At 39.4% G+C, this 72,089-nt stretch overlaps 2 protein-coding genes across 10 annotated transcripts; one reads left to right on the top strand and one right to left on the bottom strand.

Annotated features, from left to right (window-relative positions):
• Positions 1 to 11,893: 11,893 nt before the first annotated feature.
• Positions 11,894 to 49,970, bottom strand: RPAP3 (RNA polymerase II associated protein 3). Of its 8 annotated transcripts, none has more exons than XM_039504299.1 (17): positions 49,891 to 49,970; positions 43,267 to 43,425; positions 41,374 to 41,514; positions 38,914 to 39,036; positions 34,965 to 35,092; positions 33,629 to 33,750; positions 33,117 to 33,187; positions 30,773 to 30,907; positions 26,449 to 26,576; positions 25,074 to 25,195; positions 22,347 to 22,417; positions 22,103 to 22,219; positions 20,020 to 20,231; positions 17,839 to 18,034; positions 16,706 to 16,803; positions 14,960 to 15,060; positions 11,895 to 12,403 (listed from the first exon to the last, which is right to left on the bottom strand). In XM_039504299.1, the coding sequence occupies exons 2-17, from the start codon at positions 43,417 to 43,419 to the stop codon at positions 12,312 to 12,314; spliced, it is 2,010 nt and encodes a 669-aa protein (XP_039360233.1). In that variant the 5' UTR covers positions 43,420 to 43,425; positions 49,891 to 49,970; the 3' UTR covers positions 11,895 to 12,311. The 8 variants fall into 8 exon arrangements, with proteins under 8 accessions (XP_039360269.1, XP_039360233.1, XP_039360250.1 ...); XM_039504316.1 differs by having other exon boundaries at positions 43,267 to 43,428; positions 49,891 to 49,950; XM_039504287.1 differs by having other exon boundaries at positions 49,907 to 49,927.
• Positions 49,971 to 49,994: 24 nt separating this feature from the next.
• On the top strand, positions 49,995 to 56,722 carry ATP23 (ATP23 metallopeptidase and ATP synthase assembly factor homolog). 2 transcript variants are annotated; one of them, XM_039504342.1, is made up of 7 exons: positions 50,113 to 50,252; positions 50,621 to 50,697; positions 52,268 to 52,313; positions 52,417 to 52,498; positions 53,439 to 53,576; positions 55,441 to 55,524; positions 56,176 to 56,722. In XM_039504342.1, exons 3-7 carry the CDS (start codon positions 52,297 to 52,299, stop codon positions 56,377 to 56,379), a joined length of 525 nt encoding a protein of 174 aa, XP_039360276.1. In that variant the 5' UTR covers positions 50,113 to 50,252; positions 50,621 to 50,697; positions 52,268 to 52,296; the 3' UTR covers positions 56,380 to 56,722. The 2 variants fall into 2 exon arrangements, with proteins under 2 accessions (XP_039360275.1, XP_039360276.1); XM_039504341.1 differs by lacking the exon at positions 50,621 to 50,697 and having other exon boundaries at positions 49,995 to 50,252.
• Positions 56,723 to 72,089: the final 15,367 nt, after the last annotated feature.

The raw sequence follows: 72,089 nt of genomic DNA, 5'->3' as shown, positions 1-72,089 counted from the left end.
GCTTTATTCTATGATCAAATTCTGCTTTCCTTCATAACTGACCCCGCAAATTGGTGCCCACATATGCTTCCAAAGCAGAGCTAAGGTGGTGTATGTATATTCTGATCCCTTAGCACTCTCCACCTTACTAGGAATACAAATAATGGGTTAGGGAAGAATAGCTGCAATTTTCAAGCCAGACTACATACATGGACAAATGTGCAGATCCTCTGTACCAGTCTTCTGTAGCTCCTTTCGTGAGGGCTTGTGCATCAGGTTTTGTGCAGCTTAAGTCAGGTCATTAACGAGAGTATACAAACTATCCTTTTATACTTTAAATTTGAGATGGGTCTGAGCCAAACCCAAGGATCTCTTCCCCTTAACTTTAGTGTATTAGAACTCTGAATTCAAATGTTTGCAATTTGAGCCTATAAGGTACTTTAAACATTTTCACCTTAGACTCTGTTGTGTGGAATGTTTGTTTAGAATTTGAAAAGAGGGGTAGTCTAATTGTTAAAGCTAAGATGTGGCTTTTTCACTGTCTTATTGCATGACCTTAAGCAAGTCACTAGGGCCTCATTCTGTATGATATTCCATGTTGGCAGACCCTGTTGCTCGTTTGGCACCTAGACTCCAAGTGGCACTCTATGTGGGAGCAGGACCATGAGTGTTTGTAGGAGTTTGCCTAAGGCTGACAGTTTCAAAGCAGTGCGGGGGCTTTAGTCACCTCCTCCTCCCCCACTCCTCACACACCTTGCTTGCATTAATTTTAAAGATCTGGGAGTGTCATTTTAATGGAAGATGTTTTCAAAGCAGTGCAGGGACTTTGGCCACATACATCAACTTATACTTTTTTGCTTTACCAATTTAGATTCTGCATAAAACCCTCATGAAGCTGAATTAGTATATACAAATCACTGAGATTTTTGGTTAAAAGGTGCTATTGAACTACAAATGATCAATACTCCCCGCACCCAATTTTCCCAACCTATTAAGCAACTTTTTCATCTAGAAGAAGACATGGAATTGGAAAAAATCTTGCATAAGCATCACATCAGGTTTTAAAGGAATTCATTACAGACCTTTCATTGAGATTTGAATGACTATAAAGTGTAGAAGAAATGGAAATTCTGTAACAAAGCTTTCCCCTAGCAAGTGAGACTGTTTTCCCATTGCAGCTAAATGAATCAAATACTATATAGTGAATTTTTTAATTTTTTCAAAGCTATAAACCAGAGATAACCAATGTAATTTTCACATGCACTGAAATTCACTCATCAAATGTGAAGAAAAATAGAAGTGGAGTGGCAGAAGCCCATATGGGTTTATTTTAAATCTGAGGCAATCAAAAAATTTAAAGTGGAATTTAACTAATTCTTACTTTGCTAATGAGCAAACCCAATAATTTTAGCAAAAATAGTGTCCTTACCTCACTTCTCAGCAAAAATTTTATAGCATAATGTTGTGAAGTTAGATGACTAAGTACCTGTACAACATAGATGGCAATACATTTACTAGTGAATGAATAAATAAATGGACATTACTTGTAACTTGAGCTCTTCGAGATAGACTCTGCATACTCACCCTCATGGAATAGGCACCAATCTTTCCTACCTGTTGTGGGGAGGCAGGCTGGTTCAATTTGCCAGCAACTGGAAGTTGATAATGTCAGATAAAGGGATTCTTGAAATTGTAGACAAGGGGTATTCGATCCAATTTGAGACTTTACCCTGTTCAAATACTTCCCCACCATCCCTAATCAGTGGCCCCTCCCAGCAATGAGTTTTGATATCAAAGGTTCAATCTTTACTCCTGCCATATCCATAGAGCAGGTTCTCAGAGATTTGTGGGGTCAGCGGTTTTGTTCAAGGTACTTCATTGTACAAAAGATGGTGGGTTTTCATCCTATCTTTCATCTAAGGAAGCTAAATACTTTTATGTGACGGTTCCAGTTTTAAATGTCCATCCTAGCTTCCATTATATCCTCCCTTTCGACCATGAATCCAAACTAGGTGGCATTACATGTATTAGTTAATGAATTAAATTTCACTTGTAAAAATAAATAGTGTGGTCCAGTGGATAGGACCCAGCCGGAGACTCAGAATGTGTCTATTGCCCTCTCTGCCGCTGAGCTGCTGTATGACCTGGGCACGTCAGTTTGTCTCTGTTTACTCTCCTGCTCTTTGTCAGTCTTACCTATTTAGACTTTAAACTCTTTAGGGCAGGGACTGTCTCTTACTCTGTGTCTGAACAATGCCTAGGACAACTGGGCCCTAATGTAATACAAATAAGAAAGAGCATTTCTGGCATGCAGTCTGATGTATTTGTGTGTGTTTGTTCACTTAGGCCCTGATCAGAGCCATGTGAGCAGACCCCATGCGGCTCTGTTTGCAAGATGAGCCCTTATATGACCATTTACAAACCACGGTGACGTGTAATGAGACTTCCAGACATTAGTACAAATCAGTGAGGCTTTGCCATAGTTGGGTGATTGTCAATTTACCAGTATTTGGGCCGGATTCCTCACTCTGTTATACCAATGAAACGCCACTGAAGTAGGGAATCAGACTCACTTTTTAATCTAACCCAGATAAACACCATTAACTAAACTACTGGTGTAGGTGGCAAGAGAAGGCCTGAAAACTGAAGATGGCTGGAAAGGAATCATTGCTTGATGCTACTGTTTGGAAAGGAATAGATTCCCACGAGAGTCTCCATCCACTGGGGAATTTGGCAACCACCTTAAGAGCATGCAAGAAAAAGAATCTCCCAGCAGATGCGTTTGTTTGTTTCTGTTTCTAAATCAAGCTGCTTGAGGAAAATAAAGATAGCTGTAAACTGGAGCTTAAAGGCAGAGTCCTTGAAAGCTGCTTTAAGAAAACATAAAAGCCTTGAGAAAATACTTTTAGAAAAACAAAGAAAAGCCTTCAAATTACACTTTTAGAGGCTCAGCTCCAGTATTGATTAAAGTAGAGGAAATACATTGGAAAAGAAAAAGTGTTTTGAACTTGACAGAAGATAGAAAAGGCACAGTGAGAGAGAGAAAATCAAAGTAGGGGTCCAGCTCAAGGTGACAGAAATGACAGGAGAGATCTGGTGCAAATGATTGTATGAGAAATATTGTGAGGAAGCCAGGGAGAATAATAAAGAAAATGAGAAAAAAGAGAGCACTTCACTACTGCAATCAAATTGAAACGAATGATTAGGGATGAGAAGAAAATGAAAAGTATAATTAAATTTATCCCTGAATTTTAACACCTTAATTTCCATAGGCCTAAGCAGCACCTAAGTACTAGACATAAGGCCAAATTCATCCATGGTGCAACTCCATTGTCTTCAGCAAAATGACACCTGCTTACATTTTTGAGGCTGAATTTGTCCTGCAGTATCAAACATCAACTCTTGGAGAAGAGGAGTCAGAGTGGGTTCTCCGTCTCTTGGATCATCAACAGCAAAAAATGATTCTGTAGGTCAAATTTTGCTCTCAGAGGAATTTGTGCAAACTTTGGAACTGAAAGATATTGGGGTTAGGAAGGCATTACTGAAGGCATACTCTAAAGACAGTGGAGTTGCATAGGTGTAGATGGGGGCATAATTTGACCTGCAGAATTTCTAAACTTGGTGATGAACTGTTAGACAGAATCCAGCTTAACTGTCAGATCTCAGGGAAAAAGGGGAGTGGAGTGGAAGAAGAAGCAGGCCATATAACACATAATACTTACAAATGGAGCAAAGTTACAGTGAGACACAATGAATATGGAGCCCCACAATGCCCTTCTAATAGAGGCCCTTCCTAGGACAGAAAGGCACTTTAATGATATTTACTATAGAGAAAACAATAATTTAGTAAGCTAGCTCCTCTGGTGTGGTTGAAGGTGTTCTGTGCCACACTGCTGGGGCATTCTGGCCATAAAACTGGCAGATCAACCCAACATACGGAGGAGATTCTGGTGGAGCAGGAGTGGCACAGAAGCTCCTATGCAGCATCCCTTCGCTGTTGCCAGCATGTGTGGATGGAAGAATGGGGTATAGGTGGAATATCCCTACAATGCACCAAATTCTGCTATTTTAGCCTCTTAGGGACATTACTGGTGGTGCAAATTAGAGCTGCATTCAAGCTGCATTCAAGTTATTCTATCTTATGCCTGGGGACCATTCTGCATAGACCAAAGGTCCATTTAGCTTAGTATCCTGTTTTCTGACAATTGCTGGTGGTGCCAGATGCTTCAGAGGGAATGAAAAGAACAGGAAAATTATGAATGATCCATCCCTCTGTCATCCAGCTTCTGGCACTCAGAGGGTTAGGGATATTCAGAGCATGGATGGAGTAGCATTCTTGACCATCTTGGCTAATAACCATTGATGGGGCTATCCACCATGAACTTATCTAATTCTTTTTGAAGCCAGTTATACTTTTGACTTTCATAACATCCGCTGGTAACAGGGTGACTGTGTGTTGTGTGAAGTACTTCTTTTTGCTTGTTTTAAATCTGTTGCCTATTAATATCATCAGGTGACCGCTAGTTCCTGTGTTATGTGAAGGGGCAAATACCACTTCTCTATTCACTTTCTCCACACCATATGATTTTATAGATTTCTATCATATCCCCCCTAATCCTTTTTTTTTTCTAAATTGAACAGTCCCAGTCTTTTTAATCTCTCCTCCTATGGAAGCTGTTCCATTAATCATTTTTGTTGCCCTTTTCCAATTCTAATCTATTTTTTCGAGATGGGGTGACTAGAACTGCATGCATGTGGGCCATGGAACACTGAGAGGATGTTTTCAGTGAACTATCCACAATGACTCCAGGATCTCTTTCTATTTTGTGGGAATTGTAGCCTTAGGAGGGGGGCAAGTCAGATAAGGATGTTGACTTGTATCCTCATTCCGATGATGAGAGATGTGATCCCCATGAGCTTCCTTTTCCCTTGGACTCTTCTTGGCAGTCCCCGTATGGTCCCTTGCTTGAAACACTGGAAGAACTGCAGGCACCCATAGTCCCCATTGCAAACGAGATTGTTCCCCAAAGGGGCAGCCCAGGAGGGGAAGAATGGGTAGAGGTCAGGCTCTTCACCCCTAACCAGGCTAGAGCTGCAGGAAAACTGGTTGGCCCATTAACCCAGAGCACAGCCTTGGAATGGCTGGCAAAGATAGCTGGCAACCCCCTCTCACTCTGGCGGATGTGGGGTCTAGGTTCCCTGATGCTTTGGTCTGCAGAGCTCTACTTCTAGATTTGTTGTTGCTGTCTGTACTTTCCTCGGCTTAGGTTTTCCTAAGTTGTTCTTTTTTTCACTGCCCCTCTCCGCTTCTTCCCCATTCTCTGCTTTTCTTGTCTCCACCTCTTCTCCCCCTCTCCCTCCACTTTTTCTCTTTCTCTGTCAAGCCCCGCCCCCCACTGAAAGTATTTACTGTCTTTGAAGATATGGTTGCCAGGCAATTCTGGTTAGGGCCTGGAAAGCAGTTTTGAGAAAGGCAGTAAAATAGCAAAAGAAGGATCGGGCCGAAAGCTTGAAAAGTTTGTGTCTGCATGAAGCAATCTTGTTTAAAGGCCTGGCCCCTCCTAAATACAATTTTAAAGGAGGAAAAAGGGAAAGTGAATGAAGACAGGCCCTTCAAGGGTTGAGTCAAAGCTCTTGATCCCTGGTGGGTGGAAATTTGAAGACAGCTTTTAAAGCTTGTCCACCCTGGAATTTTTGTTAAAGTTGGCTGAGCGCACAGGGAAAATCCTGAGTGCACCACTACCACTGCCAGTTGCCTCCCTATAGGGAGGTTGGATGCCCTCAACTCTCTCAGCAGTGGCACATTTGGACACTGATAGATGGGGGAGATTCATGGTTCAAATGGAGTTTGAAGGAGGGGCATTTGGACAGAATTTGTTGTTAGATACAGGTGCCACTTACTCCTGGATGAGTACCCAGAATAAGAATGTGTTTGGCCCTCTGGCCAAAACAAATGAAAAAGAATGTTGTTTCCTTTTGCAGAAATATTTTGTATTAGGTGTGGAGGAGGAGAAATAAAGGACAATTTGACTTAATGAATTTGGGAGGAGAGGGGATTTTGGGAATTGATGATTTAAGAGAATTAAGAGTGTTAGCTGATTTTGCTAACAGAGTTCTATAGGAAATGCCTCCTTGCATATCCTAGGAACCAGTGGAGATTTTAGCAAGCTACCAGATAGCGGCCCTTATGGCATCTGAAGAATTGGAGTGGCCCACGTGTACTCCAGAAATGTTGGCAATTGCAGAGAAACACCAGGAGGTGTGGGCCAAGAATAAAAAAGAATATGGTAAAATTGAAGCAGAAATCCTAGTTACAGAGGGGTGATCCCCCACCCCAGAAGCTGTACAGGTATCCAAAGGAGGCAGAAGCCAGCATGAGAGAAACAATTAATGGGCTTTTAAGCCAAGGGGTTTTAGTCAAGACCCAATAATGCTGCTCTCTGGCCAGTCCTGAAAAGTGATGGCAAGACCTGGAGGCTGGTAGTTTTCACCCCCTTGATTGGGTGATACCACTGATGGCCCCCATAGTGGCTAAGTATCTGGACATAATGGTTTCCATTGTGGAGCGGGACTATAGTGGTTTTCAGTTTGGATTTGGCCAGTGCTTTCTTTGCTATCCCTTTACATCGGGGCAGCTATTACAAATCTGCTTTACCTTTCAAGGGAAGCAGTTGTGTTTTGCCAGGGTCCCCCCGGTAATTAAGATGTGAATGGATGCATGTAATCAAGATGGACTGGGATGCATGAAAGAGACACTGTGATTTTTTATATGGGTATCATCCTGATTTGTATTTAGATCAGAGAAGATAGTTTGGAAGTATTGGATAGGGTATTACGAAAGATTCAGAACACTGGTTTAAAGTAAGCCCAAAGAAAGCCTAGCTGTGTTCTCAGCAGGTATATTATTTTGGAGTGATTTTGGGACAGAAAAGGTGTTTTCCTGATCAACAGAGTGGTACCGATTTCTAAATTACCAGCTCCCACAGATGTTACAGCTCTTAGATTCTTCCTAGGAATGGTTAATTTCTCCCAAGGATTTTTAAAGATGGCAGCCCTACTGCATGACTTGTTAAAGGAGGGGATGGAATTGAACTGGGGCCCTCTGCAGCAGAAAGCCATGATCAAGTTAAAGCAGGCCTTAGTTTAGGCTCCAGCTTTAGTACCCCAGGTGCGACCACCAGTTGTGCTACTGCTGGCAACTAGAAAAAGGAGATTGGGAGCAGGCCTCTGTCCTGTGGTTTAAGCCTCCAAAACTATAAGTTAAATAGAGAGGGGGTTTACTCCCTGTGAAAAAGGAGGGTTTCGCACTAGTTTGGGTTTTGCAGCATTGGGAGTATCTGGTGGGATTGTGCCGTTATTGAAAACTGCCCACTCCTCAGTGAAATATGTGCTTACTGGCAAGACTAATAATGGTCATGTCTTCAGCTCCAGCAAGCCCTAAGTAAATTAGAGCTGATTAATTTGCTGAGCCCCAAGTGGGTGCTCAAAGCATAGTTAAGAGTTAAAGAGCCCCTCCCAGGGGAAAAGGGGGATGGGAAAGAGGGACTACAGGTTAATAAGTTAGTTACTGTTTAAGTTATGTTTACATGTATACCTCCTGAAATATAGGGAGGGCAGAAATTTTGTTTTGCTTTTAGAATATTATGTAGATGCTGAAAGACCTTGCAGATGATGCATTCTTGTGTGCTTTTTGGCTGGCATTTGGATCGCAGGCCTACTCCTCTGATGGTGTGAATCCAGAACTTGGTGTGCCTGTAGCGTGGGAAAACTTCCTGTGGATGACAGTGCCATGCAAAGTGAATGACACAGTGGAAATTGATGTCGCCCCGGTGACCAGAAAAGTCTCGAGCAGTCCTGGAAGTGGTCAGATGTCAATGGGACAGAAGTGATCCCACCCATGACTCATCTTCAGATGCCATAATGAAGGGCTATCTGCTTTGGTGGACAGAAAAAAAAGCAATACTGCTTTGGGACTGTAAATTGGTGACAAATGCTAGTTTAAATTGTAGTTCTTTTTCCACCTTTGTGTTCATTTATGAATTGATATCCCCAACTGGACAGCATCAGAGGAAGACAATTTATTTTAGGCTGAAACACTCACTTCTATACCCAAACATTGGGCAGAAAAGTTTGAGAAGAGGCAAAATTACAGATAAGGACACCAGGAGGGGAATGGGAGGCTCTTTTGCCTTGCACTTGGGAGGCCCTAGGTCCTCAGGAAATTTGTAAGAGGGATAAAGGATGTCTGAATAATAGGATGGTTAAATAGTTAAAAGGTATAGAAGTGTGAATTCTATAACCACCTATAATTGATATGATTGGAGCATATGTGGTTCAAATCAATGGGAAGAAGTATGTAGAGATGAAGGTAAAGAGTAAGGTGAATTATGGTGTGTGGATGTACAGTAAAGACAATTATCAGAGGGGTAGTCGTGTTAGTCTGGATCTGTAAAAGCAACAAAGAATCCTGTGGCACCTTATAGACTAACAGACGTTTTGCAGCATGAGCTTTCGTGGGTGAATACCCACTTCTTCGGATGCAAGTAAAGACAATGAAACAGTATGAATGAGGAGGTAGTTGTGAATAATATGAATGCAATAGATCAACACCTAAAGGATTTAGCAATGCCCCCCGAGGGTATTTTTAGATCAGCTAAGCCGCATACAGGATGGGGTGGCACAGGTTTTAGAGAAATGGGAGCAATCCCAAGAAAAGCACCACCTCTACCTCTTGCAGGCTATTGGTGCCCTCCAGAGTAATGTTTCCTTGGCCCTGACATGCTTGCAAATGCAGATGTGGGTTACTGATACGGTAAAGAACATGATTTGAGATGGTATGAGTGGGATAATCACAATGAAAATTGGGAGCCTGCTTAGAAGAATTTGGGATTGAATAGGAATGTACCACAAATATCTTATAGCTACAAGATATTTAGAATAGAGAGAATATGCCCATATTTATTGAAATGAATTTGATTGTTGTAAAAATGTTAATTAAGCATTCCTATTTAAGGAATTATTGGTAAGTTACTAGGCAGGAAGCACGCAGTCATGGTTGCCATCCACCATGCTTCTAATTAGATTAAATAAGTGATTGAGAGGGTTAGCAGATTCAGAACAAAATTGGTGGGAGACATTATTGAGATGGTCCCCCACAGCACTGGGGATTTAATTTGGCCTTGCATTTAATGGTGGTGATTCTAATGTTTCAGGTGGCATTGGTCGTTGTGCATCTAGTACTGATATGCTGGATTTGGAGGAAGATCGATCGGTTGCAAAACCAGCGGTTCTATAGACCATGGGTATGCCCTGAAGATATGTACATGAAGTCTGGTCCTTAACGAGGCAAAGTTAGGAGTGAAACCGGAGAGCGCCAGCGAGATTTTTGCTCGGTCTCAGTCAAGAGCCTTGTGCCTAATGCTGGACCTTCAAAAGTAACCCACTGAACTAGTTATGTTGTAAAGGCCTTAATATTAAAATTATATCGCCTTTAAGGAAGAGAATGTTGTGCTGTATTTGAGGGGTTTGTATACTCCAGAATGCGATCAAGCTAACTGCAAGCACATTACATGCATTCAGCCACCCTAAAATAATGAAATAGAACACCACATAGTTAAGGGTTAATTTGGAAACAGGCTTTCAGAAGCAAGGTCATATCTAGCTGGCAGTTTCTGCTAATCAGAGCGGGAGGTGACACAAGAAAAACAACAGACTGAAAACTTTGGTGGTTAGAAAACCTTGAGTCTAGACACCTTGGATATTAAAAGTTTATTGAAAGTTTTAGAAAAGTGATGATATAAGTAGGGATTATTATGACCTAAGTTAGTTATAAAAGATTAGCTAATAGAGAGTACTTTGGAGCAGTCCTCGGAAGCCAACTTGAGAGGGGTTTTTCCTGACACACTTTCTCCCCGGTGGGTGAGCAACTGGCCACTACGAACCTGCTGTTAATTACTCCAGATATTAGGTAAATATCTGGGATGTTCTAAACCTATTGCTTATGTTTGTGTGTACTTGAATATAATAAACAGCAGTTTTAGATAGAGTACGCTTACTTGCATGAATCTTATCAGATGGAATTGCTGTGTTCCTATTGATTTATTCCTAATTTATATTCCATTTATTCCTGGAATGAAATAGTTAAGTTGCCCCTGTTGGGGGTTCTGAAGACCCCAGGTAACCACATGACTATCCCAGAGCTAATTAAATAGCCTTTATCCAGCCCCAAATTGTCTTCATGGTTGCTGATTTATGGAAGGTGCATGAGCGTTCTAGCCTATGCAGCTGCAGAGGCTTCTTGCAATTTCAGCAGGGAACTTCACCTTTAGGAGCAGCCACATAGTAGGATTGAAGTCTTCCTAGGCTGACTGATGCCATTCAGTCAAGGATGAAATTTTAATGATGTCACATAGCTCAGAAATTGAACTAAGCCAGAAAGATGATGAGGGAGAACCTATACCTCCAGTTAACACCCAGCAAGGCAACCTTCTGCCACAGGGCTAGGGTTTTTTCCTCCTCACTGTGAAGTGGGTCACCACCACCACACCATACCCCAGCTGTTACCTGCTCGTCTATCTCTAGTGCATTATACTACACAATGATACATTGTCCAGCATTTCTTACATAGAATACAGCAATATTATTTCCCACAGGGCTTGTCTACAGGGGGAAACGGCCTGGAATAGATATTCTACAATAGCTCCTCATATGGACCCTCTTATTCTGCCCTAAGAATGCCTTTGTGTAATTTAACTCAATCCATTTTAGTGACAAATAAGAGTGTCCACATGAGGAGTTGAGGAATAGCAATTGTGTTTTAAATTCATACTCTAGCTTATTTCACAATAGACAAGCCCACAATGTTGCATGGTGCATTTCTTTCACAAAATGAAAAACACATTTGCCAAAGCTTGACCAACCATGGCAACAGGTCTCCTTGTAAAGTTAAAGGGTTGTACAGCTACAGTACACCATAAAGATACTGGTGTGACAGATTCCAATTAATGCTTTTGATCTATTGCTATAACCTGAATATCTGATAGGTAGCAAGAATGCAGTAAAAAAAAGAAAAGAAAAAAACAACCCCCCCCCCCCCAACAAACAAAGAAGCAAAACTCCACATCTCAGCTCTATCCATCTTGTAGTTCTTAGGTTTTACTGGTTTGTTAGCTGGTCTGATTTTTACAAAGAGTAACTTAAAACAACACTGAGGTTGAAAAATCAAGCACTCAAAAGTTAGAAATTGCCAGAATTAAGTTTGCCTGTACAACCTGAATGTGGACCTCTTGTGTGTAGGTAATAGGATAAAGGGTGAGATTTTCAACGCATCTAAATGACTTAAGAGCACAAGTCCAATTGAAAGGGTGGCAAATAAGACCTTTTTTCGATAGAAGAAGAAATCTCAATAGTAATTAGTTAAAACTCAATATAAAAAGAAATACTGCATAGCTACCAGCTTGTAAAGGGGATGGATTAATAGGACTGTTAAGAATTGTGCTCTCTGTGTGGTGCAATATACAGTCATATTTATATTCATATATATATATTTTCATTCAGCTACAGGTTCAATTCAGGGTCTTAATGACTATTTTAAAAATCTCACATTGTGTGGAACCTAGTTATTTAAGAGAGATTCCTTTTGTACTACTGCAGGTAGTGAGGTTCACTGGGGCATCTCAGCTATCAGTGCCTAGAACTCAGCTTTTGGGCAATCTCAGCTAAAGAAATTTGGAATTTACTGGCCATCAGACACCAAGTTTGCTGAGCATCAGATGAAGTTTTCATATTGTCCTGAGTGGCATCTATTTAAAGATAAGTAACAATTTAGCTTATCTGAGAAATGTAAGTTCATTAATTAGTACATTTTATGTTAAAATAAATTATACCAGCCAATTTTGATATTTTGAATTAAACACTGTTAAGTTTATTTCCCAAAATAAAATGAATGCTGATCTTTTAATAATCATCAAGGTACCAAATTATTCTTACCAAAACCCACGTTTATAAATAATTCACTTTATTTCTGAATAACTGCCCGGCTACAGCCTTTAGCCTGCAACTCAATCTACTCAAGTGGACTGTTAAGCCTGGGGAGAGTCCTCCTGGTGCCACACAGGGCTCTGAAATAATGGGCACAATTGCAGAACTGGGGCATAGAACATTATCCTTTCTAGGCACTTGCCATTTGGTTTTGTCTGGTACAAGGATTTCATTATCTACATAAATACAACTTCATGGATGTAACTTTCACTGACTTCAGTACAAGTAGCTCAGAGAAGAGGTGCGGAATCAGACTAGTTTACATATATAAATATGTAACATCAGTAATCTCATTAATACTGAACACCATATTTCTTCTTCAACTCTTCAACAGAATTATCCTCCAATCCTGACTGGTTCATGTGACTGAACAATACATGTGCAGCTGTAAGAGAAGATAAAAATTAACATGACTTTCCATTTTTAGACTTTCAGACGCACTATATTTTAAATGTGTGATTTTAAGGTTACAGACAAACTGTTATAGAACATAAATATGTCCCATCTTAAAACTGTCAATACATTTAATATGTCATTTGGATTTGATAGAATAAGAAATCTCAATAGTAATTAGTTAAAACTCAATATTCTGTCTATAAGAAACTGAAAACAAAAAACAAACCAAAAATCCACAAATGGCAAGAGCCACCATTTTTGTTTTGGTGCTTTATACAATGAATAAAGGTCCTTTTACAAATAGCCAGTAGTTAGCCAAAAAAACCCATAATTTCTCAGGTGCATATTCCGGATGACAAAAATAGAAAAAACAAACAAGACATAAGCTATCTTGTCTTTATGCTATTAAAAACAGAAGGTAAAAAGTTTGTGACAGATAGACAAAATTGGCATAAAAATAAAGTTGCTTATTCAAATTTATAAGCTGTAATGAAGAAAAATATACTGAAGTAAAAAAGTAGAAAAAACTAAGATTCAAAACATGAAAGTGTCATTTACAACTAAACTTTTTGTCCAAGAGGCTCATATTTGTTTTTTATTATAAAGAAAGAGTGGTAGCTGTAGGGAAGCTCCGCTATATGCAGTAATTTCCAAATTTATTTTTTAAAATGTCCATTTATCAGCAATAGATATCGTAGGCCACCAAACAGCTTATGTGCACAAAACTGGTGGTCTCAGTCCAGGTCTGAAGTAGACAAATATTCGAATGACACACACCTCAATGGGCCGTATGAAAGGAGGGTCAAGGCACAAAGAGAAAAACTCCTGTGAACTAACTGTGGTGGTCCATCAAGAAGGGTGCTGACACATGCCAGCAGAACACTTTAGAGAAGCTTGCATTGTCTCTGCTTAAATGTGTTCTGTGGTAAACAGAAGATGTCAATCTCTAGGACTGAGAAATCTAGTACATACATGAACACTAAATTAAAAATCAAAATCAACTGAAAAAATAGATGTCAAAACAATTACGATGTATGACGAATGTTCAAAAGATGCTAAGAGGGATCCAACAGAATCTGAATCATGTAGCAAGTGTGAAAACAACCAATATTAAAAAAAAATTAATTTACTAACAAGAGTATTAGGGCTAAATTCTTAAGGTGGGTTACAGCCCTTTGCCCCACTCAAGTGGTGCAGAGGGATCATAATGTAGCTGCATATGTCCAGCAGAGATGTCCCAGAAGTACAGGAACTCTGTTGGAGTATGTGTGCTTTCACAGGCCTTGCACAATACATCCCACAGCAGAACATAGCGGGTCTAAAATGGTGGAAGAACAGAGGTGCATCAGGGGCACGGAGGAGCTCCATCATGGCATTATCCATTGGCAGGGTATATTATATTAGTGGCTCTTTTCCAATGGCACAAGTTAAAACTGCCACGAAGCAGCCCTAAGTTGCATCAGAGCTGGGGTCAGCCATGCAAATCAGGGAGCTGTTTCAGCCCAGCAACCTTCTGCCGTGCCAAGACAGAATGAAGCCTTTAGTGCCTTGATATTACAGTGATTGGTAAAATGCAAAGGTAGCAGCATTCAGTACTGCAATTAGAACCTGAGTTTGACTCTACAGCATTTTGAAAATTTTCTTCCCAAATTTGATTTAGTGAGAATCAGATACGACATCATGCATTTTGGTACTACATTGTGCTCAATTACAATTGCAGCTACTAGGGTTTGTACACAACATTGCTATTGAAAAAGGTAGTTAAAACCAACATGTCTTTTCTGGCTTTTAGTTTGAGTTTTAAGGAGATCCTAAAAAGAAAGTCTCTGAGCAGAACATTTAAAATAGCTGATTTGATCAAATGTTCATATGTCATTTAAAATCATTTAGATGCAATTTCAAGTAATCTATAATAAATCATTTACATTTCAAAGACATTCAAAATGCTGTCCTAAAAGATATGCTCTAGGAATTATTTTGGGGAAGTTCCGTGGCCTGCGTTATACCGAAAGTCAGACTAGATGATCACAGTGGTTCCTTCCAGGCTTAAAATTTATGAAGAATAATTTGTTTTGGGAGGGTCCTTCAAGCCCTGCACAGTACCCCAAGGATTTGTCCCCATTTCTTCCTTTATTTTCCCCACTTACAAAAGCCCTAAATAAACTGATCTCCCAGCCAAGAAGGATATGATTTGCCTGGAACCTGTCAGCTCCACAATTGCACAGGCAAGAATGGTCACTACACAGTGGTGGAGAATTTCCCTTCTCAGAGTGGTTGAGTTCACAGCTTTTAGACTGATCCACATATCCCCCCCTCCACTCCTCTCCTCCCCCCCAAAAAGAATCAAACTGGAAACCTTTTTAGAAGCACATAGTTAAAGCAGCCTCTGAAGTGTAATAAGATTTCATGTGTATTTGCATTATTGGTTGTAAACTGAATTGATACTGAAGTTCATTGTATCTGACTGAAATGACACCTATGCCAAGATCCAAGTTTGAAAAAAAAAAAATAAACAAAAAATGATCCAGCATTACTTTGTACTTACTTTTTTTCTCCACGTCTGACATAAACATCACTGCCATATCAAATCTTTTTAATTCAGATAGCCTCTGGAGAATTTCAAGGATGAGAGATGGTTTCTCTTTCCTAAAATAGCAGATTATTAAGTATATATGAAAATAACTACCTCTGATTAGAAAGATCCAATAGCTACAAGCAGGATTATGGAATTCAGGAAATTCAAGCTACAGGAGCAGATGAACTCAAACAAACAAATGGTCTGTATACAAATATTTTTAGTACTAGAGAACAAAGGTAAAAAAAAACAGAAAGGAGGAAAGTTGACAAGGCGTAAAACATTAAACCATGCACTAGTTATTGCTATTCTAAATATCAAATCATACTTTTCAGTACCCAAAAGGTTGGTGCTTGTGGTGTGTGTTTCTTTTATAACCTTTCCATAACCACAGCACCTTTCTGAGTTATTAGCTCATGATAATGAAGAGAAAAAACAAATTCCTTGTTTCCAACCAAAAATGGAAGCAACAGATAGTGTTTTTAAGTGACACTATCTCTGGCTTTCCTAAGGAAGCACATGTTCATACAAACTATGTCAAGTAAACTGCCTTAGTAGTAAGAAATCCATTTGATTTGCCACTTTAGACATCTACAGATTATGATCTATTGATTAGTGTATGCAAATCCAGAGGGTTTCAGGAGGAAAATAAGGAGAGATATTTTTAATGGGAACCTAGTAATTTGATTGTGAGGCTGTACATAGTAATGCATGGTTGCTGTCATTTTCAGCAGTATGGAAAAATCTCTTTAAAAAAAAAAAAAAGGCACAATGAGAGCATGTGAGACCACCAGCCTTCCTCTTTCACTACCAAGGACTACAGATTATTTTTTATCTTTATACCTCACATTTCCCTCCTTTTTAAAACTGGTTTAACTTTCTGCTCATATCAAATTCACTCTCTAGAAGCCATACATATATTAACACTGAATGTAGGACATGCCTCTTCAGGTGTGGTGATTCAACCTTATGATTGGTTGTTGTTTGGACAATACTTGCTACAGGCCTATACTCTGGCCCCTTTAATTTACACTTGTTACTCTGCATAATAAAAAAAAAATTTTTAGAGCTCAGGTTAATTCAGATTAATACGTTGTTCATAATGAGCAGAATTTTAGCCTCAAGTAACGCAGCACTGAAATATGTCAGAAATAACTACCAAGTGCTTTTTATTTTCTTAATATTAAGACTTCTATTCCCATACACATGCTTGCTACTTTTAAGTGTTCTGTTACAAAATACAAGCATATCATTAAAGGGGAAAAAATAAAAACCAAGACACTGAAGACATCACAATGAAGATAGCATAAAAGAATGGAATTTCTTAGTTGTTTGCTCTTCTTTGAGCTACATTTCATTATTTTAAAAATGATTTCTGTGCTCATGGAATGTGCTACCTTTCCAATAGAAACAAATCACTTCACATAGGCCACCAAGTAGTCAATCAGTGGCCAGTAATAACACAATCTGAATTTAAACCAATGACTTAACACAAAAGGCTTTTTATGTCATTACCAATTTTCTCCTAGCTAATCCTTCTGAAATACTCTTATGTACTAAAAATTAGTTTCTTGAGGAATACATTTAGATAACTACATCCTGATAAGCCAGTGTTATATACTATAGTCCGTTTGTTCGGTAAACTAAACAGAAAAAGCCTCTGTTGGCAGCAAGCAATATAAAACCCTAGGATAATTAGTGAGGAAATGAACTTACTCAATGTAAAAGTCTTGGAGAATTTTCAAAATCTGGTTAAATACATCTGGATCTAAGGATTTTTGGAACAGCTTAGGGTAAAGCGAAGGCTCTATTTGCTTTGGAAGAATAAAAAACATTGTTATTTACAGACAAAAAATATTATTCAATTGTGAAAACTGAAACTAGTAATTTTAAGTTCTCCTAGCAGGATCCATTCCCTTCCACATATTTTTATAGTGCCTACCAATATCATGGGTACTCCTGGAAATAAGTTTTTTTTTTTTTTAAACTACAAGAATAGGTTTTGGTCTATTCTACATATAGCCTTCTACATTCTGTTGAAAAGATAGCTATAGTTACAAGGAAATATATTTTTCTTCTTAGAGCTACTCATTTTATTTTATTTACTTGTACCTTTTTGCAAGTGATTGTTAAAGGTTTTTTAAAAATGTAGATTAACCCTTGGTAACAAGGAGGGAACTAAAATTACTGTTTTTCCTTCAAAAATATTGAATTAAAATATACATTAAAGTAGTTTGAGGCACTTTAAAATATCTATACAGCCTATACAGTGATAAGAATGCTGGTATTCTTCAGTGCTACAGCTCCAATCCGGAGCTCACACATGTGAGTAACTGGAGTTCAATGTGGATACCAAGATGTGTGTTTACATAATTCGGGCCTAAATCAGAAGGAAGGGATTAAAAAAAAAAAAGGAGCACCATTCACAGACTTATACTGCAATGTCAAATAAACCAAAATCAAGCACAGAATGAAAATTATTTTCACATGGAGTCCAAGCTTCTAGTTTCATGGGAAAGGGGTTTAAATTAAAATGAAGATACTGCAATTTGTACACTGTTAAATCATTCCAGGCACTAAATTTCCCAATCCACCAACATAAAAGGGCACTATTTCTTTAATTACACTTCTACCCTGATATAACATAATTGACTATAACAAATTCGGATATAATGCGGTAAAGCAGCGCTCCGGGGGGCAGGGCTGCGCACTTCGGTGGATCAAAGCAAGTTCGATATAACGCGGTTTCACCTATAACACGGTAAGATTTTTTGGCTCCCGAGGACAGCGTTATATCGAGGCAGAGGTGTATTTCTACAGTTGCAGTTACAGAACATTACTTCTCTTACCTTTAGGTACATGTACATCTTATCTGGGCAGCTTTTCATTTTTCTGAAATCAGATTCAAGCTGGAATGAATTTGCAGGAATTGCAGGGACATCAGATGTGGATGCAGGAAGTAATATTTTTTCTTTTTCTAGATGATTTCTCTGACTGGACGACTGAGGTGTAGCTGATGGCATATCTTTCACACTGGTAGGAGGTCTAAAACATGTGTTTAATTATACATTTTAAAATAAAAATTCTGGCCATTTCATAAAGGAGTCTTAGTTGGAGCTATTGGGTGCCATCTCTTTTGCAAACTTGAGCCTTAATAAATATCCTCACTTGCAAGGTTTTAGTAATATTTTGTATAAAAAGCAATTATTTTTTTCAGACTAAAATATTCCTAAGCTTTGAAATAAAAGCAAACATGCATATTTAAATGGAGCTAATTAAATGTTTATTTTTTAAATATTATTTTACTGGTCAATGTAAATGATTTTCCAGACCTGTAAAAAAGTATAAGCTACACATTTACTATATTTCCAGAAATAACTCTGTTTTTAGAGCACAAAAAAACTTCTACTATTCAATATATATATCAGCATTACAGAAATTCTTTCCCCCACAGCTGCAAGAATAAGAAAATAAGTTTTCTTTGCAATTTCATAATGCAAAACAATAAGCATGTCAAATGTGAAAACATTTTCCACACTGATTACAGTGCAGCCATTTGTTCTCCTATAATTTATTTGTCATTTCAATCAGTATATTTTTAGAAGTTAGAACATGGCTGTAAAAATGTACTTTTTCCCTAAAAACACTACAAACTGAATCCATTCAGCTATTCAGGGGAGGAAAAAAAGAACTAAATTTTTCCAGACAGTTTTTCAGTTAGTAAAAATATGTTAAAAAGGCGAGGAATACCATATTAATATTCTCTGACAGTTCAAAGAACCTGGGAAATTGGCTTAAACAGCCAACCAAGGATTCCCAACACCTCGGTGTAGGGAGCTCTCTCCATTGGTTCCATATCACCCAGCCCAGCATACACCCATTTTAGGAGTCATCCCAGGGATGATTCCAGCCAATTTAATGACCCTGTCACAGGCTCACTGGACTGTTAAGGGGAGCTGGGTTCAGCCTAGTCGAGACAGGTCAGCTACCCTCTCCCTCCATCTGATCCTGATCAGCTAGGGAGCAAATAGCCCCATTTAATTATTAGTCCCAGCTGGGAAGGAGTTACGGGATGACCCCAAAGAGTTGTAAGAGCTTGGTTGGGGGAGGCAGGCTGATTCCTCTAGTAGGCTCTGGAGAAGGCTAGCTCCCAGACAGACAGCCTGGTGGACTGAGGGTTTCAGGAAGGAGACTGGCTCCTATGACTGATCCTGGAAGCAGGGAGGCTCCCAGAGAGGAAACGCCCTGAGAGTCAGTTCTCTGTGGAGAGTGAGAAAGACCTGAGAGCTTAGGCCAAGAAGGGTGAAGAACCCTTCTTTTATGCTTCACTTGGGATTACTGTTTAAATTAGTTACCAGTACCTTGCCAGGTGGGGCTGATGGAGACTACTCCCTGGGAGAAAACTGAGGCATGGTGAATAGTGCTGTGGTGGGCCACAAGGGGGTGCCATGGAGTCTGATTCTGCCACAGGCTCCTTGGGAGCTCTTACCAGTCAACAGAGCTTAGAGCAGACATGAGGCTCCTGGCTGCCTCCACAATTGGAGAAGTGGTGGTAAAATGCTTTAATACCATATTTGTTGCCTCCCCTCCCTAGGTGTGCAGGGCAGACCTCTAGCACTCCTGAGAATCTTGCCCTAAAATTCCCAACTGACCTTCTATAATTGAGGTAAGATGTAGTGCATAGGAAATGTAGCATATTTTCTACATCAAGATTACATAACTTTCCTCAGATATTTGGAATACCTGAGCAAAACAATCCAAGTTAACAACTTGTCCACCTGTATCTAAAAGGGTCATATTTGTTTCAGAAGTGTCTAAATAAAGTAAATCTAAAGTAAATCTTCAAACAAGGTGTATACAGCTACAAGACTATTTAATAAAAACAATACAGTGACGTTTTCAAATTTCAATGACTACACTTAAGGTTTTTTGGTACAATATTCAAAGCATGTAATAATTTGAGAAGGATTACATACCCAGCCACGTTTTCTTATCAAATCCGACAACACCAAAGAGTTTATTATACTCACTGGAAGGCTGGTATATCACTGATTTCTTCTATTTTCAATTGTTTTGCTCTAGGAGTCTCAGATGTGGTTAAGAGGTCATCTTGACTTGGATTCTTTGTTGTTTCTATGCTTGTAGAATTAATCCAATTATTGATTAGAGTAGTAGTGTTAGGCACATCAATATTCTGCATCTCATCATCTACTTCTTCAATGAATATTCTTCTCAAAGGTTTCTAAATAGAACAAACACCTAAGGTTAGTGGGATACTCTACTTTATTCTTTGTAATGACTACAAATAAAAGACTATGGTTTACAATGGACTAGAACCCCAAAGCCACCATGTTAGTGTGCGCTGGTGTCCAGTGCAGATACTTTACAATAACACTATACAGTGTTTACATATTTATTATAATTTGACTTCAAAATTTATCATAAAATGAAAAATATTCTCTCTCATTTGGCCTTTTCCCTGCTACCATTTCACTTTATTCGTCTGTATCATGGGGCATCCTCACCTCAAAGTCATTCCATTTCTATATTCTGTTTTCCCAGACAACTAAAAAGTAAAAAAACCCATACTTCTTCTGAGAGGCCCTTTAATCTTTCAATTTAGGATCTGTGATATTTGGGTCAGTCCATTAGTCAATCAAATTTTGTATCCTGACTTCAAAAGAAGATGTAGCAATGAGATTTGACTAGCTTTATTTTGCATAAATAACTACAAATGGGTCTGTGGTCACAACATTTAAAATCCAGCTATCCTATTTGACTAAATGACATCCTGAGGCACTGAATTCCATAGTTTGCCTACCCATTGTTACTGAAATAATTCGTTTTATTTGTTCCAGTTTTGCTAATAATTACTTTGATCCCTGCCTGATCTCCAGCAATTGCAGACATCATATTACAGGCCCTCCACGGGACCTCAGGGTCTTTTACCGACCACCCAAATGAAGGGTGAATTCCATCTACTGAATGTAATCTTTTGGGAGCAGAGTGTGTTATGCATATTTGCAAGGCTATATACAATTATTAGTAATGTGACTCGGAAGTTCAAACAGCCAATTAATCTGTTAAAGGGAAGAACAGAAGAATGCAAAAGATTCTGGGTCAGATTCTCTGTCATGACTGAGATCTGCTTAGCACAGTGAAGAGGCCATCAGGGAACCAGTTATGACTTTCCAGTCCTCAGCTACGGCCCAGCCCCACCTTAGGTTAGAACAGTGTGAGCTGCTCTAACAGCTATGTTAGTTAGCAACAATCTCCAAAGAACAGTCCTCCATCTTGGGATAGGAAGAATGCAATCCATTATGGACACAACCCATCCTGCCCCGTGTCAGGAGAGGCGTAGGGTCTCCACTGGGGAGATACAGGTGGTTTCTGTTCTCTTTGTACTGCAAAATCAGTGAAAAGAGAACAGAGTAGGACAGTAAATTTGTAAGCGTCAGTAAATGTCTAACCTTAATAGAACCATGAAGGACAAATTAATCTATATTTAGTATCTCCAGTTAGTGCAGCTTTTAAGCTGAAAATTAGCATGTAAATAATGCTACAGCTGATATAACCAAGTATAATTCAACATTATAGAGCGTATATTCTATTACATACATTTGTATTATGCAATCTCTCTTACTTGGATGTAATTAATCCAATGCTTATCTTTAAAATTTAAAGTAAAGGACATTATTTTCTACCTAACTTTAGTCTGTTACCAATTTTGGTTTATATTACAATTAATGGAATCAAGAAACAAAACTGTTTGGAAGTTATTTATTAAATTAAGAGAAAATGTATTTGTTAAACAGTGTGCTTTGCACTGTACAAAACACAGCAAATATGCTCTGTGTCCCAGGGAATTTACCTTATAAGAAACAGAAAAGAATTAAAATGTATGAATAGTGCAAGTCTAATGCATGCGGAAATCTGTATCTGCAAACTACAATATATATTTAAATAACGCATTTTTACACTAAAAGCGTGCATGCCAAATATCAGTTTACATTTACAACACAACAGGTAGGAAAGGAGTTAAATGTTGAACTCCACTATTTCTCCATGCCCCTCTATATTTTTAAGATGTTTCCACCCTTCTCCCCCACTTACAGTTGATCGAAGATGTAAGGGTTTATCAATGGGCTGCACTAGGCTTCGTATTTCTGTTTCTTCTGCGGATGGTTCAGGACATTCCTGGTAAGTCCACAGCCCTTTCTCAACTAATTCCTTAAAGATAATTGTTTAGATAATTAAAATGAAGGTTAGTTATGAAATTCATTACATTTATACATATAATCTAAGCACATAAATATTCTGTTAATAAACTGCAATATATAGTCACAAACATACATACATTCTGTATTTTGGTTAGTTCATTTATTGCTTGTTTATTGCCAGGTTCCAACTTCAAAACTGTTTCAAAATCTAAGTGAATAGAAAAAAAAATGAGAAAAAAATGTGTAAGTTTCAAATTGAAGTATTTCTGGTCTTTTTCTTTTTTCTTTATTATTAAACGAACTGTTTTTCCCAAAGGTAACCACCTCCAAAATAATTAGTTTACTAGTAAATTAGGACTGTCAGGCGATTCAAAAATATTTAAATGGTAGTCTTGTTTAGCAGAGCGATTAATTGCAATTAATTTTCTTAATGTTTTCTACATTTTCTAATATATTGATTTCAATTACAAACACAGAATACGAAGTGTACAGTGCTCACTTTATATTTATGTAAAAAACAGAAGGAATAGTATTTTTCAATTCACATAATACAAGTACTGTAGTGCAATCTCTATCACACAAGCTGAACTTACAAATGTAGAATTATGTACAAAAAAACCTGCATTCAAAAATAAAATGTAAAACTTTAGAGCCTACAAGTCCACTGAGTCCTACTTCAGCCAATCGCTCAAACAAAACAAGTTTGGTTACAATTTGCAAGAGATGATGCTATCCGCTTCTTGCTTACAAAGTCACCTGAAAGTGAGAACAGGTGTTTGCATGGCACTGTTGTAGCCGGCGTCGCAAGATATTTACATGCCAGATGCGCTAAAGATTCATATGTCCCTTCATGCTTCAACCACCATTCCAGAGGACACGTGTCCACGCTGATGATGGGTTCAGCTTGATAACGAACCAAAGCAGAGCGGACCAACGCGTGTTCATATTCATCATCCGAGTAAGATGCCACCAGCAGAAGGCTGATTTTCTTTATTGGTGGTTTGGGTTCCGTAGTTTCTGCATCTGAATGTTGCTCTTTTAAGACGTCTGAAAGCATGCTTCACACCTCATCCCTCTCAGATTGCAGATGGCACTTCAGATTCTTAAACCTTGGGTTGAGTGCTGTAGCTATTTTTAGAAATCTCACATTGGTACCTTCTTTGCGTCTTGTCAAATCTACTGTTAAAACGTTCTTAAAACAACACGTGGTGGGTCATCATCCGAGACTGCTATAACATGAAATATATGGCAGAATGCAAGTAAAACAGAACAGGATACATACAATTCTCCCCCAAGGAGTTCAGTCACAAATTTAATGAACAAATTTTTTTAACGAGCATCATCAGCATGGAAGCATGTCCTCTCGAATGGTAGACAAAGCATGAAGGGGCATACAAATGTTTAGCATATGTGACACGTAAATACCTTGCAATGCCAGCTACAAAAATGCCATGCGAATGCCTGTTCTCACTTTCAGGTGACATTGTAAGCAAGAAACGGGCAGCAAACCAAACTTCTTTGTCTGAGCGATTGGCTGAACAAGGAGGAGGACTGAGTGGACTTGTAGGCTCTAAAGTTTTATATTGTTTTGTTTTTGAGTGCAATTATGTAACAAAAAAAATACCTATATTTGTAAGTTACAATTTCACGGTAAAGATATTGCACTACAGTACTTGTATGAGGTGAATTGAAAAATACTATTTTATCATTTTTACAGTGCAAATATCTGTAATAAAAATAATAATATAAAGTGAGCACTGTACATTTTGTACTCTATGTTGTAACAGAAATTAATATATTAGAAAAGATAGAAAAACATCCAAGAATATTTAATAAATTTCAGTGGGTATTCTATTATTTAACAGTGCGATTAATCGCAATTAACTTTTTTGAGTTAATCGCGTGAGTTAACTGCGATTAATCGCCAGCCCGAAAATAAATTAAAAATATAAAAATTAACTCCATTTATATTAGAAAAATATAAAGCTTGATTATTTCCTAGTAGCTAATAATATGTAATAAGAATTTTTTTATAACTAGGTGGGAAAAAGACGTTTTATGTTAAAATAAGACTTATTATGAAAGCATCAGTCACAGTTCCATATTTAAGATTGATTGGCATGTTATACTTAAACAGGAACTACAAATGCATAATTAGTGCACCCAAACAGCCATAACTCTGTTTTGTAGTGATAACACAAGGCAGCAGGGCTGAGGGAAAAAAACAAGTGTCTTTAAAAAAAATTAATTTTTACCTAAAATGGAACTATAAACACTAAATGCTTTAATTATAATTATGTGGTTATTGCATGGTGTCAGTACAGAGAGCTAAAGTTACCTATTCCTGTGATGTATTTTCCCCTAAATTACTATTCTCAAACTAGACTCCATCTTAATGTAGTTTTTGGCTAGAGAGAATACTAAAACCTAATGCTGAAGCTTGAAAATTAGGTTGGTTTAAAGACCACTATGGTATCAGTCTTCATCTCTCTCACTCTCCCAATATTCAGGTCCCATGCTGTTGAGCCCTAATTTCTTGCAGGAATCCAAACCTAGAACCCTTCTACAACACTCTTTAAATAATACATTCCATTGCAATCTTTAGAGAGATAATTTTATCTGTTCAAATGAATAAGGGATGGTAGGTGAAATAAATCTTCAATTTGGCCTACCAATGAAAAGAATTAGAGATCTGACATTCACGGTACCAAAAAAGTGGTCTTCCTAGAAGTCTTGCCCCAATATACTGGAGATGTCAATAAATTGGTTTAATTGTTTATTGGGTGTTTAAAGGATCAGGACTAAATAAATCTACATATGGTACCTAACCCATCACAAACATTTACTTGCATTCAAAGTCTCACCTTGCATAGCTTCTTTTAGCTTTCCTAGTGCTGCTCTGGCAGTCCCTCTTCTGGCAAAAGCTTTAGAATAGGAAACATCTAATAGTACAGCTTGTGTGCAGTCTGCTTCTGCCTCTTCATATCTCAGCAGAAAATAAATTTTAAAAGATTATACTAATCATGTAATGAAAACACAGTTTTCAATATTAAAAAAAAATAGTTTCTCCAAGGTATAAACATTTGGACCATAGGCTTAATATCTGGATGCCTAAAATTACGTCCTTAAATCCATATTTAGACACCAATAGAAGCTGCCTAGTTTTCAGAAGTGTTGAGCATCCCTAGCTCCCAGTAAGTCAATGGGGGGCTCAGGAGCTCAGAACAGCTTTGAAAGTCAGGCCTCTTTTATTAAGTGATTAAATATCAATCTAAGGGTTTAACTTTAGGCACCTACGTTTGAAAATTTTAGCCTTAGTTTTTGTTACATCCAGTGACATCACAGATCTAAATACTCAGCTTTTGTCAGAGCCTGTCTACAGTATTAGTTTATTTCTAGACTTTTTTTTTTTAAACACAACTACAGAGTTTTTAGAAAGCAATATTTTTCCAAATAAGCATAATCTAACAGACTTACTAATTTTTTTTATATTATATACTTTAATATATTGGTTCTGTACCTGAATTTTGTGACAGCCACACAGAATAACACATACTACATGGAAAGAGCCTTTACAAATGGTAGAAACATTTGCCTCATTTGATTGTAACATTCAATTCCAGAGACAAGTATGCGTGTCTATTGTTACTGGGACTTTTTGGTTTACTCAAACAACAGAAAACAACAAAAAACACAACTACCTTTCTACGTCCATTACTGAAAAGAGTCTGTATAGTTAAAAAATATTTGTTTTTACAGACTGCTTATAACCATTCCTTCAGAAGTTTGACATTTGAATCAATTTCTTTAGCAAAATTAGCTCTCTTCCATCCTATATGAGACATCTAGCAACTTTCTATCTTTTTGTCATACATAAACAGCATTGATCCAGGTCCTTTGAAAAGGCGAATATAGTTGCACAGAACTTTAAAAGCAAGAAAAATTGGACTGGTCAAATTGTGAGAAAATGATTCAAGGCTCATTGTGGTTTCAACCTAACCCTATTTTTCTCTCTTTCAAAATGTTTTCATTAAAAATTAATCACAAGATGACATAAGCATATATTAAAGGAGACACTGAAAAGAACAACTGAACATTTGTTTGAATATACTTTATACTGAATTCTAAGAAGAGTGTAGAGTGCATGGCAGTAGCGGTTTGAATTTAAATGAAACTGATGTATCATTTTTTGTTCCCAATTTACAAAGAATAGAGAAGCATACACTCAACACCACTTACTTTTGAATCTTTAGATAGGCCATAGCTCTGTTAGCTGGCAGAAGTGCATTGGTGCCATCTGCTGCTATACCACGTGTATAACATTCAATTGCTGCTTCATATTTTCCCTCTTTGAAATATCCATTTCCCTGATATATTTGGATGGAAAAATTGTATAACATTAAGGAAAGTCTGATAAACATTAGATATACTGGTGAGCATTTAAAAAATACTAATAAGGTGAGTCACATTAATAAGTGATGCACATTAAAATTTGCTAGAAATGAGAAGTACTTTACTACATTAAATGGAAGACACTTTGTAGCCAGATGCCTACTTAGTTTTCATATATAGAAATAACACACTGGAAAAACTGTCAAACATGGATTCACTTTTTAACCTTATCACTACTCAAATATTCTTCACAAAATTAATTTCTCACAACAGACCAGCGTCATGGGGAGTGATGATTATATTTAATAAAATATACACACATTATATATAGATATATACACACACAAACACAATAGTGTATTTTATTTATATATATATTAAAAAAATATGATAAAAAGACCAAATGTCAATTGATGATTAAATTTAATCACTATAAATATGAAAAGTAAATTGATGCAGCTTCATTTAGGAAATGCAACAACAAAAATAATGATGAAAAATAAGTGATGTAGTGATACTATTATAAGTTGAAGAATTAAAAAAAATGTTTTACAGTTCTACATTTCATACAGAAAGTTCTTTAAAAAGAGTATAAACTTTTTTTTTTTTTTTTTTTTTAAAAACCATGTCTGATGGGAGATTCCACTGATTCAGCCCTATAAAGAAAAAGAACTCAATCATTGCTCAGATAAGGGTGGCAATGTGCAGTTTATTCGTCAGATCCCTGCTCTTTGGAAGAAGACTAGAAGATAATACTTCAGTAAGAAATAAAATCTAGAATCACAAATAATGCATGTGGCAAAACATTCTATTGCATTACAGTAGAAATCTACATCTCTGATGCATTTTTTCCCCCCAGACAGTTATAGGACATCAGCTATAGAAAAGTTTACAGAGTTACTTCAAGATTATACGGCTCCATATAACCCAACTGTAACCTATAGTACCACCTGTTGCAGAATAAGTGAGAAGGAAGAAAACTTGTAAGCACAGAGGAAAACAAAAGCAGACAGATTTCACCATAAGGAATCCTTGAAAATAGTTTATGATTTAGCTGTAAGAAAAGCCAAGAGATCCTCTTTCTCTATGTAGGCCCTCTAACTCATCTTCTTCAGATCACAAAATGCTTTGTCAATGCACAATTTCTCCCCCTGATTATAGACATCTGTTATCTCTAGTTATTATGGCTAGTCTGAAAAAAATATACCTGGCACCACTGTTGCTTTGAAAAATGATGAAAAAAAAAAAAAAGACCATTAAAAAAAGGCTCCTAATTATTTTATTCAGGGACAATCCTCCTTCCACCCTCCCATCCTGCAATAAATCTAGAAGAACCACCTAGAAGAAAAGAAAGTTAAGAGCCTCATTTCTGCTTACGACTCCAGCAACACATGAAAGGCAGCATCTGCTGCAAGAGATAGAAGACAGGCAATTACTGCCTGTTTTTCTCCAACTCTGCCTTTTTGCTGGGAAGGAGAGGATAGTACAGTGGCTAAGGGAGTCACTGTGGAGGTTTTTTCTAGATGGCTCCAAAGAAGACATTCTCCATTTTCCTTCTTGGGAGTCCCTGAAAATGGCAGCAAGGAGGCCGAGTGATAATACTGACATCTTTAGTACTTTACAACTCAGCAAACAAAAAAGCCAAGTTCTATTCCAGGGCCAAATCTGCAGCTAGCTCCTAAATCTATGTACTTTAATGTTTCATCTTAATCACTCCCCAAATCGCCATGTGTTTCCCTTGTATTTATTGATTCATCCTCACAACTCCCCTATAAGTTAGGGAAGTATTAACTCCATTTTACAGATAATTTTACTGTAACTCTGTTCCCTAAGTGACTTGTCCAAAGGCATTCTGTGGCAGAGCCAGGGACTGAACACAGCTCTCCAACATCTTACTCCATTTCCTCAATCTCAAGATCAAAACTTCAAAGGTTCTCACATGCTGTTTCTCCAACTCTTCCATCTGCACCAGTGACCCCATCTATTGTCGCCTGATCCCAACTCTTACTTCCTTGTCTCCCATTCTCCTCAATGTTTCTCTTTCTTCAGGTTTCTTCCCCTCACAAGCATAAGTCTGCTATGGTCTCCCTCATCCTAAAAAACTCACTCTTGACCCCAACTTATCTTTCCATTTACCATTAGCCCTCAGCTTCTAAGCTCATTGCTTTAAGTTCCTCTCTTTCAACTCCATCCTTGTTCTCTCTCCGATCTTCCTTCATATAATTATCAAAGTTTCTAAAGAACTCGTAATAGTAGTTGCGGGACCTCTACTCCATCTTCATCCTCCTTGACCACTTGGCTGTTTTTTTTTGTTTTTTTTTTTAAAAACAGCTCATCAGATCCTGCTTCATGAAGTATTATTCTTTGCCTTCCTTTAGCATTTCCTTTGGTGGAAACACCTAATTCCTCCTGCTACAAAGACCCACTCTTTGACCATTTCTCTTCTTCCTCTGCATTCTCTGCCTCTGGATTATTTTAAGCGCTCAGATGATTTTATGCTATTTAGGTCAATGAGTAACAAGTGTACATTAACACTTCTGTCTCCATCCACTCTTGCCACTCAGTCCATCTCTTTGACATCTCTTCATGGAGATCTCCTATCAACTTAAGCTCAACCCAAGCAAAATGAAACTTATCTCCCCTCTATCCCCTCTCCACTGTTACTGTTGACATGACCACTATCCCGAGAGTTATGTAGGCCCAGAACCTTGGTGCCATCTTAAACTCTGACGCTGTTCATTCCCACCCTCATGCTGTAGTTATGCCCTCATGCCACCCAAAACTCCTGCTTGTGGTGAGAGGGGCCTTCTACACAGGAAGCCCCTGCCACTACTACCTTTGTAGACCCTCGTCCCTGTGTTCAGGAAGGATGGGCTCGGTCCTGAATGAATTAGGAGTCAGCCCCTTCCAACACCAGTCTAGCACATGATGGGACCATGCCTACAAAGCCCTCAGCAATTCAGAGTCCCCTGATAAAGTGGTGAAGGTGAGGCCCCTCAACGCAGCAGGTTTCAGTATTAACAACCCTGTAAGATGAATGGGTAAATTCATAGCTCTTGGAACTCTCATTTCAGACTGCAGGAAAACTCAGGCAGACATCACTGAATCAGCAACACTCTGTTTACATTCACAAGGCTTTCTTAATAACCTTGAGGGCTAGAAGCGGGGGGGGGGGGTGTTTAGGTCAAGGCTACAATTCATTTTCATTGGACTCCAGGAGCCACGTCTCTGCAGTCATGTCCACAGTGCATATGCCCTAATCCAGCCATCTCCACTAACTCCTTCTTCAAGCATCAGATTAAAGCTTCTTGTCCTCACATTTAATGCCCCTCAGATTTCCATCCCTTTTTATTTATCTGCTCTTGTATATTATTGCATCACCCACTGCCCTTTCAATGATCCCATTCTTAATAACCTAATTATTAACTCCTCCAATAGCTTCTTCCAAATCATCCCTTCATGCATGGAGGATCTTCCCAAAACTAGTCCAGAAAACTACTACTCTGTCCTCCAAATCCCAGATCAAGACCCAGTTAGTGTGTATTGTCAGTAAGAAAATACAAATTTATAATAAATAGCTAGGTAGGTGGCCTCTACAGATTATTTGTATCTATTTTATTTCTTGTTTATTTCAACTGTCAGTCACAATCAACTAACTTGGCACCACATGTTCCTATCAGGGTTACCCACAACCTCTCTCATTCCCTGTTTGTTGCAAACACTTTGCCTCATTTCATCTTAGGCCCCGAATTTGCAATGGGGACTCCACCTGGGCACATCGGGGTCAACCTACATGTAATACATTGCAGAATCAAGTTCTTATGTAAGGTTTTTGGAGCAGGAATACACTTTTACTATGTATTAGTATATTGCCTCACATAATGCTTAATGGCATCTATCCCATTTGGGTTCTCCTGGTGCTACTTTGATACAAAAACCACTCAACCATAACAAACAATGGGCACTAACCAGATAAAATCCCACCTCACACCCTTAAAAAATACACACTTTGCACAGATGAACAAAGGAATGACGCACAAAGATTAAAAAAAGATACTATGTACTTTTGTTGTTCATACTTGCACAGTAAAATTATAGTATACTATTACTTATCTTGAGTAAATGTTTTGTTCATTTTCCCCTCATGGGTGAAAAAGGCTATGTGATTTACCAAATCTTTCTCTGCAATAGCCTTCTGCTTGAGCTGCTGCTCTTCTATTTGCTTCTTTTCTTCTTCTGTTAATTCAAGCTTCTTTCCAACTTCTTCAGTTTCGTTTTGTTGTGAATTTTCTTTTGATGTTAGAACCTGGGATAGGTAGCATCAACAATATTATTCAACTAATTTTCTCCCCCCTTCCCTCCCTCCCCACACCCCTTGTCTATATGGTGGCTTTGTCCGCACCAGGCAGGAGTGTAAATTCTAACATGCATTAATATGTCACTCACTAAGTTGAGTATGTATCTTTTAGTGTGTGCCAGCAGGATCCACACAGGCCATTTAGTATGCAACATGCTGGCACGCATTAGAATTTACGCCCCTCCTGGCGTGGACTAAGGCACCATGTAGACAAGTCTACACACTAGGGTGACCAGACGTCCCGATATTTAGGTGTTTGTCCTGCGTCCCGACCGATGTTTGGTCAGGATTCAATTTGTCCCAATATTTCGCGACACTCCAGGGGTTTTTTTGGTTTGTTTTTTGCCTTTTTTTTTTTGCTCCGACGACGACCCCCTCTCCTCCCCATGTGTCCCGATATTTTCTTCCTCTGATCTAGTCACCCTACTACACAGGCAGAATTTTCTTCAACTGGAATATATCACTATTTGTAGTCTAATCAAAACTCTTGGAAAGCATTTTATTTATTTTTATTTATTTATTTCAAAAAAGATATACTGGCATTAGAAAAGGTTCAGAAAAGGGCAACTAAAATGATTAGGGGTTTGGAACAGGTCCCATATGAGGAGAGATTAAAGAGGCTAGGACTTTTCAGCTTGGAAAAGAGGAGACTAAGGGGGGATACGATAGAGGTATATAAAATCATGAGTGATGTGGAGAAAGTGAATAAGGAAAAGTTATTTACTTGTCCCAATAATATAAGAACTAGGAGCCACCAAATGAAATTAATGGGCAGCAGGTTAAAAAAAAAAAGGGGGGGGGGAGAATTCTTCTTCACACAGCACACAGTCAACTTGTGGAACTCCTTGCCTGAGGAGGTTGTGAAGGCTAGGACTATAACAGGGTTTAAAAGAGAACTGGATAAATTAATGGAGGTTAAGTCCATTAATGGCTATTAGCCAGGATGGGTAAGGAACGGTGTCCCTAGCCTCTGTTTGTCAGAGGGTGGTAATGGACGGCAGGAGAGAGATCACTTGATTATTACCTGTTAGGTTCATTCCCTCTGGGGCACCTGGCATTGGCCACTGTCAGTAGACAGGATACTGGCTGGATGGACCTTGGTCTGACCCAGTACGGCCATTCTTATGTTCTAAGGAAGCTACTTTGTTATAACTTGGATGCATACAATTTCTCACTGGTAGAAATAAAAACATTTAAAGAGACTAGCTCTTTAAAAAGGGACTAGAACTCTTCACTGTGTTGAAGTGTCTACCTAACACATGCTTCCATCACAGCATCTCTGTGAAGCACAACTTTTATTTTTGTTAAAACATTTAGCAGAGGGCAGTAAAATTCTGATTCTGATGTTCCAGTTTCTGAAACATGCTTGTTGCTTATTCCCAGCACTGTCTGTACAACATCAGCTCCAGCTGGCAAATCATTTTAGAGAGTTCATTACAATGTTTAAAAGGCAAAGATTGGTTTTAAAAGTAACTTTTCCAAATGCTTCCAAAATAACAGGTGTATTATTTCTGGACTCTGAGTAACTTGTATTTACCACAGTTCATTATAATCAACATTCTCTCTCAGTACACTGCTTGCATGGTGGATCTACCCTAGATTTTAATCTACATCAATTTTTGATCTCCTGCCATGCTCACACCCACTCACCACGCATCCCAATTTGTATCAACTACAAAATTAGTCTGAGGCATAAGCAGAGTGCACTCAAACATACCATCAGCCAGAATTACTCAGTAGCTAACAGAACATGTAAAGTTCTTCCACTTATATACAGTGCTACTATGTGACTTGTGCTAGACTTATCACAAACATAAAAAACAAACAAACAAAAGAACAGATGGGAGGATGAAAATCATTTGAGAAATCAAAAACAGGTTAGAAACATGACATGGTTGGAATATTGGTATCCACCATTTTTTTCACCAAGATTTATATGGGCTAGTCCACTGTAGGCCAACGAGCTAACATTTCACTGGTCAGTGCTTATTAATTTGCAAGTAGTAAACTAAAAATGTTCTTAAACTCCTGGGGGGGAAGTATGTCGTACTAAAAAAGCATAAATATAAAATTAACAAAGGGTTTTTTGACATCATGAATCGAGTTAAATATAAAACAGTTGTTTATTAGACTGTTAGCAACGATTCATCTCTCTTACCTGATCGATTTTCTGGAGTTCATTTTTTGCTTCAAAGTTATCTGGATCCAGTTCTAAAACCTTTTCATAATCTAAACAGTAGACAGAAGGACATCAAAATTCCATATTTTTATATAACTATGTTACAGGTGAAATTAGAAACTAGCATATTTAACTATTACCAAAATGTGAACTAACAGCTTCTGTCAAGTCATTTTGTGGTACTGAAAAAAAAAAAGGGGGGGGGCGGTCTAGCTGGCTTAAGATGTCACACAGAGTTTACTATTCGAAGCCATTTAAAATCCAATTATTTCATATACTACTTGTAGCTACTCTTCTGATTTAGACTTACTATCCCTTTTCAACTTGCCAGATTAACTCGATCTGGCATCCCGTTTGATTTCTTCTTGAAAATGGAAATTAAGAGTCCTTTATCAACAGGGATAAAATCAACCAAACAACAACAACAAAAATCTACAAAAAGGTTTAGAGTAATAAGTGTATAAAATAGTTTGCATGTATAATAAACTAACCTTCTTTGGCCCCCTCAAGATTTTGCAAAGCAAAGCGAGCAGCTCCTCTCCTAGAATAAGCCTTTGTATAATTCTTATTTAGTGCAAGTGCTAAATTGCAGTCAGATTCAGCAACAGAAAACCTATAACAATACTGCAGATTAATTATTTTGAATACATTTAGATTAAAGAGAAACATAAGTATGGCTCCAGATTAAGCTAACAAGATGTATCCAAAGTATGACAGAACATTGGAGAGTCCATTTTGGGGGGGATTCAGTGACATTAACCCTCTAGATAAAGATGGCGCATAGAGGCGGTATTCAGCTTTAGTTGTTGACATGAAAGCCAACAATTTTAGGTGCACTCTTCCTCAAAGTATTTTCAGCACTATTCTGATGGTAATCCCCTTTAGGAGTAAAAAGGCAAAAAACAAACAGCTTGCTCTCTCTGCCCCAGGGCCACCCGGGACTTTTCTTGACATCTGGAGCAGGCTAGAGCAATACCTGCTGCCCAGACAGAATTCACAATAAAGGGCCTGGATCATGCCCAGAAATGAGGTTTAGATCTCAGTTGATGTACTTGATAAAGGGAGCAGTAAGGGCTTGTCTACATGAACACTTGTTCACAACAAGCTGGGGTGTAAATCAACCCCAGACTAAACTGTTGTGCACTAAGTGCCAGTGCGGACACTGCAGCTGCACACTAAAAGTTGCCTAGTGAGCTTTAACCTAGCCCGCTTTGAAATGGGAACAGACTGAAGTGCGCTAGGGAACTTTGTGTGTATGCTGCCACATACTAGAAATTCCCACGTATGCTTTAATCTACTCCCAAACAGGGTAGATTAACACGCACTAGGAAACTTCTAATGAACAAGCTAGTTACACCCCAGCTTGCTGCAATCTAAGCATTTGTGTAGATGATCCCTAAGAGACAAATATTTTTTCTTTTTCTTTGTTACAATGCACTCCAATATAATAGGTGGGCAGGGTCTCTAGACACCACAGAGCCTCAGCAACAGAGAGAAAAGCAATCTCCCTCTGCCAAAAATGGGAAGTCTTGGAAGCACTTTGAAAATTTGGGGCTATATTAGAGGGCAAAAAAGTGTCTTACTCAAATATTCTACAACAGGGAGGTTGGGACTTCCAGTCTGAAGCTGTGGAGGCAGACTGAAACTGATAACTTCAGAAAGAGACACACTTTCCATCCCGGCAAATCAAATTCTACCTCCAAAGCTGCAAGCAGGCTGAAAATGCACATAAACAGACCTGTGGATCTTAGCATGATGAACAATATATTTATGACTATCATTCAAAGCAAAACAGTATTCAAGAAAAAATTTGATAACAAGTCTTACTTTTTCATTCTAAAGAAAGCAGATGCTCTGTTTGTGGGGAGGACTGGATTGTAAGGATCAGCATTCATCCCCTTTGTGTAACATTTTATTGCTTCATCATACTTTCCTTGTTGAAAGTACATATTGCCCTGTTTTTAAAAAAAAAAAATTAAAAAAAGGGCAGCTTGTTGTCAATTTGTCACAGTACAGTCTTTTGCTAAATAAACATTTTGTACTCATTTCAGTCTCTTAATTTTGTGGTTCAAAGAGAACAAGCATTTTAAACGTTGGGTTAAACATTCCAGTTTAAAGTCTCTAAACGTTGCTATCATTAGTCTGTTACTTACAAAACATTTCTAAAATGTTTCTCACCTTCCTACAGTCAATTTTTTATTATCCCTATAATAAAAATGGTTTACTTTGTCATACAGCTTGTTAAAAGACTCAACTTAATACAGATCACTCCCGCTTGGATTTCCATAATTATTACAATCTCTTCATAGGTTATCAATGAAAATCGAACCAAATATCACAGTATTTTAGCTTTTGAAGAAGGTTTATATCATCATGCCGTAGTACTTGTTACAAGTTATTCTGAGGTCAGAATATTGGCTTGCTCAAGTATAATTTGGAGCTATTTGGAGAAGGGATGGGAAAAAATAACTTTTTTTTTTAATTGTTTCCACAGTTATGGAAGCAGCTTTCTATATGCATTCAGAAAAGTCAGTCTGGGTTAGATTTTAAAGCAACATTTAAGACACAATTGAACCACTTTGAATTGAGACGTACCCTAAGAGTTGTGTATATTTTCTACATTAATCTGTTTTCTGCCAATAATACTCCAATAATAAATTTACATAGCAACTTAAAACAAAATTTGCAAGAAAAATAATAGTAGTATGGAAAAGAAGCCGATGTAAAATCTTCTGAGTAATATTTGTCCAGCCCATCAGTCAAGATGAACTGTCCCAATCTATAATGGAAGAACAAAGTGTCCCACAAATAAAAACAGTGATCATAAGGTTAACTCATAAATGAGAGAGACTAAGATAATACAATAATAGAATAGAAATCCTTGTTTTTTAGATGGCTGGATCTAGGACAGTTGTGGGAACACAATCTCTAGGAAGGAGGATGACATACGCACCACACTTTTTTACTCTTAACAGCCTGCTGCTGCCTTACAAGATTACCAATTCTGCAAACTACAGAATGAGTCCAGTGATCAGCTGCTGTACAACGCAACAGACTCATACAGGTAAACTGGAAGATCAGAATTGAGTGAATCTAAAATGTATACTTCATAAAAGAAATGGAAAGGTCAGGAGACTGACAACAGGATATGCAGACTTTCAAGTCCAGCCAAGGTTGATTGTGACAAAGAGTTTTGCACCTCAAATCCTGATGAACAGATAGTCAAATGGAAAAAAAAAGAAAAAAAAACCCTCCCATCAGAACTGGCACCCTTCTTCGAAGTCAACAGAAAGACAAAGGATGAGACCTATGGACAAAGACTGAACTACTCTCACTCCTAGATTTAACTACTTAGGGTGAGGAATTCTGGCAAGGTAGTGGAGGAAGGGAAGACAGAACAGTATGTCCAGGGCTATGCTATATTTAAGACAGGGAGGTTCAGTCTCAACAACCTAGCCCCTTTAACAAGCAGAAAGTTGACTTAAATGCTGTGTGAAGATCAAGAGGGAATCTTCTCACTCAGAAGAATATAGTGAATCATGGGCCTTTGGAAAAATGAAGACATCATACATCCTAGCTGAAATTGGAGGGGAGAGAAAAGAATGGTTACTTAACCTACAGTAATTGTGGGATCTTTGAGATGTGTTGTCCACCCAGATTCTGCTTCTGGTGTGCATGTGTCCCATGCATGTGAGATCAGATCCTTTCAGCCGCACCCATTGGGACCACATACATGCCTTAGATACCTTTGTGATGTTCCCACCCACCCAAGAACATCAAAGGCCGAATGGGTTCAATGATCCCTCAGAAGAAATCTGATATTGCTTGTCGGCTTTTTTGGAAGTCGTTGCCATTGGTGCTGGGGTCTGCCACAAGATCTTAGCTATTCTAACAAGATTTCATTAACGGGCATGGTAAGGCTACCTGAAGGCATGAAAGAGTGCAGGATACCTAGTAATTTCTATGGCTTTTCCTATGCTACCTCTATTGGAATTTCTAACATATCTGCTGTGTGACTTAAAAGCTCTCAGAAGGTCTTGAAATCATCTGTCTAGCTCAGAATAGAAGTGACTGCCTCATCTGGTGAAGAGAAGGAATTGCTGTTGGGAATAAGTGTTCTTCCATCTTCAGCTGCTATTCTTCATTGTCATGGTCTAGTTGTTGCAGACTGTGAGACTGTACTAACTGACCTTGCTGAGTAAATCTACGGTGTCTTGCAGGAGAGGAAGAAATAACTACTGAGCAGGGGAAGAGTGAGGGTAAGGACAGCACAAGGTGTCCTTGAATGACACAGGGATGGAGGCCCTGGGGGTGAAGCCACAAAGAATTTTCTCCTCAAGTTTCCTGATGTCTGTGCCTATAATGGCATTCTCTGGAATCTATCTGGCCAGTAAGGTTTATACAAGGCAGTATGAGGTGTATGTGGCGATATCTTCCTGCTATGCTCTGAAGGGCAGGAAGAAAATGAATACGCTTCCTTTTATGGGGGAGCTATCTTGTCAGGTGTTCTAGGGTCTGCCCACAAGCAAGTGACTGGATTTAACAGGTGAGTGCATCACTACTGTGGCCACATCAGAAGTCGGCAGCGAGGCAGACTGCTAAATGATGCAGATAGCTGGAGTGACTCCAGTAGCCTGGTGACCATAAGACGAATGGGTACCTAAAAAGTCAGTGCTGGAACCATCTGCACTGTGGAGGTGAAGTCTGAACCATGGGCACTGAAGCTCAAGTGTGGCTGTTCCAATGGAAGTACTGAGGGAAGTGAAGACTGTGGTTTCAGATGGTGCCATGAGTTCCTAGTGACTAACTGTACCAAGGCATCAGAGGGACCCAGTCTGGGTTATCAACTGCCTTTTGGCTAAGGGGCATCGGCTCTTGAGTCACGGTAGGTCTTTTGTCTGTCTTTATTGGGCACCATGATGGGTGACCATGTTTGTGCTTGACCCTGAAGTGGCGCTGCTTCCAACCACTTTCAGATAATGACTGGGTAGAGGAATTCTTGTCTGTCCTGCCAGAATCAGTAGTCTTAGATTAAGAAAGTGCCTAGGAGCTTGGTGCTGATCCACAGCTCAGCAAGGTGCTCATTCAAATAGACTGAGGAGGCAGGGCTCTTTAGCCTCGGGTCTGAAGAGGCCCTCCTTAGTGCTCTAGAAGTAGAGCTTATGATGGGCCTTGGTGGCTTTGTGCATCCTCTTGGAAAAGGAACAGACTGAACACTTATCAGGATTCTGTCCCTCACCAAGGCAGAAGAAACACCAAGACTGTCCACCATTAAACAACACAGCAGCCTCTCAAGAAGAACAAGTTTTAAATCCCAGGGATTTAGTTTTAGCCATATCAACTAAGTACAAAGTAAACTCCAAATCTAATCTAATTTTTTTTTAGCCAAAGGGTGTAACAATGTAACTATTAACGAACTACACTAATAAACAATTCTAATTATCCTGACAACTAACAGGTCCGTGCACAGAGTATGTGGACACTGAAAGCGTTCTCTCTTGTCAGGAGAAGAAAGAAAGAAGTGAGGGATAACTGGGCCCATTGCGCCCTTTATGTCCTTTCCGGGGGCCAGGGAGTATGAGCGTGGAGAGGGTGGTGCAGTTCAAGTGTATGTAGGGCATGGTCCCAACTGACACTGCTGTCTAAAAGAATCTGTTATTGGGCACATGCTCACCAGAAGTGGAATCCATGTGGACAATGACTTGAAGCAGCAGCCAATGTTCAAATGTCTGGGTCACTTTTTTATTTTTTAAGGGTCATTTAATGCTGCAATAACCTTTTCTTTCTCAGCAAGAGCTTTTTCTGCATCTATATGAATTCCATCTTCTTCAGAGTCCGATTCTGCAGATAAGGAATCATGGGTACTATCTTCTTTGTCAAGTTCTTCAAGTATTTTGTCCTAAAAACACAAAAATAAATTCACGTATATAAAGTTCATTATAATCCATGACTCTACACAAATTATAACTTGATATCAATAAAGGACAAACTAGACATAGGATTTTTAAAAATACATCTGTCAATTATTACAAATACTACTGACAGTACTTTGTTTTGCCTTTAACTAAGGTTGTGATCTTGCTCAGCCACAGGGGTTCACTTGTGCAGATCTCTATACAGCATTGAGGCCTAAGAATGTATGATTTATAATTTTGTAAGCTGATTTTGAAATATTGACAAAGGTAATAAAATAACTTCCTGACAACACATACTAAAAAATAATAAATCTCAGTTATTCTGCTTGGGCTCTTATAAAATGCACATTGTTATTACAGATGTTTAAACACTGATAATGGTGCTATGGATGGTGCAGCTGTACATGCAGTACAAAATTGCATAAATTTGAAAATACACACCATAAATGTTTGAAATACAGAATTATTTTCTGTGACTAGAATATACCCATACTCCACAAAGTTCACGAAAAACCTTGAACTACCTGAATGTCCATTCTACATCAGGGATTTTAGATTCCTATTCAGGCTTCTCTACTCAAGAAAACATTTAAGCACATGCTTTAGTGCTTTTCTGAATTCAGGCCTTAATGAATTGTACAGCCTTTTGCAGCAGGGCTTGCAATGCCTGTTTAGAGACCACTCAATTTGTAATTCGTAATCCAAACCGTAACATTTAAATTGACAGTGATATAGGTTTTTCCATGATCATTTTTAAATTTGTAAGTGGCACAGTAAGTCATAATTAAATGGAAAGCTTTCACACACAGTTTTGATTATGAAATCGTGATTTGTTTCACAGTATTTCAGTGTATTCACTGCACTTAGTTTTAGTGAATCTCAGTTTACAATTTTGTACTTGGAAAAATTTATTAATATACGAACAAGATGTCTCTCTACACTTACCATGTCTCATTTAGTATACATACAGCCACGCTAAACCCACTATACAGCAAAGAAAAAGTTCACTCTTACAGGGAAATATTTGTCATCCCAAAAGCCCACTCCACACCCAATGCTTATTCAAACATTTTAATTGCTGATAACATGCTAAACCTCACAGATTCTGCCCTTTTCTGAATGTAAATAAAAGTGGGATGAGCTTAGTATCTTAATACTTATTCTATTGAGTATTTTATTTTTCTGATCAGATTAAAGTTTAAAAAAAGACCTTAAATACGGGACTCCCATCATAAGAAAGTTAATCAGTTATTTTTAAAACATAGCAAATATCTACCTCAAAGCTACAGAAACATTAAAAAATGTTACTCAAAGTAAATTTTTAAAAATAGCCATCCTCAAATCTCCAGCTTCTGTAAGCTGTTACTCCTTGTGTAAACCTAACTGTGTAGCATTAGTCAGACATATCCAATGAGAAACCTGAGACTAAAATTCATCAGAGGCATCCTATTCATATCCTGCAGGTTTCCATGCCTATTAAACACCATGCTGCTTTCACTTCAGGAACCTACTTAAGAGACACTACACTAGTAAGACTTCAGCTCCAAAACTTTCACAGGTTAAATGTGTTTGATTCCAAATAATTAACAGATTATATGCAGCCTTTACACAACAGCTTAATTCAATACACTTCTTGCATTGGTCTGGATGCTTACAATGTTAATAGCAGCACAAGCAGCATGAGCTCATGAACTCAGGGTTTGGCAGGTACTTCAAGAAACTATTTTCCAAATATTTTGTTTTAAAAACATATTCATCACAAAGGTTATTCACACATACTAGTAATAAACTGGGATGCCAAAAATGTTATTTTTATATATATATACACACTATATATGTGTGTGTGTATATATATATATATATATATATACACACACACACACACACACACACACCACCTTTAACCATAAAAAGTTACAACATATATGTTAAATATTTACCTCACATGCTCTTCTCCTATTCTGAACTACTTCGTGTAGAATTTTTTTTTTTTAATGTAAAATAAGAGACACTATTTTTAAAACCATTTTTTCTTAAAGACAAAAATTTAGCATATGAGCCAGAGCAGGGCGTATTCATTGTGGAATAATTCACACCTAATGTATTTTAAATAAATTATAGTATCCTATTTCACATCTTTTCAAGGACCAAAATGTAAGCTGTTTGGGGAAGGGAGTGTTATTTTCTGTTTTTACAATACCTAGTGCAACTGGGAACCAACCTAGCAGGCCTCTAGGCACTAATGCAATACAATATTAAGCAATAGTATCAATTATGCATGACACATGAGTTAAGCATACCATATGCCTGGAATAACGTACCACATCAAGCTTTCCCCATGCTTCATAGTCATAAGATTTTATCTTGTTTTTTTTGTTTTCCTCGGTGGTTTTCTTAGAAGGTACTTTAGCTGTGCTCTTCTTCTTTTTCCTATAAGCCTCATTTCGAATTGGTGGTAAATTCTAGGTAGAACAAACCGTTATTTCAGTATAGTTTTAACTTAATAAGTTAACAGAGAAAGAGCTATGAGATTTTTTTTTTCAGTTAAGATAGGATAATGTTTACAGTAAAATACTTTTTTTTAAAAACAAAGAATGATTGAAAACTGCATTTCTTAAAGATGAAGGCAGATTTAAGGTAGTACAGCTTTTGTTACTATCAGCACATGACTAGCTTTATCTTCTAAGACAAGGGTGGCCAACCTGAGCCGGAGAATTTACCAATGTACGTTGCCAAAGAGACACACTAATACGTCAGCAGCCCCCGCATCAGCTCCCCCTAAGCCCGATTCCCAGTGCCTCCCGCCCACTGGCAGCCCCGCCGATCAACACCTCTCCCTCCCTCCCTATCAGCTGTTTCATGGTGTGCAGGAGGCTCTGGGGGGTAGTGGGAGGAGCGAGGGCATAACAGGTATAGGGGAGGGAAGGGTTGAAGTGGGGACAGGGTCTGTGGCAGAGCCAGGGGTTGAGCAATGAGCACCCCCCAGCACATTGGAAAGTTGGCACCTGTAGCTCCAGCCCTGGAGTCAATGCCTATACAAGGAGCCGCATATTAACTTCTGAAGAGCCAGATGTGGCTCCGGAGCCACAGGTTGGCCACCCCTGTTCTAAGTGAATCTGTAAACTTTAATACTCAAAGTATTTTGAAAAATGAAAATCTTTGTAAATAAATGTATATGAAAGACTTTACAGTGTCACAATTCTGAAGTAAGATAGATTCAAGTTTAGTTTTAGATTAGGTTTCCCTGAATCCAAAACATTTTGAAGAAAACTGTTTGTCACCCAGCTTTGCAGCTCCACTCAAATAATGTTCATGCTGATGCTGCTCCACAAACTGACAAAGATTTTCCTTATGGATAATATAAATCTAACAAGATGCGTTCAAATGCAATATCAAAAATACACACATTAAGATGTTTACCAGGGTTGAACCTCTTTGTGACTATGTAAAACAAGATTCAGTTCATTTTTAGATTTGAATTTCAGACAAATAGATGTATAATATTTTGGATAAAAAGGAAAGAGGAACAAAAAAAACCCTAAACACTGTATATGCATGTTTGACTGGGAAAAGTGCTGATTCTGTAAATCTCCATGTATTTTCTTTCCTCTGAAACATTAAACATTTTAAAAGCCAGTGGTGTGTTTCATACCAATATTAATTATCCATGTTAGTGCAGAGGGTGAAACTCTGTCCTCACTGACATCAGTGGGAGTTATGTCATTTATTTCAATGGAGCCAGGATTCCACACAAAGTTATTCTGCACCGAAATAAACCATATACCTCCACATATTTTAGTGGTGGTTAAATTTTTACAGTTTTATACTGAAGCAGGGAGTTTTTACTTAATGCAGGGAGCCCTGTGATACCAATAGGACTTCTCAGAAGAGTACATCAAAGAGGATTTGGCCCAGCATAAAGAAATACTTTAAACATACAGCAGGGTAGCACTGCATGTACTTTGATCATACACGTTGCTGGTAAAAAAAAAAAAAATAAGGGGGGGTGAGGGGGTTAGGAGATAATGATCCTTAGTCTTTATGAAATATATTTGAGGAGCAGCAGTAATGTGTCCCATGACAATTAAAATGAGAATCACTTTGAATATTAATCTGTGCAAAGAAAAACAAAACTAAATGATAAATTATTAAACAAATACTATCATTTTTTATAAATAGCTGTGTTAATATTGAGACTGGACTCTTGAATTTACCTCTTCTGGGACACCACTCTGTTGCCTCAATTCAGAATCCATCTGCTTAACATCTTTTTCCCAGCTTTCTAATTCTCTCACAAAATCATGCAGCTCTTCAGCATTTTGCTTCATTTGCAGCTGTAGTTCTAGTGCTTTATTTGGTGAAGTCATTGTTACCTGTTGAATTTGGGGAAAAATAGGTTTTTGATGAGAATCAAAAGCATTTATTGAAGAAAACTAGTTTCAGTAAAATGAGAAAAAAAAAATCATGTCTGAACTCGACTAAACTACTTTGCATGCATGACTGAATCTTCCCACCAGTATGAGCAAGGCACTGTGAGAAAAAGTAAGGAGACGAGAAGAGAACAAGTTATTAAAATGAAAACAAAGTTATAACTTTTCTGACATACCATAACATTTCAAAAGAAAGAAACAAGTCATGTTTTTCATTATTATGGATACGGTGTATTGCGTCTTTAAGGAGCAAGTCAAGGATGTATCCAGAAGGTGACAACTATGTGATCTTGTATTAAAGGAAAGGTGCCTTCAATAATTTTTTAAAACATCAGTCACACCATCTTGTGTGAAGAAAAACAAGGAAATTGGCTTTTTAAAGTTAACATTTAACAAAAAATCTGCAACTATAAAATGTACTCATTCTATGGATGCTACCTCGTGTCTGTGTACGGGAAGGAAATTTGATCAATTTAATATTTTTAGGAAGGTTTAAATATGTACTTTCATTTTAACTACCAGGAAGGGGGAGGCTCCCAGAGGTGAACCGCAGCCACTGGTAACTGCTGGGGGCCATGCCTGCGGATGGTCAACATCAACAAAATGTCTTGCAACCCGCAATCATATTACCCTGATGGACCACAGGTTGCCCACCACTGCCACTACACCCTTGTCAGTTAGTAGCTGGTTTATGCCCTGAAATGTGGTTTTATCACTTACAGAAAAAATAAATATTGTTTACCCTATCCAACATCACTGTGGATGTTCAATATTTTTGAACCTTCTTAAATTCCAGGTCTCAGTTTGTGGTGATGCAAAACAAATAGTTGATTATTGTTCAACTGCTATGTAAAAAAGTATTTATTTTTATCAGTTTTAATTCTGTTTTCTTTACATTTAATTGTATATGCCCTTTGGTCCTGCATTGTGACAGAAGGTAAATAGAAATATCCAATTCACTGTCTCTGATTCCAGTCACTATTTTGTATATTAACATTATGTCCCCTGTTATTTTTATACTTTCTCAATTAGATACTACTAATCTCTTTACTCTTTCCACACCTTCAAGTTTTCAGAGTCCTAGACTCCTATTTCTGTTATATCTGTTCTGAGGCAGGATGACAAGAATTTAACATTAGATAGTCTTACCTAAAACAAAGATATTTTCATGATCATTAACGCACATTCTTTATACAGTGTAACTTTTTGCTTGCTTTTTTTTTGACCACTGCTGCACACTGAACAGATGCTCTTCTTGAGCTATCCTGAATGATGCCAAGGTCATTTTCCTAAATTGTTACAATGAATTTAGAACTCAGTGGAACATAGGAATTGCAGCATTGGATTAGCCCATGGTCTCGTATCCTGTCTCCAAAGTGACTGGCACCAGATGCTTCAGAGGAACTTCAAGAAACCCAGCAATAGACAGATATGGGATAATCTGTCTTCCATGAAGCTCTCATCCTAATCTGTAAAAATTGTTTTAAACCTATAAAAATGAAGTTTTATATCCCTTCTTATTTTTTGGTAACCATTAACTATTATAAACTCTGGATAGTCTTGCTATCTGTTTAAATATCTTTGAATCCTGCTAATTTCTTGGCCTAAGTGACATCCTGTGTCAATGAGGTCCATAATCTAATTATGTGTTGTGCGAAAAAAAATATCTTAGTACTGAAATTTGGCACCCTTCTGTTTCTCTTGTTCTTGCTATTCTATAGCCTGTTCCTTATGCTTCCTAACATCTTGTTTGTTTTTTTGCAAATGGGCAGAGGTCTTCATTGAGCTGAGCACACCAATGCTCAGGTCCCTTTCCAGCATTGATCCTGTTAATTTAGAACCCTGTAAAGTGTACTAGCATGTTTAAGAGTTTGGAGGATAGGGGCCTAAGCAAAAAACTTGGAATTCCTTTGCATATTAAAGTCTCTATTCATACATCTCAACCTGCAGAGGACAATAAGAGATATTAATTAGGGAAGCCTTTAACCAGGTGAACACAGTAAGGATCCTTTCTGAACAAAGTATGATATTTTGGCTTCTTATTCCTCAGGCATGTGCTGAAAAGACATGCTGCTAAAATTAATGTATACAGTTACCTACATAAGGGAAGTGGGGAGGAAAGGATGCTCTGTGGTGGACCAGTCACTAGACTGGGAGTGTCACAGGCTTTAAGGTCAGACAGGATCATCATGATGATAATTCTGACCTCCTGCACATTGCAGGCCACAGAACCTCACCCACCCACTGAAACAGACCCCCCCCCCACCCACCCTTTGGCTGAGTTACTGAAATCCTCAAATCATGCTTTAAAGCAAGGGTAGGCAACCTATGGCATGCCTGCCAAAGGCAGCATGTGGACTGATTTTCAGTGACACTCACTGCCTGGGTCCTGGCCACCGGTCCGAGGGGCTCTGCATTTTAATTTAATATTAAATGAAGCTTCTTAAACATTTTAAAAACCTTATTTACTTTACATACAACAATAGTTTAGTTATATATTATAGACTTATAGAAAGAGACCTTCTAAAAATGTTAAAATGTATTACTGGCACGCGAAACGTTAAATTAGAGTGACTAAATGAAGACTCGGCACACCACTTCTGAAAGGATGCCAACCCCTGAGTTAGACCCTGATCATATGGGCAAGACCCACCAGGCAGATACCCGGGAAAGAATTATCTGTATTAATTCAGAACCCACCCCATCTAGTGTCCTATCTCCAGCCATTGGCCAACTGCCAGTAGCAAAAATCCCCAAGGGCCACATGCCATTGTAGGCTGTTCTGTCATAGAAGTCCCCACTGCTCCCCTGAGCTGTTCCAGAACTTCACTTCTCTGATGGTTAGAAACCTTTGCCTAACTGCCTTTGCCTAAACTTGTTGATGGCCAGTTTATATCCATTTGTTCTTGTGTCCACATAGGCACTTAATTAAAATAACTCCTCCCCCTCCCTCTTATCTAGTCAGGAGACCTAGATTCAATTCATAGCTCTGCCACAGACTTCCTGTGCAATCTTGGGCAAGTCACTTACACCTTGATCCACAAAGGTACTTGAGTGCACTTAAAATTCAGCTTTAGGCACCTAAAACCCAGTTTTAAACTCCACCATGATCCACAAAACTCCCACCAAACCCCACTGGCGACTAAGCGCACGTGGTGCCTAAGTTTACAGGTTCCCTCTGCATCTAAATTTCCACCTCTGGGAACTTACACTGCTGCCTCACTCTCGGCATCTAGATGCCTAATGGTGCACAAACTGCGAAAAGATAGGCATTCATCTGCCTATCTTGTGTGCAGAGCCCAATCCAGTAGGTGGACTGAGGGTACCCATCAGATCAGGTCCCATTCAAAATCTGCTAGGAGGAGGAGTTTTCTTACAATATTTAGTCCAGTGGTCACCTGAGATGTGAATGATCCAGGTTCAATTCCTCGCTCTGCCAGATTGGGAGGAAGGATCTGACATCTCAGGAAGATGCTCTAATCACTAAGCAATGGGATATTTTGATGTGAGGTGTGATGCAGTATGCAAGCCAAAGGATATAAAAGGCAGCTGCATTTTATCTTCAATCCTGCTTCTTACCTCTGGAGTAAATTCTTTGCAAACTGAAGTTCTGAACAAAGGACTGAATAACCCAGCCAAGCTTTGGATGAGTTCCAGATAGGGATGTAAATATCATTTTAAAAAGTACCTGTTTAAACTATAAAAATTATATTGGTTAACCATTTAACCGGTTAACCAATTTGGCCCTCACAATGCCTAGGAAGACGTGTCTCCCCTTCCGCTTGCCCCGGACAGATGGGGAAGGGCGGCGGGGGGGGAGGAGGAGGGTGCAGGACACAACAGGCCTAGCCAGGAGAGCTTTGGGCAGTTGAGGGGGCACAGCACGCTCCTTGCATCCTCACTAACCAGGAAAAGGGAGAGGAGCCCCAGGAATCTAGTTTGTCCTGATGCAGCCTCCACAGATGCTCCATGCCATTCCAGTAGCAGCTTCCTTTCCCTTCAATTATCAGTCAAAGCACCAACCAGCACACCGTCCGCCTCCGCAGCTGAACCCCTTCCAGTGGCACGGGGGGAGGCCGGGGCCTACTTTACCCCCCAATGGGGCATGCAGCCCCTGCCCCCCTCCCCAGCCTAAACGCACTCCCCCTGCCAGGCTGGCCGGCCCTGCAAAGCCCCCAGACCAGCAGTTTCCTTGTCCTGCTTACCTGCGCTGCCAGGCGTTTCCTGGCCTAGCCTAGCAAGCAGTATCCTTCCACAAGGGTCCTCACCCCTAGGTCTGTGCAAGTATTTCCCCTGAGGTCCGTGGGGCTGGAGGGACTGTTTTTGAAAACTAAACCAGGACCTTCCTCACTGCTGGGGCAAAGACCCCGCTGGGCTAGAGCGTTAATATCAACGTGGCCCCCTTAATAGGAGGCTGGGCTCCCAGTGATCTCTCATGATGCCCGCCCCTTCCTGATGCCATACCCACCTCTTGCCAGCATCCCAAATGGCATCTCTGCTGCAGAAGAACCTGCTTGAGATCTGAATGCAGGCCCCGGCCCCCAGCAAGAACTTCTACCAGCTGATTGGAAGCAGATGGGTGAATGATGGAGGGTTAACAGTCAGACTAATACTTATTGGTTTATCGTTTAATATTTTACATCCCTAATTCCAGAGGGACTTTCAAGCCAGCAATTTCACCAATATTGCTAAAGACCTGATATAAGGACTTTGAAGTCTTATGTATGTATCTGACTACTTGGACCATTTAGCAACTCTCTTCTTGTTCTTTTCTAATAAACCTTTAGTTTTAGATACTGAAAGATTGCCTGGCAACGTGGTATTTTGGATAAGATCCAAACTAATATTGGCCTGGTAATGTGACTGGCCCTTTGGGGTTCAGAAGAACATTTTGTATAGTGAGCAGAGTTTTTAAATAACTCCTTTAAATAATTCCTTACTGGAATACAATAAAGGGAACTGTATAATTCCCCCCAGTTTCTTGTTAACCAGTGTGGGGAATCAGAACAGTTTGGTTGGTGAGTCTAACATCAGAGTTCGCCACCATTTTTGAGAGCATCTGCTCTCCTTTTCGCAGCCTGCCCTAACTTTGGCATTTTCAGTGCTGGCTACCATAGGCACATCAGGTCACATGAGGCACCCTCAATCTCTACAGTGGTAGCTGCTCAGCTTTGGATAAATACTTAAATAATCATTGGAGCAGGGAGGCTGGACCCAAGATCTCCTGGGGTGCCCTACCAGTTTATAGAGTCTGTCCATTTTCTCTGTGGCCCAATGGCTATTTAAGCATTGATTCAAAGTGGAGCAGCTTCAACAGAGAAGACTAAGAGCACTCATCTGATTACTTCAAAAGATGGGTTCTTGGCTACAGATCACTAGCTGAGACAGGTGCCTCCTCACTGCCCAAACTGAGGCACCTACCCCTGTGAGAGCAACTAAGCTTAGGGGACACACCCCACTGGCTATTTCAGGCAGGTTTTGCTTTCCTAGCATGCTGGCTCTGTAGCTCAGTGACTCTCAACCTTTTCCAAACAACTGTGTACCCCATTCAGGAGTCTGATTTGTCTTGCATAACCCAACTTTCAACTCATTTAAGAACTACTTGCTTACAAAATCAGACAGAAAAATACAAAACAGTCACAGCTCATTGTTAGTGAAAAATTGCTGACTTTCTCATTTTTATCTAATTATAAAATAAATCAACTGGAATATAAAATTTATACTTACACTTTAGTGTACAGTATAGAGAGCAGTATAAACAAGTATTAATTTGTAGTTACATCGCTAGTGCTTTTTATGTAGCCTCTTGTAAAACTAGACAAATCTCTAGATGAGTTGATTTCCCTCCCCCCGAAGACCTCCGCGTACCCCTGGTTGAGAACCACTGGTGTAGATCACAGTTTCAGGTGCCTAACTCTCCCATACATCGCTGCGGCGTCTAGGCACCTGGCTCGGTGGCCCCCAGTGCTGTTCCTAGGGCGCTCGGCGTTGCAACGCTGAAGTGCCTTTGTTGACCCCAGGCCTTACTCTCTCCCTGCCTCAGTTCCCCACCTACAGACTGGCCAGCAGCGCCGCGCACAGCCCGCTGGTGCCCCGAGGGGCTCAGCCGCTGCCCTGACGAGGGCGGGAAAAGGGGCAGGCCAGGGGCCTGGCGCCTCACGTGCCCCCAGCAAACGTGGCTGCTCGGGCTCATGCCCCGACAGGCGCCCCCCGCAAGGAGCCCAGGGACCCAGCCGCCCCGCCCCCGGCCAGGTTGAAACGGCCGCCTCGCGCCCTCCAGACCCCACCTTGCGCCGGGTGCCGCCTCCTCCTGCCGCCGCTAGCGCCGCAAACAGAGTCACCCGCGCGCCTAGTGACGGGGCCTTGGCCCAGCTGCCGCCCGCGCAGCCCCGCTCCGCGACCACTCACCCCAAGCGACCGTTACCTCTGGTGTCATGGCCGACAGCGCCGCCCCTCGGCTCGCAGCACGTGGTGCGCAGCCGGCCCTGTGATTGGCGGGGCGGGGCGGGGCGGGGGTTGACCTCTGCCCGGGAACGGTCGCTGCCGGGGGCATGTCTCGAGCCGGCCTGTGAGCGCCCGGGAAACCGAGCCCATGGACCGGAGCGAGCCGCGGCCGCCACCGCAGGAGGTGGCCGAGGGGGAGGATTTCGGTTACCGGCTCTTCCCGGAGCGGCGCAGCGAGGCCAAGCCGCAGCGCAGCTTCCTGTCCACCAGCCTCTTCACCTTCAACCACAAGTGCCAGCTGATGCTGAAGATCGCCCTGGACACAAGTAGGCACCGCGGGGGGCGCCCGGGCCCTGTGGCCGCGGCGGGGTCGGCTCTGAGCGCGGGGTTCCAGGGGCCCGCCAGGCCGGGGGCGCAGAGCTTCTCCGCCGGGGCCGGGTGTAATTTGCTGCCCGTAGCAGTTACCGATATTAAACTGCTCTCTGGCCTAATCGCCCCGGGACAGGGGTAGCGAACTGTAGCCAGTAGCACTTACTGATCTGTGAGGTGGTTCTTATTTGCTGACTTGTCCTAACCTGAGACTGGTGTGGGATGGAGGCAGAGTCTTCAGCTTCCAGGCGACCCCGCCTGGTGTGCATAAGTATCAATTGCTTCTTTACAGAGTGAGGTCATTTAAACATCATTTATTTTGCAGCTTCATTTACTGTGCTAACAAAACATAGCAACTGCAATACTAGAAACACAGACGTCATTGCTAAAACTACTTAGCAAGTACGTATACTTATTTTCAATGAGTATTTGTTATTAAAATATACATTTAAATATCACCGTGACAAGCATCTGCACAATAACTAAGGTAAATGATGAAGTGCTAAGATCAGTGGGCAAACTTTGAAGCCCAAGGACCACATCTGGGTATGGAAATTGTATGGCGGGCCATGAATGCTCACAAAATTGGGGTTGGGGTGCAGGAGGGGGTGAGGGTTCTGGCTGGCGTGCGGACTCTGGGGTGGGGGCAGCCAGGCCTCGGTGTGCCGGGTGTGGGGGGCGTTCACTGCCAGTGGCTCTCCGTCCCTGCTGCTCCTGGCGGAGGCGCAGCTAGGCAGCTCTGCAAGCAGGCATGTGCCACACTGCCTCTGTCTGCAGGCGCTGCCCCCCGCAGCTCCCATTGGCCACAGTTCCCGGCCAATGGGCTGGAAGCCACAGAGTTAGCACTCGGGGATGGGGGACAGAGGCAGCGTGCCTGCAGAGCCATCTGGCCGTGCTTCCGCCAGCAACAGCTGGAGTGGGGAACTGCTTGCGGGGAACCGCCAGAGGTGAGTGCCCCCATCCGGCACCCTGCGCCCCAACTCCCTGCCCCAAACTTCCTCTGCCCCACAGTCCCTTCCGTACCCCAGCCCCCTGCTGGCCCCACACCAACTGCACTATAAATTGGACTTTCAGTGCAGATCAGAAATGCTGGTTTATAGAGCTGGCTGGCTTGTGAAGTGCTTGATAAAAGAGCTTTTACTGTACTGATCTTGGCAGTGCAGTGGGCGGAGATGGGGGGACATTTGGAGTTTTTTGGCATCTGTAAAGATGTAGGAATTGGTGTAATTGTGAGTAACTCGATGTTTCTGTTAAAGTGATAACCTCTTAAAAGCTTCTTCATTGTTCTTGGGCTTTTGTCTGGCTATGTAACATTCCTTGTTCATCTTCCATATCTGCACTAATTCTGGCTAAGTAAATTAAGAAAATAACCTTCCAGAAGTGGCTGCTATATGTTCTTTTTACCCAGAAGGCCTTTTTCTGTAGATTGAGAGCATATGCTAACTCTACACTTAGGCTCCGTTATTATACACTGAAGCTGGGTGTACACCACAAGTGCTACAGCTCTGTAGTATAGACACTTACTACAGTATCGGAAAGGGACTTTTCTCATTGTTGTAGTAAATCCACCTCTCTGAGAGGCCACAGCTAGGTCGACCAAAGTTTTAGCATAATGTCAGGCCAGACCTCCACCTAAGTTCTGTACAGGACTCAGAAGTACTGGCCTCTATACAAGCATTTGCTATTTAAATAATATCTGTGTGCTCTGCAGTGAATTGAGCATTGTATGGCTTTGAATGTCATTTTTTTTATTAATCTGAATTGGGACAATTGTAAATTGACTTTTTCATCCAGTGCTTTTTCAAAGAAAGTCACAATGCACTTAGTTTAAGATGCAGTGTTACTTCATCACCATATAATTATTAATTGCATAAATCTCACTTTGTAATTTATCTTGTATAATAAATAACTGAACTTTACTTGCTGTACAAAACTTTGTGTAGAGAAATTGATTGCAGCACTGTTTTTCTAGGTCCATATGCTCAACTTCTTCTTGATGCTATGAAGCAGTCTGGCTGGTAGGTCAACCTCTGACTTCTGTGTTCTATATTGACTTCTATAGTGATCCTTAGCAATCTTATTTAAAACTTGCCTCTAACTTCATACTTCTTGACCTTTCAGCACTGTTTATAAAGATCGTCACTTTGCCTGTGAAGACTGTGATGGGTGTGTCAGTGGAGGTTTTGATTCTGCAACATCACAGGTGGGCGTTGATTTTTTGACTGTCTTAATAGCCTATAAAGTGAAAAAGGAGATTGCAAGAACATGTATTTATAATCAGAATCAGATATTTAAATAGTGTTGGAAGTTTTATTTAAATCCACGAAAGAAAGTTAACCTTAAAATCTGGTAGATTCATGCTTGTGCTTAGATACTGATGCTTCTTTGTAAAGTGCTTTGAGCTCTGCTAATGAAAAGCAGTATGTAAGAGTTATTATTTGGAGATAACACCATTAATATTAGTACACCACAGGTTGAAGTGATGGTTAATGGAGAAAAATAGTGGGATCCTCAGTGATGCAGATGACCTGCCTGGGATCTTTGAGGGATTATAGGATAAATATAAAATGAAAGAATTAGGGTTAGCTTAAATTTGTTTAAGAAAATATGAGTTAAAGATTCCTTTAAGTCGGGGAAAAAAGGGCTTCGTTGTGTGGACGGGTCCAGGCTTAAATCGAGGTAACGCTGCTAAATTTGACTTAAAATCGTAATGTAGACCAGGCCTTAGTCTTGCTTTAAGTACAGGGGACTGGACTAGATAACCTACTGAGGTCTCTTCCAGTCCTACGCGTGTATGATTCAATGATTATGGCTCTAAGAACCCCTGGGTTTAGGCCATTTGTAAGTATCTTGATCAAATGCTTGTAAAATGTTTTTTGTTGTTGTTTTACTATGGGGATATAGTATAGGTCTTATTAGTTAGGCTTTTAGGCATGTTTAGAGCAATTGTATAAATACCATTTGACCTTTGAATTTAATAAAGAAATTATGGTTAAGTTAGTGTTGTAGTGGTTGCCTGCATAAATAATTCCAACAGATAAGGAGAAATTGAAAGCCAGTAATACTGTTCAAAGCTAGTATACTCTTGCAATGAAAATTCCTTTAGAAGAAAGTTAAAGACTTCCTATATTTTTGTTCTACAGATTGTTCTATGCCAGAACAATATTCATCAACAATCCCATATGAACCGAGTAGTTACACATGAACTGATTCATGCTTTTGATCACTGTCGTGCACATGTTGACTGGTTCAGCAATGTCAAACATTTAGCCTGTTCAGAGGTAAGTCAATGTGCTTGTCACACATGAGTACACTTCTTTCTTGAGTCTGAGTGTTACTTACTGGTGGTTATTAGAGGTTTTGGTGCTAAGCCAAACATTCTGTTTAACACCTTTCTTCAGTATAACACCTTTCTTCATCCCTTTTTTGTTCTTTTGTTTGTTCATTCTAGAGACCAGATTTGTTCAAAGTACAAGTTGAAATACTATGTTTTGGAGTTTAACAAACAAATGTAATACATAATACGTATTTATCTGCTTCTGATACGTAATTAAGTGAGCATTATCACGTTTCAATAGCTACAGAATAAAAGTGTATAGATGATAGTACAGTATTTATAAAGTTCCTTTTTCTACAAATATTGATATTTTGCATAATCTTCATAGTAGTATATTAGAGTTCAAAAGTAAGGTTATTAACAAAAGTGACTCTTCCTGTAAAAATATTTACATATTATTTCATTGACTGTAGCCTTAATAATCATAAACCTCTGTTCATGACACTCTAATCCTTTCCTGGAGAGTAGTTATTACCAGATCATTATTGAGTGGCACATAGTTGCTTGTGTAGCACGGAGAACTTGATAGATTATGAAACGAAACTAAGCTACTTACACAGGTTACTAATAGTTCATTTTGGAATATGAACTAGAATTATGTGAAGTATATTTCCATGTAAATGTCATCTTTGTAATTTTGAAAAAGTAGAAAATTTCCTCACCGTAACAAAAAAAATTATTCTATGCCAATAAAGATAATGTAAATATATAGAGTTAAATGGTGTCTGTGTCATTTTAGCTTAAAACGTTTAGGAATACTTTCCAAGAAATGTAAAGAATGATATCTGGAGTTGATAGCAGAAACTTACAGGTTTCATTGTAAAAACTGCAGATTCGTTTCAGTGATCTGCTGTAATGTATTTGCTACAAAAAGGTCGGATTTTATAAAAGTACATAAAATTGTATCTCATACAAGATTTAACATAAGATTGGGCTCATGCTTTTTTGGGAATTGCTTGTTTGTACTTTTTGGCCCATTTTTTGTGTCCAAACAACTTTTGCCCTTTCAATCTTTTTTTAAATTCACCATTACAAATACTAGCTTTTTCCTCTTGTGAAACAATGATTTGTTTTTTTTTTTCTACACTTGATTTCCATAATTTTTTTTTTTTTTTTAATTTAAACTACTAGAGCATCGTTTCCCATCACAGAAGGTAGGCTATACCAGGGAAGTCCCAGACTAGTCTGGAGGAGGGAGAGAAAGTGCAAGGAAGAGGAAGAGAACATTGAGGGCTAGAGAAATGTGCATGACTCTACGTCTGTACTTCTCTTAATGCAGCTGTGTTCCTGCTACTGTGGAAGATGCAGCAGGTGGTTCTTTGAAAGCCACTTGCCTGCCTTCCGTGCTCTTACAGCAGCCCCTAATGCAGATGGCAACACGAGCATCTCACAGGGTTTTCAAGTTTAAGCAGTGCCTCACAGATCTAATTTTTTCTTCTACTCCCTGATCACTCATTTCAGCTGCAAGAGCATGTTTGACTTGGCCCCCCGGAGTCACCAGTGGATATTCCGTCCAGAACAATATGTAGCCTTGTATAGAATTTAGTGGTGGTGGGGGGGTTACTATGAAAAGAAAAAAGCAAAAAAGTACAGGAGAGAACAAAATCAGGGGAAAAGATGGTGGTCAATGAACCATGCCCTGGCATAGCTAACACCAAGAGGGCAAAGAAGAGTTCAGTCTTCCCCAGTTCAGCACAATGAGGGAGAATCCACGAGAAAAATACTGGAAACTACTTCATTATATTATGAATTACTGTAATGCTCTGACTTTTCCATTTATTTTCTGTGGTCTTTTGTTTTCATGATAGATTCGAGCTGCTAATCTCAGTGGAGACTGCTCACTCATAAATGAAATGACCAGATTTAAATTTGGATTAAAACAGCACCATCAGGTAAAGAAGACTGTGCCTTGTAGATAATGCTGACTTATGTTAAGGAACAGTACAGTATGGCTTTGGACTTTATTATTGTAGTCCATCAAGCAATACACCACCTCCTATTAAATTCCTAGCCACAATCTTACCACAGGAAAACGAGTAGATGACTGGAAATCATTTTAATCTTTTGTATAACTTTTTATATTGCCCACCTACCCATCCACCCATTCATATCTGACTTTCCCCTCCCACTCCCCCAAACCCACATTTTTCCCTCCAGCTCCCTCATCTTCAGTCCTTTTCTTCTCTGCCTCTCTTAGCTTCCCCTTCAAGCCATCCCTACATCTGTTTGTCTAAGTTGCCTCCATATGACTGCCCCACACTCCCCAACTCCCCACCCACCTCCATCAGCTCACCCCTGTATTTGAGGTGTTGGCTGTCATTCTTGTCAATTTCATGGTTCCATCTGGAAAGCTGGAGTGAGTGGGAGGCTCCCGCTGGGGAGCTGAGAGCCATGGGGCTCCCTGAGCTCCTAGTGGTGAGCCAAGAGCGCAGGGAGCTGAGAGCCCAGGTAGGGAGCTGATAGCTGGTGGGGGGAAAAACAGTTTATAACTTGACCTTAAATCCTCAATCGTAACTACAATTTTTTTCCCCCATTTCTCTTAGACCTGTGTACGAGACAGAGCCATTCGCTCCATTTTGGCTGTTAGAAAAGTTAGCAAAGAAACAGCAGAAAAAGCTGTGGATGGAGTTTTTGACTCCTGTTTCAATGATCATGAACCATTCGGAAGAGTCCCACACAGTAAATCAGATGCCAAGTATGCTTACAGAAACTTTCAGAACCGGGATCGATATTATGCAAATTTGTAAAGGTGACTGTTAATCATTAGCAGTGCTGTCACACTGAAAACACAGCAGGTATGCCTGGTGCTGGTGGAGAGAGGAAATTCTGGCAAGTAAACTACAGTTTTGTATGGAAAGCTTACACAAAAGCCAAGTTCCCCTGATGAGTTAGAAATAATCCGAGTAAATGAACAAGAGCTGTAAACCATGTATTTCCTTGCCTGTTTTTCAATGTTTCTTTTGACATATCAAATTTTTAATCCACACATTTCAATTCTTGTGTAAATCTGCTCAGTCCAATTAAGAATGTTTCAAAATGTCTTTTCTCTTTACTGAATAAAGTGATCTAAGATGTTCAGATTTTTACAAATTGTGTTGTGTAGCTATGTCTGCATATAATACTGAAAATTGAGCATTCCTTTTTCAAAGTGGGTACCTAAAGTCAGGATCTTAAATCAACATATGGGCACTTAAGGCTAGGTCCACAAAAGGGATTTAGGTGCTTAACTGCTGCTTCAGGGCATAAGTCCAATATTTAGATCCTCAAAACCTCTGCTTAGGCACCTAAATTTTTGCTGGTAGGCAGCAGTGCCCATGCTCAAATTTTGACACTCAACACCTAAGCCCTGTCAGGATTCACAAAGGAGGCATTCCCCTGCCTAACTCGCTGATGCAGTGGTAGTGCTCAGAGGCCACCTTGCATACCAGATTGGGCTCCATACAAAACACAGCTGGTAGTGGTGGTGTGATTCCATCAGGCGCCAGGACACCTAGTTAAGTGTTGCAACACTGAGCCTACGTGTCCTTTGTGAATCTTCCCTTTAGGGCTTGTCTACATGGTTCATTAGTGTAGAACCAGCAAACATGTGAATTCTAGTATGCACCAGCATGTTGCACATGAACAGTCTGTTCGGACTCTGCTATGTTCACTATAAGTTACCAAGAGCACATTGACAGAGTCCCACTTGAAACATGACTGTCAACACGCAGCAGGGTCCATATGCGTCAGTTAGTGCACAACTTGTGCATGCTAGAATTTACACTCTAGCTGGTGGGCAATAATGTACTATGTAGACAAACCCTTAGACTCCTTTGAAGATCCAAGCCCTAAATAAATGACTAGATTTTCAAATGAACACAAAAGCTCCCACTGAAGTCAAGGGGAGCTTCTAGGCATTCAGTTTTTGAACATTTAACCATGTATTTAACTTAAGTTTAGGGACCCACTTCTAAAAATCTTAGCCAGTCTGTTTTATGCTGTTAGTGGTTGTTTAAAAATAGTGACTTTTTCTTTTAAATTTTTTAAAGAGAGACAACGAGATACTTTCATCTCAGGTGACTACTTACAAATATACAGTTCTGGCCCTTCTCCCATGCAGAGTGCTCCATGCCGTGACTTGTGGGGCTCTTCTCAGATGTAGGAGTCTATCTGCCCATATTAAATTACTGAATCGCAACCTAAAGGTTGGTCCTACACTTAAAACTTATGGCCTAACTGTGTCAGTCAGGGGTGTGAAAAACCCCACACCCCCTAGAGACATAGCTATGCCAGCACAACCACCAGTGTAGACACTGCAATGCCAACAGAAGATAGCTATGCCAACAGAAACAAACAACATTTGGGGACAAGATGTTCCTGGACCAGCAGAAAAACTCCCGTCACTGTATGCTTCTTCTACACTAGGGGGCTCTGGTGGCATAGTTGTGTTGCCACAGTCTCTGCATTGTAGGGTACGTCTATACTACCCGCCAATCCGGCGGGTAGTGATTGATCTATTGGGGATCGATTTATCGCATCTAGTGTAGACGTGATAAAATCGATCCCCGATCGCTCTGCTGTTGACTCCAGAACTCCACCACGGCGAGAGGCGGAAGCAGAGTCGACGGGGGAGCGGCGTCAGTCGACTCGCCGCCGTCCTCACGGCCAGGTAAATCGACCTAAGATACACCGACTAGCGTAGTTGAAGTTGCATATCTTCGGTCGACACCCCCCTCCCCAGTGTAGACCCAGCTGTAGACATAACTATGCCTTAAGTTACAAACAGCATTATGTAAAGGGTGTCAGAAAGATAAGGTATAAAACAAATCTTAAGTAAACTGATTACCTGCACTGCTGTTCTTAGGATTATTTGAATTTCAATTACTTAACTAAAGAAAAACCAACTCAACAGTTTTTATAGAGTTTTATTAACTATCCTTAACAACATCAACTAATAGCATAGAATATAAGGTAAAAATAGTAATGGACTATGATTTTACTAACACTGGCTAGAAAATTGATTAATGCAATAACCATCCAGGTTTTCAGAATCAACACAATGAAAAACAATGATAATCACTGTCTTGGGAAGGTGACTTTGTTTAGATTTTGACTCAGTCCCTTTTGACTTTTGCCAATTGGTTATCAACTGGGAGGTGTTACCACAGAGGAACCACCACCCAAAGTTAAAACAAGACAATTTGGTCAATTACTTGCACACCACTCCCCTCCACTCCCTAGGTCTCCTTCCTAACAGATCTATAGTAGTCAGCTCTTAACCTGCTTCCACATAAATTATATTAGCACCAGGATCTTATTAACACTCCTAACTAACAAACTCCTACTTTCATATGTGATCTTTTACATTTGTATACACTTAGAACTTGAAAGCCAGTTTGAAATCATTAACTGAAGTTAGGCTTGGCTGAATTAAATTTTTTTTTATAATTTTGATGGATAACATACTTGCTAAGCATTTTTTTATTTTTATCCATTTAAATTTTAACAGCTGTGGGAAATTGGATTAATTTTTTTTCTATTTTTATTTAAATTTTCACAATTGCAGAAAATTGTGGGTGGGTCATGCTTATTTAGTGACATTGAGATTTAAAAAATTAAAGCTTTGTAACAATTAAAACAAATGTCCACATCATATGACAAAACATACAAAGTAAATAGTCTTAAATCAAACTAATAATTTCAAGCAGAGTTTTCTTACTTTGCCTTTCTGTAAATTTCAGTCATCAGTGGAAATAGTCAGTTTGTGCAAGTATGATGAAATCAACATTTATTGACATTTACCAATACAAGTCTAATTTTTCCAAAGCTAACAATAATAGACACATGCAGACTGTTTCACAAGTTAGCAACAGTAACTTGTTCAATTTCAAAGCTATTTTACAACTATTTTGATTGGAACCTATTACAAATCAAGAACACATACTAAGGCTTTGTCTACATTACACAGCTTTTAGCAATATGGCTGCGTCACCACTGCCATGCCACTAAAAGTTGTGCAGTGTAGCTGTTGTTTGTCCGCTCTCCTGCTGACAAAAAACTTCCACCCCCAACGACCGGCGTTTGTGTTGTTGGCAGCGCTCCCGCTGACTACACACTGTTCACACTGGCACTTGTGGCAAAACTTTTGTCTTTCAGGGTAACACCTGTTTTGTTGTTCAATTGCCAGTGTAGACAAAGCCTAACTCTGTGACAGTCTTGAAAGACACACACAAGCATGGACATGCCCTTACTAATTAAGTACCCAGTTTCAGGAAGTAGTCAATTGAGTGATTTGGGTTGTCACCAAGAGAAAGTGTGTGTTACTTATCAACAGATCTTTGTTCAGCTGTCTGTTTTCAGCTCAGTCACTATTCACAGCAGGAGTTGATGCTGCAAATACAGGCGGAGCAAAGAATGGACATGACTATAGTCTTCTTCTGATGTGCTAGCAGGCAGTCTGAATTCCTGGAAAATAAAAGACAGTTAAATGTGCCTATCCAAGATAGCCGATGACATCAAATACATAAGTGGCCAGCTCAGTCTTAATAGCATAAACATGCTTGATTGCAAATATTAGACTTGCTTCTTCACTTTAAACTCAATATGAATGCAGCCTGCTTCTTTCCTTAACAGGATTGCCCAAGAGGTAAACCCTGTCATTGAAGTTTGCAATATTTTGCCCCAAGCTGTATCACTTGTAGCCAACTTCCATTTTAAAACATACAACTTTTATTTAATCACAATAGTTGATTCAATATGGTTCCCTATTCCCCCTCCCCACTATTTTATCTGGCAATATAATATAGTATCTTAATATTTGATAGCTATATTCCAATTCATTATTTCACACACGGGGGGAAAAGGAAGTCTCTTTAGCTGTTTCAACAGTACACTTGTGAAAGGCTGCTGAAACTATGAGTTTCCTTAGGCTATTTGGAAAGTGAAGAAGGCTTTTTAGAAAAGACAGGACAGAGAGCACAGAGAATAAAAATTTTTTATTCTCTGTGCTCTCTGTCCTGTCTTTTCTAAAAAGCCTTGATGCCACCACAGTTCTTAAGTAATAACTCTCAATTTGGGGGCCTTAACCATTAGAAGGGGTTGTTGTATTTACTCCCTTTGCGCCACTGGCTGATCTTGATCTGTTAGGAGTCCTGGTCTTCATCCTGGCTTTCAAGTCCTGCGTGGGATAAGCTCAGACTACTTAAGGCCTCAATTCAGGAAAGCACCAGTGGGACTCAAGCATATGTTTAAGTGCTGTCCTGAAGCAGGGCTTGAAAGATCACTTCTCTGTACCAACACAGCTAGTGACACTATTGCTTGATAGTAGGAGATTCATGAGCAGCAGCTACAGAATTTTCGTAGGATCTGGACCTAGGCATGGAACTCTCTGCCACAAGAGGTGAGAGAGACCACAGGCTTCACAGTATTTAAAACTAAATTGAAAACATCTCTGAAAACTAGTTTTCTTGCAGTAGGTATGACACACACAGAGTAATAACCTCTTAAATTTAAAAATAGGATTTTTTTTCAACCAGAAGAGAGATGCCATCACTGTAGTCTATGTGGACCATCATACCTTGGGCTTGATTCCCTGCTGCCTTCCAATCAGTTTAGTCATTTACACTTATGCAAAGTACATCTCTACCTCGATATAACGCGATCCACTATAACACAAATTATATAACGTGGTAAAGCAGTGCTCCGAGGGGCGGGGCTGTGCACTCCAGTGGATCAAAGCAAGTTCGATATAACACGGTTGCATCTATAACGCTTTAAGATTTTTTGGCTCCTGAGGACAGCGTTATATCGAGGTAGAGGTGTAGAGGTCTTAGTAGTGTTTGATGCCTGTTTTGCACGCGTTTCATAGATGTAAAAGACTATACAGCAGCAAGGCAGTGAAGAATCAGTCTCCAGATTGATGTAGGATGCAAGGCTATTGACCAGTTGGTCAAATGTGTTCTCCACAGAAAACTCTTCAGATGAACTGCTAAGAATCAAATCGGTGCTACAGATCCCAATTCACTTCAAATTAGAAAGCTCACCATTAATCATCCAGTGAATCACTTATGGACTAATTCTACAACTTTTACATTGAGTAACATTCACTTGTGTGAGTAGTCCCATCAACTCAGTGGGACTACTCCCACAAGTAAGTATTAGTGTGAGAACAGGTTGCAATAATAAGCATTTAGAGAAGACAGCAACTTCATCAGTTAGCAGAAGCAGGTTCTATACCATACAGGCTTTTAAAAAAAAAAAAAAATCTCAGCAACAAAGCATTTGGAAGGCAGGATTCAGAGTCTGTGGGCCACAGACATGGTCAGTGCTGTCCCAGAGGAACAATGGAGCAGGTTAAAATGGCATTGGAATGTCAAAAGATTGTATTTAAGTTTTTTGTTCTGTACAAGTGTGATGAGAAGCTGCCCCACATTCTCAAAGGCAGCATACGTGGTTAGTGGGTAACATTGCTGCTGGGGTTGCCCATTGATGCAGTCCTTTCACGGCCACATCCTAACTCTCTTGGACAGGGTATCATCTAGTCCAAGGCTCCCCAAAACCTGTGTTTTCAATAATTTTTCAGAATTTCATGTGGAGAGCTACTAATCTTATTTTCTTGGAGTATTTCTATCAGTGACTTGCTGTTGCATAGCCACAGGTTGCATAGTGGCTGAATATCCAGCAGAATAAAATGGTTAAAGAAAGGACATAATACCTATACTCCTATGGAGAAAATTACACATTGAATTCTAAGCTTTCCTTCTTTGATATAATCTAACTAGACCTTCTGCATTTTCTAAAATCCCCCATGGATCACAGATGCCTTGGAACAGCATAATCTTGTGTGTTAATACTCCCTTAACCTTTGCTTCTTTTTCAAATCCCCATTTTACTCAGTGTGATGTGATGCTGCATTTTTCATAATGCATGTAACATGTATTCATTCCAGTAATTCCTCCCCTTCCTTTTACACCTTATTGAACATAGTTCTGTTGTGATAAGTATATTTTAATATTGCACTTTGACAGCAAAATACATTGTTTTGAGTGTCTACTACTGTATTCTGATGGCGGGCTGGTACAGGGGAAGCTGTAGAACCTATTTAGAAATGCAGAAACAATGACAGACAGATATACAAACTGCTTGTTTGATTTTATTTAGCATTTTTTGTGGCTGAACAATGTAAAGCATTAAGACAGGGGTCGGCAACCTTTCAGAAGTGGTGTGCCGAGTCTTCATCTATTCACTCTAATTTAAGGTTTCGCGTGCCTGTAATACATTTTAAACTTTTTAGAAGGTCTCTTTCTGTAAGTCTATAATATATAACTAAACTATTGTTGTATGTAAAGTAAATAATGTTTTTAAAATGTTTAAGAACCTTCATTTAAAATTAAATTAAAATGCAGAGCCGCCCGGACCAGTGGCCAGGACCCAGGCAGTGTGAAAATCAGCTCGCGTGCCGCCTTTGGCACATGTGCCATAGGTTGCCCACCCCTGCATTAAGAGGTAAAGTATTCCAGAGATACAGCTGAAAGTGACACTTGGGAATAAAATAGTACAAAGTACAGGAAGGAACACTTATTAAAAAATAATCAGTGAGAATTTACATAACAAGGTAAAGTGATGCTAGCCTAAGCTACTGATAAATTCCTGTTACGCCAAATCAGACTCAAAATATAATGACAAAATATGCACTGCAAAGTCATTGAAAAGCAATCAGAAGACTGGGGCTTTTTGCTAGTCCCTGAAAAGACGAGGGACAGTAATTATACAGAAACTTTATACACTCTGTTTATCAATTCAAGCAATCATTTCATTGCTTTAGGTGCAATTTTAATCTGCATCATTTTTTCTCAGCAAAACACAGAGATGATTAAAAATACAATAAAACTCATTGCAAATCTGAAATATTAAGGCAATCAACTAAACAGCAGAGGGAGCTGGAGTACCACTGATCCGCACAGGCAGATGGAATTAGATTGGCAAAGAAGATATGTAGTTCATTGTGCAATTCCATTTTTATTTAAATCTCTATTTTAATCAAATTTACATAACTCTAATGTTAAAATAGATGAGAAATTAAACACATTTCCCTTACATTGTTCAGCGCCTACATAGTTCAAAATGGAATATTTACTTTCCCTGAATCATGTGGAGGGTGCAAATGGAATATATTTTGCCATCTGTAGCATTTTAGAGCGTGAATGTGTTTGAGGGGGCAGTGAAAGAAGTAGGGGAATTGCTGGGATGGGAATTGCAGGACGAAACCCTCTGGTTACAAAAATCTGTTGCTGAGAATTACTAATTTATGAGTTCACGTCACATTTTACTTAATCCCTTATTCATCCTGACTAAAAAGCAATTACATTATTTCTTTTTCCTCTTATTTTTGAATGATTCAGGATTTTGGGATAAAAAAAGTTTCAAGCATATACAGATTTTATTAGGACTAAACTCCATGTAAAGGCATATGAACCTCCTACATCTCTGTCCAGAGGAAACAGGCATTCTTCTTTTTGAGACACACCTGCACATGCTATTTCATTCATTCACTTGCTAGGTGAACAAAAACAAATAAAGGATGTCTTGAGAGAGTATTTGTTCAAATAGCCAGGGGTCTAAAGAATAATTTTGTGAGCAGTTTTGTGTTGCTTTGTAAAGACGGAGTGATAGCTCTGACCTATAGCTCACTGAAATTTCTCTTGCAAAAATGCATTACTGGAGGGTTGCATGGGGACATGTCAGAGATACCATAAGAAGGTGGGGGGGGGGTCCCCAAAATTATTTTGTAGAAGAGAGTAACTGCAAGTGTAAGTAACATAAGTCAATTGCAAACAAAAAAAATACTAAAAAAGATTTTTTTTAAAAAGACACTTGTATATTAATGGCAGTGTTTGTTTAAGGGGACTGTGTGTTCCCACAGTCCTTTATTGCAGTTTGGTAAGTTACCTGAGGTTACTCAAGGTTAAAAGACTTGATTATGTCTGGTCCTGTGAGAACCACAATGGAAGCAGGGCACACATGGTGCCTCCCCACCTAATGAACCCAGGCAGAAACTAAGCACACATTGCCCTTCCTTGAGTGCAAGGATTGCTTCAAGCTAGAGTTGCTGCTGGCACTAGCTTTCCCAGGGAGTGGTTGAGGATATACCCTCCTGCACTGGCCAGCACAGCTGGTTCTGTGCAAATGTTGATGGTGGGAAATGCATAAGGCCATCAGAAGCTCCTGCTTGCTGGGGTGTGTTTTAGTTCCAAGCTCTCTCTACTTCATCTGCGACCTGAATCCACATTACATGCTCCTTTCTACCTGCCTCACTGTGGTTGGATTTTAATTTTCCTCACTTTGGACTTCAGGATCTTCTTGACTAGTTTTTTTTTTTTTTTTTAATAATCCCCCTTTCTGAAATTTAGTGTCACAGTGCTAGTTTTTTATATGATTTCCTTCTTCATGTCTGGATGTGTGAAATGTAAGTATATTGTGGTCATTCTTACCTAGTGGCTCAACTACAATTATTTTTAAACCAACTCCTGTGTGTTAATTAGGACTAAGCAGAGACTAGCTTCTCTTCTACAGCTAGCTGACCCAGAAAGCAATCATTTAAAGTGTCAAGAAATTGCTTCTCTAAACCTTGTCCCATGTTGATGTTTGACTAATTTAGATGTGAATAGAGAGAGAAGGGGGTGAGGTAATATCTTTCACTGGACCAACTCCTGTTGGTGAGAGAGACAAACCAATAAAAGGTATCACCTCACCCACCTTGTCTCTGTAATATCCCAGGACCAACAGGGCTACAACACCAACACAAACATCAATTAGATGTGAATAGTAGAAATAAGCTGTAATTATTGTTTTGTTAGACTTCACTACTGCTTTCCTCTGTGTCAACGTTGTGCACTCAATATCTTTTCCTCATCAGGAGGCCGGTAGCATAATCCTTCTAATATATTTGTATTCTTATGATTTGGGATTTGTACCCATACAGATTCTACTGTCTAGACCTCTCCACTCAGAAATATCTCATTAGACTCCATGGAATCTTTTAAACATAGTGCTACTTCCCCGCATCCAATTTGGCCTGCCTGTATAGTTTATAAGCAGATGTTATAGCATTGTATTAATATGTCACTCCAGCATATTCCAGTAATATCCATTATGCAAAGTCCTATTTCATTGTCAGGCATTCTAGTTTCGCTTTTACCATTCTCACATTTGTATATAGCTATTTATAGGTTTATGTTTTGCTATGTGGCAATTTTTATTTTACTCTTTAGTCTGACACACTCCTACTTTTTCTGGAATTTACCTCTCCTTTATGTATTTGCTCTCCCTTTCCCCAGTGCTTAATATATTTAAATATCCTTTCTTTACACCATCTTCTCATCAATGCATTGAGACTGAAGTTCCTACTGTCTAGCTGGCTCTGCACTTGGAACTAAAAACATCTCAAAGAAAGCTACCATAAAGGCCTTAGACCTATACCTTTAGCTAGTCATATAAATTTAACTTCCAGGTCCTCTCTATATCATTTATATTAATATGTACCATGATTATGGACTCTCTCCCAAACTCACTAGAAAATTGTCTAAAAATATATTCATGAGATCCTGCAACCTTTGCAAATAATCTCACTTTCACAGCTTACTCAACTATCAATATCAATATCTCCAATGTCCAAATCTCCTATCATCACAGTTTTCTACATTTCACAACTGTAACCCCATCTCCTGGCATGACCTGATTAATGGGTGAGGACGGAGTAGACTCATCTACCTCTGTTGAAGGGTTGGTCATGGTCCTGCCATGAAAATTGACAAGACAGCCAACAGCACATGTAAGGGATACTGTGTCTACACAGACATTGCGTTGCCCTAACTACACTGACATAAGACTTATGCCTGTTGTGGAGGTGGAGCTAGTATGTCAGTGTAGTAGGGCACTGACATCGGTGGGAGAAAGGCTGTAGTGTAGGCACTGACATAATTAGGTCGATATAAGCGGCACAAGAAGCTTTCATCAGGTGCGTAGGTAGCTGCACATTCTGTGCTTTGTGCAGTAAATTGGGTATTCTCCACCAAATTAATCTGCTGACTTTCTATATGGTGCAACAGGTTTTTATCTGATTGATTGCTTATTAGGCTGTACTATATTTCCTTTTAAGTTAGAAGCTATGGTATCTTAGCTGTTGATGTAATTTTCCATATTTTTTACAAGCTATATTCAACTAATTAAGTTGCATTCTCTCCCTTTCTCTCTGCCAAACTCACACTCAGACCAAACTCCCATCTCCCCTGGTCTATGTCAGTGCCTCTCACTCTGCCTGGAGCTCCCAGCTCTAGAGAAGTAGTTGTTAAGCTACGAGGAGGAGTTAGACCTTATAAGTCTTAAAAGATAAAAGGCTCTTATTTTAGGACAATCCATTACATTTCCATTGGTCAGAGGCATGAGGCTTGAATTTGCAAGGTGTGAAGTACTCTGGCTGAGATCTTAACCACATGCTTAAGTTTAAGCACCTCATTTAAATGACTTTCCAGTGCTTTGCTGGATCAGAATCAGAGTGCTCAGCATGGTGTAGGACTGAACCCTAAGTGCTTCAGTAGATAGCAGTCATTGCACTGGACTATTGAACTCTCTGTCCTTGTGATGAAGCATAAAAGCAACATCATTAAATATCCCGTGATGCACTTTCTAAGAAGAGGGGTGTTAATCCTCATGTCCTGGCTGAATTCCCACTTGAATAGTTAGTATGCCTTCCTAGTTGTCCCCCGAAATTAGTGGGTTTCTGAGGTCCTGTAGATCCTCCCTTAGGCTGGGGGAGGGGATCCTTTAGCATTGGGCGGGCTTCCGCCCGCCCAGTTTCCCGGAAACCCAATAGATATAGTCTCCCTGCATTTTGGAGAAGGAATTCATTTCCTGTCCTAAAGAGAGACAGAGTTTTGTGTGCACTGTTAAATACTAATTTACAACAGAGGTTGCTGAATTTCAGTAGTGGAGGAAAAGTTCATTGCATAATTTGTTACATTTATAAAGCACTTGGGATCCTTTGGCATGAAAGCTACTATATAAATGTAAGATCATCATCATTGTAACTTGGAAGGAGAAATAAAGTGACAGTCTCACTGATCTCACAAATCTTAGCAACTTCCTCATCCTATTAAAGCCATAGGCTTTATTCATTCAGGTCACAAATTACTGAGCAGAAGAGGAAATAATAGGCTACTGATAGCAAATTATTTTTTCCACATCATGACTATAAATAAGTTACCTATGTCAACTTTTCTGAAGCCAATTTCAGTATAACTGTTTAAACCTAGTATCAGAGGGGTAGCCGTGTTAGTCTGGATCTGTAAAAGCAGCAAAGAATCCTGTGGCACCTTATAGACTAACAGATGTTTTGCAGCATGAGCTTTCGTGGGTGAATACCCACTTCGTCGGATGCAAGTAGTGGAAATTTCCAGGGGCAGGTATATATATGCAAGCAATATACAAAAACCTGTAGGAGAACACTTCAACCTCCCTGGCCACACAATAGCAGATCTTAAGGTGGCCATTCTGCAGCAAAAAAACTTCAGGATCAGACTTCAAAGAGAAACTGCTGAGCTTCAGTTCATCTGCAAATTTGACACCATCAGCTCAGGATTAAACAAAGACTGTGAATGGCTTGCCAACTACAGAACCAGTTTCTCCTCCCTTGGTTTTCACACCTCAACTGCTAGAACAGGGCCTCATCCTCCCTGATTGAACTAACCTCGTTATCTCTAGCTTGCTTCTTGCTTGCATATATATACCTGCCCCTGGAAATTTCCACTACTTGCATCCGACGAAGTGGGTATTCACCCACGAAAGCTCATGCTGCAAAACGTCTGTTAGTCTATAAGGTGCCACAGGATTCTTTGCTGCTTTTGTTTAAACCTAAACTCAGTGGAAGGAATAATGCAGGCATTATTAAGAATGGTTACCTTCTCATTGTGCTGATTACTGATTTATGCTTTGAGTATCTTAAAATAATGGACATTTCCAAAAGATCCATAGTTACAAAAATGATAGATATGTGAATTTTAGACTGTAGAATATATTTAAAAAATCAGTAGAATGACAAGAGCTGGACCAATAGTAAGAAAAGATATTTGCAGACATTTTGGTGATTTCTAAACAGATTTTTTGCTTTGACTGTGTTCACACCCCCTTTTGTACTCTTTTTGCAAACAACATTTGATTCCTATAGTTTGTGGAAAGTGAATTTCAGGCCTGTAACACTATGAAAGAAGACACATTTTGGGTAGAAGCAGTGTTGGAAGGTGAGGTCATCCAATAAGGGAAGAAAAGCAATGCAATGTGATTTAGGTGCCCAATCACACAGTTCAGATATTGAATCATAAATATCAAACAAACACTTACAGGAATATTTGTAAAGAACAGTTCATGAGCAACTCAGAGGCTGAAATTTGGTTTGCAAAATGCATTCCTTGAACAATTTCAAACAGCAACCATAATTCTTAAAAATTGCAATCTGTTTGCCAAGTAAATCATTTATCACTTAGGAACAATTCACTGAACTGGGTTTAACACTACTTACCCTTTAACATACTGACTGTTCACCATTGAGGCTCACTGTTTGGCTTTGACTCTGCATTGAAATGCACACAGTCCCCCACAGTGTCTGCTGTAAATTATACCAGCTCTGCAGTGGTCCCAGAAGATCCAGGATCTAGTGGAGCATCAGGAGGTCCATACCTCCTCTCCTGCCCTTGATGCCCTCCCCTGTTCCTGAAATATCCCTTGGAGAATAGTCAGTGGAATAGACTTACACCACCATCTAAGTATTCCCTGTGTCAGGGATAATCCTTGCTTGCTCAGTTAGAGCTGGTTTTTGGGTGCTTGGGAGTGCAGGGTCTAAGGCCAAGAATCCGGCCCACTGTATCCTAAAAACAGACTCTTTGAAAAAACACATTTGCTGTTACTCAGTATAGTTTAAAACACAGATAAGCCCTACTTGGAAGTCCATATTCCTAGTTTTTAAACTAAGTATTGGAAACATAATATTTTCCTTTTTTAAAAAAAAAGTCCTAGCAGTCCAATGGTTAAATATTCACAATTGTTTACTTTCTCTCAACTACCGCATATTAGTAAAACCAAAGCATTTAGAATAAAAAGATCAGAATGTTAAAACCCAAAAGGACCTCAATGTATTAATGAAAAAATATACCAAATATTTGTATATTTTCTAAAATCTAAATTACACAGCAGGGCTGTGTCTAATTGAATGTCACAATATCAGTGAGTAATTGCGCTGTCTATGAAAGAAATTTGTTCCAAAGTCAAAATGTCACCTTGCTGTCAAATAATCCCATAGATTACCATAAACAGAGCTAGAGAAATTGTACTGTGACTGAAAAGATATGTGATGTGAATCCTAGTCATTATCCAAGACATGACTTCCATTGTAATTATCTGCCTATCACAATAGCTTCCTTCTGCCATCTCTTGCTTACCTGCTGCCACACATAAACTCATTAACATTTTTGTCAATGCAGTACCATTTGTACAGTTAACCTTTATGCAAAGTGGGGTCACTTCTTCATTATGATGGATTCTGTAATACCACAACAACTTGTATTGAGGATTAATATTTCTCTTTTCTTCATTTATGGCTAAATTAGAAATTTGTCTAACACCTGGCTTCCATTATATGTGTTTGCTTTGTCGTGTTGAGAATGCAATTTGCTTTACAGGTAGCTTTGCAGTTCTTTGTCTAAATAGGGATTAAATAAATGGCTACCATTGATAACTGGTTTTAAAAACAGATATACTACTCGTGTTACTCTGAACAGCATTTTTGTTTTACACTAAAAATCACTGAGATGGACAAGAGTCTATTTTTCACTTGAAGCTACCAGAGTTCAGAAAGTACACAAAACTTTCTCTAAATCCAGATTTCCTAATAAGTATATGTTACAGTCACTTTTCTAGATGGTACTAACCTTGAGATTGATTTGATATTGATATTTCAAATTGACAGTAGCAATCTCAGGTTTTTACTTCATCTTTATGGTCCACAGGCACAGTGTCTCATTCCATTTGTTGGACCATTGTAAATTATGAATTGTTTCAGCAATACCCATAGAATAATATCCATAAGTAGTTACTTGATCCTGATAATTCTAATATGAATTTATTACAGCATGACACTTTTAAGAGTGAATGTAAATGCATTTTTAAAATTCATCAGTATCAAGAATAATTAAGGTAAGATGGTGCTAGCAAGGGGATATCTGTTACATTTCAAGTTTGGGGCAGATCTTTCAAGTTTGTTGCTGTTACTGTTAACACAAAATCTGACATTTCATCTAGTAATTCAAAGAAATATTATTCAGGCAGCTGGTGCCTAAATTAATCCTATACTTTTCACAGTGAGGTATCCTGTGGAACTGAAGACAAGTATGTTACTCATTCTAAATTTGTCAGTCCTCCCACTATGCAACAGGCTTCTTTCCAACTGCTGATCTTTCCCTCTTCTTCCCTATAGGAGATCACCTCCTAACCCTCCCACAATCTCACCCTACAACTACTGCTATTCCCTGTCTCAGGTAGGTCTGTATCTTTCTTTATTCCATGTCAGTGCCTTTCCTAAGCCCATGTGGGTCAGCTGGGAGTGTCTGTGCCCTCTTCCATTTGCTGATTTCCAGCTCCAATTGATGGGCTGTGAACTGGCAGCTGGGAGGCAGGTCACTTGGCGAATGCATACTGGAGACAGGGGAAGGCTCTTGGCAGCAAGGAGATGTGTTAGGTCAGGACATGCTTTACACACTGATCAGATGAGCTTGGTTGAAATCCAGGGCATGTAAATTTAGCCAGACATTAATTCAGCGAAGGATGCAGATTTTGATATATTGATTGTCTCAAACCACCATCCAATGTAGTACAAAATGGGAACAAATATTCATGGCTATATGTAACATGGTTTCATAGTTACAACTTTAGTTATATCCTAGGGTCCAAATTCTGGTCATAAGTGTACATAAAACCCATGGATCAGAAGGCAAGTAAGAGTCGAGGTTTTCTGTCCCTATTTCTGCTGCTCACAAAACCTGGAGAGGTTATTCCTCAGATCCCCTTACACAGGAGCCAAGGATGACATTACACAATGTAGCGTAGGTGTCTGGGGGTATGGCCTGCACATTTGCAGACCTATGCTCCTCACCCATCATCCAGGTTCCAGTTCAGGAAAATATCTCCATTCACGACCATGCTTTAACATGTACTTAAATTCCATTGTTTGAAGCCAATGGGATTTAGGCATGTGTTTTCCTGAACTGGAGCCTATCCCCATTGTACAGATTCCTCATACTCCAGTAGGAATCGTGTAGGATAGGCAGGCATGTCTTGAGTGCATGACCACTCCCAGTCAGAAAACAATCACACAATAATACTGTTCTCAAGTGTGACCGAATGCACCCCTGTATTCACACCCTCCTGTAAGAAT

The sequence above is a fragment of the Mauremys reevesii genome, linkage group 1 (assembly GCF_016161935.1).
Source record: "Mauremys reevesii isolate NIE-2019 linkage group 1, ASM1616193v1, whole genome shotgun sequence".
NCBI lineage: Eukaryota > Metazoa > Chordata > Testudines > Geoemydidae > Mauremys > Mauremys reevesii.
This window is presented reverse-complemented; position numbering and strand designations above follow the sequence as displayed.

Excerpts from the sequence above, each read along its gene's own strand:
- ATP23 (XM_039504341.1), top strand. The coding sequence starts at position 50,075 with ATGGACCGGAGCGAGCCGCGGCCGCCACCGCAGGAGGTGGCCGAGGGG. Across the intron at positions 50,253-52,267 it reads GAAGATCGCCCTGGACACAA|GTCCATATGCTCAACTTCTT; the intron begins GTAGGCACCGCG and ends CTGTTTTTCTAG. Across the intron at positions 52,499-53,438 it reads TTGATTCTGCAACATCACAG|ATTGTTCTATGCCAGAACAA; the intron begins GTGGGCGTTGAT and ends TTTGTTCTACAG.
- RPAP3 (XM_039504287.1), bottom strand. Across the intron at positions 39,037-41,373 it reads CATGGGGAAAGCTTGATGTG|GACAAAATACTTGAAGAACT; the intron begins GTACGTTATTCC and ends TTGTGTTTTTAG. Across the intron at positions 16,804-17,838 it reads AGATGTACATGTACCTAAAG|CAAATAGAGCCTTCGCTTTA; the intron begins GTAAGAGAAGTA and ends ATTCTTCCAAAG.